General features: G+C 30.6%; 3 protein-coding genes, 1 long non-coding RNA gene and 1 pseudogene across 6 annotated transcripts; 2 read left to right on the top strand and 3 right to left on the bottom strand.

Moving 5' to 3' along the window:
• The first annotated feature begins 13914 nt into the window (after positions 1-13914).
• LOC109788912 (uncharacterized) lies at positions 13915-15977 on the top strand. Its single transcript, XR_002238783.3, has 2 exons — positions 13915-14994; positions 15362-15977. It is a non-coding gene; the product is annotated as an uncharacterized LOC109788912 (long non-coding RNA).
• A 13055-nt stretch (positions 15978-29032) lies between these two features.
• Positions 29033-32087, bottom strand: LOC109792686 (F-box/FBD/LRR-repeat protein At3g14710). Of its 2 annotated transcripts, XM_083065814.1 has the most exons (4): positions 32033-32087; positions 30907-31957; positions 29667-29810; positions 29033-29540 (listed from the first exon to the last, which is right to left on the bottom strand). In XM_083065814.1, the coding sequence occupies exons 2-4, from the start codon at positions 31858-31860 to the stop codon at positions 29253-29255; spliced, it is 1386 nt and encodes a 461-aa protein (XP_082921940.1). In that variant the 5' UTR covers positions 31861-31957; positions 32033-32087; the 3' UTR covers positions 29033-29252. The 2 variants fall into 2 exon arrangements, with proteins under 2 accessions (XP_082921940.1, XP_020207708.2); XM_020352119.3 differs by having other exon boundaries at positions 30907-32071.
• An 8242-nt stretch (positions 32088-40329) lies between these two features.
• LOC145952455 (secreted RxLR effector protein 161 pseudogene) lies at positions 40330-41302 on the top strand (annotated as a pseudogene).
• A 933-nt stretch (positions 41303-42235) lies between these two features.
• On the bottom strand, positions 42236-44849 carry LOC109792685 (F-box/FBD/LRR-repeat protein At3g14710). 2 transcript variants are annotated; one of them, XM_020352117.3, is made up of 4 exons: positions 44735-44849; positions 43361-44332; positions 42748-42891; positions 42236-42639 (listed from the first exon to the last, which is right to left on the bottom strand). In XM_020352117.3, the coding sequence occupies exons 2-4, from the start codon at positions 44318-44320 to the stop codon at positions 42349-42351; spliced, it is 1395 nt and encodes a 464-aa protein (XP_020207706.2). In that variant the 5' UTR covers positions 44321-44332; positions 44735-44849; the 3' UTR covers positions 42236-42348. The 2 variants fall into 2 exon arrangements, with proteins under 2 accessions (XP_020207706.2, XP_020207707.1); XM_020352118.3 differs by lacking the exon at positions 44735-44849 and having other exon boundaries at positions 43361-43865; positions 43964-44125.
• A 4618-nt stretch (positions 44850-49467) lies between these two features.
• LOC109792684 (receptor-like protein 6) lies at positions 49468-68098 on the bottom strand. The gene is made up of 3 exons (XM_020352116.3): positions 64004-68098; positions 63840-63896; positions 49468-49735 (listed from the first exon to the last, which is right to left on the bottom strand). The coding sequence occupies exon 1, from the start codon at positions 67322-67324 to the stop codon at positions 64016-64018; it is 3309 nt and encodes a 1102-aa protein (XP_020207705.1). The 5' UTR covers positions 67325-68098; the 3' UTR covers positions 49468-49735; positions 63840-63896; positions 64004-64015.
• Positions 68099-72089: the final 3991 nt, after the last annotated feature.

The following is a 72089-nucleotide window of genomic DNA, read 5'->3' as shown; positions in this document are numbered from 1 at the left end:
TTAGGGCCTCATTTTCTATTGATTTTTATTTTTATTGCTTGGATGTCTAATGAATTAGTGATACCGAATTGATATGGTTGAATGACTAAACTTGATCCCTTTGAAATGTTCCTAGCCGAGTGTCTCCCTTTGAATTGATTTGGTTCATGTTTAATTAGGAACTTGGGTGATTTGATCTGGTTTCCTTTTGTCTCCCTCTGAAATGTTATTGGCCAAGTTGTCCAATTATTTTTTTTCTAGTTTTTATTTTTATGTGGGCTAGCCCGCTATCCTCCAACCCGCCTTTAGGTAGGGTGGGCCAAGGTGTCAAGTCTATTTTTGTTTGGTGGTTTAACTTGGCTAAACTCATTTTTGGCGGGCTAATGGGGGGTCTATCTAGCCCGTTTTGCCACCCCTACCACTAGGGATGATAATAAACCCGTAGATATGGGTGATGTCCGAATCCATATCGACTTTGAGAGGAAATATCCAATTTAATCGAGCATGGGTAATACCTAGTTCATTATGTAGTCTTTTATCTCTTTTTAGGAAAGTACACCTATACATGACATACCCTTGAAAGCTAAGGGTAACCAAGGGAATTTTCCTCTCTTCACTCACTTGGTGGCAAGTGGAGAGTTGTTCTACTTTCATTTCTCGTCCAAGTAAGTCTCTACATCATATTTACCATGGAAGTATGGGAGATTCACCTTGGATTTCCTAACTCTAGGTTCCCTTTCATTTCTAGACTTATGTTTTCTTGGTTATTTTTGGTAGTACTCGTTCATGCTGAGACTACCACTTTGATTACATATGCTTTTGGAAGAACCACTAGAAGATCCACTACCATGTTTCTTTCTATATTTTTCTTTTAAAAGCATATTTTTTCTTTTATCTTTCTAAGCTTTGTTTCTAGCTTAGCCTTCATTTCTTATTTCTCTTTTCTTTGCTTTTCTTTTTCTACCCTTTCCTCTTTTCTCCATAACTTAGCGTTTTTAGTCCAACCATTAGTTTTGAAAGAGTTGGTGTTGAACTATAACCACTACCACTATGTGAGCTTATGTGTGAGTGTTTACTCGTGATGTAATGTAAAGGTTGAGGTATAAGGTTTTTTTTATCCTAAATGTTTTAAGGCCAACTAAAGTGTTAAATAAGTCTTTGAAACCTCTTAATACTCCTAGCATGCAAAACAAATAAAATAACAAAAATTATAAACAAAATAAATATGCAACTAGATGTGTCCTAAGTAAAAGTTGGGTGGATACTTATGAATCACTCAACACACTTCCATGAGTACTACACAAAAATTACTTAACAAAATAAAAAATCACTTATAAGTGGAAAGGCCTTTACAAGAAAAATGAAAGAAAATTGAACTCCTAAACTATTACAATCTTGAAAGCTCTAAGTCTTCTCATACACAATGAACAAACTCATTAGTGTAGCAGATTTTCTATATGTTTGGCCACTCTTTTGGTGTTTGGTCTTCAAGTATCTCCAAAGAAAGTCTCCACCAAAAAGTAAGTCTTCCTAGGCTTTCATCAACATTCCAAGACACTACCTTGTAGCAAGGTTCTTAGATTATCCTTCACTCAAAGATTTAGCACAAAAAATAACACTAAAAGAGATTTTAGAGACAAAAAAGAAAAGCTAAATTAAGAAATAGCTAAATTGAAAAAGAATTGATGTTGACAAACTCAAAGAATTTATAGAATTGACAAGTTAAAAATAAGATAAATTTAAAGGCTAGAACTCAAAGAAATATTCCTAAGAATGGAACTAGATTGAACTACAACATCAAGAAAAAAAATGACTCAAGCTTACTTATCATGAAATGCAACTTTAAGTGGTGAAATATGTGATAAAATATTTTTAATATTTGTGTAGAAGTTTCTTTATAAAAGCTCCACTAAGTTTTTTAATCAAAACTAACACTTTTTTTCTTACATTTTTATATACATTTTTTTCCCTTTTCTTTTGGAGCAATATGTGACTTTTTTAATCAAATATTTGTTCTAAGATTCTAAAAGAATAGAACTCAAAATCTCATAAGAAGCAAACTATTCAAATTTTGAACTAGAATTGGTGAATTTTTGTTTTGTGTTTGTGTTTGCTTTTTAGACCAAATAATTTGCACAAGTAATCAAGTCCAATTTATAATATTACTATACAATTTGAATTTAAAATTTATTTCACCAAATCAAATTCAAAATTGAGTGCAATAAGCAAAAAGAATTCCAAAAAAAAAAGTTATGTAAAATTTATTTCACCAAATCAAATTCAAAATTGAGTGCAATAAGCAAAAAGAATTCCAAAAAAAAAAGTTATGACAACTTCAAGACAATTTAGGACACAAATTCTATGGATAAAACAAAATTAAAGGCCACACTAGGAAGCTAGCATTTGATAATTAAGGACTAAATATGATTCTAAACAACTTGATTCATGGATACAAAAATTGAAATCACAATATATTTTTCTATTTTACAATTTTCTCATGCTACTTATATCAAACAAGACACTAAAACAAAAAGGAAAACATATAGATCAAGAAGTCTAAAAGCAAATAAGAAGATTTGGTTCATATAATATTAGATCTACAAAATTTTGAACCAAAATTTTTTAGACAAATATAAATCCATTGAATTATCATACAAAAAACTAGATCTATGCAACATATACTAATGAGACATATAAGAAACTTTTTTAATAAGGTGAACACAAAATTAGAGGTCAAAACCTCCATGAATGAAATCAAGGCTCATGATACCAAAATGATGGAAACTAGGTGGAGAATGATGGACAAATTCTTCAACTTGCTTCCTACTTCCTCAAATCTTCATCCATAGCTCTAAATTGAAAAACATGCAAGCAAATGATGTAGAGAAGAGAAAAATGAGGTGCACCACCTTTTGTAACGACCCGACTTATGCCATCACATCAACAACCAATATGACAACTAAAATAAAATAATATATAATAAAGAAAAGAAAGAGCAAATGTCATCTATCCTAGAGTGAAAATAGTCTAAAATGTAAATTGTTTTTCATCACATAAAACATAACTTTACAAGAGAGTTATCATTTGTAAGGTTATACAGTCATCCAAAAAGATAATATAATTACAGCATCATGAAAACATCAAAATAAGACACCCTAGGTGCTGGTCAAACTCTAAGTCTAGCCACTTCTCAAAACAACTACCAAAAGACTCCTTGCCATCCCAAAGCCTCACACTTGATCTGCTCCCCCACATAGTGAGATCATCACAGTCCACATCATGGAAATATAAGGGTTAGCACGTATAAAACCAACCACAGTACAATATAATGAAATATCATCAAAATAGATATTCATCAACAACATTTATGCATACCAAGGGAATGAAAACATTATTACATGTCTATCTCCATTCCAATATAAACCAAATCCAAAATCCAATGTATACACATCCATACCAATGCATACATAATCTATAATAATAAAGAATCCATAACCAATGTATATAATCCATACCAAATGCATACATATTCCATATCCAAACCAACGTCACACCACTGTATAATCCCATGAAGTAGCCAACACGTCTGTCGCAACCCGAAAATTTCTGATCTCGCGACTAATGGTTTAGACATCCTTTTAAAAGTCTCATCAATTAAGGAATGCCTGGACACCAGACTAATCCTTAATTAATGGTTTTGAAAATAGGTTCATGGAGTCGCCACCAATGTTTTACTCAAAACATTGGAAAAAAAAAAAGGTTTTTAAAAGTCCAATAATGGTCTTGATAACCAGAATTGGGTTCGGGGGTCGGTTACGTGCAGGGAAGGTATTAAGCACCCCTACGACGCCCTAAATCGGTACCCTATGATGAAGATAACATAATAAGAATTAATAATTAAAATATTTAATCCCCTTTATTAATGATTATTTATATGAAAATTAAATTACACGGTTGAACCCTAAGAAATCTACATAATTGCGTTTATAATAGCAACAATTAAAATAAAAGAAGAGAAAAAATAGAACAAGGGATTGATGAATAATACCTCGTAACAAGCTTTATTAGATCTTCAACTATGAATATTTTAGGTGCTTTATGGCAACCTTTCACACTACAATGCCTCACAAAATCTCAAGAAATACAAGAGAGAGAAAAAGAGAGAAATTTCGAGCTCCAGGGAGTCTAGACAAAATTTGGAGCGCGGAGAAATGAGCCCCAGCTGTTTATTTATAGACTTCGGGAAGGGGGTCCAGAACGGCCTGTTCCAAAATCGGAACGGCCGTTCTAGATATGGCCGTTGTGGGTTAATTTAGACCCTGGAACGGCCCGTTCCGGGGAACCAGAACGGCCCGTTCTGATTTCAGAATGGCCCGGTCTGGGGTCCAAATTAAGCACACATGATTGGTCTGGAACGGTCTTAGAACGACCCGTTCCATTTTAGGAACGGCTCGTTCCAGACCCGTTCCAAATAAGCTTTTACCCCTTTTTGGAGGAGTTTGGAACGGCCCGTTCCAATCATGGAACGACCCGTTCCAATCTCGGAACAGCCCGTTCCAAATTAGGGTTTTTGGCCTTTTGAGAGCCTCGGAACGGCCCGTTCCGGACCTTGGAATGGCCCGTTCCGGGCCCATAAAATATATTTAATTTGTGCTTTTGGGCCCTCTGAAGTCCTGTCTTCTCGTTGGCATGCTTCGGGAGCTCCTTCCCTTCGTAACAGAGATCCATGTCCTTGTTTGTGTGCCCCCGAACGAAATTGGGTGTCTACAATGTCCAAACCAAATGTTGGCCTCAACACATCCAAACCAAGTGTTGAATTTGTGAACATGTCACCTGCCCATGTCACACACCTAACCTCTCATGAAAAATATACAGTTGGATTACATCGTCATGTAACCCTGGTGATCCTGGCCACTTCATCCATCGGTATGACTCGGCCCTGCCCCATACCGGTAGCAAATAGAATGCTTAGAGAAGTACTTCAGAATCTACCTTATATCTGAAGTGGTTTATTATATAATCTTTGGAAAAGTTCCATATTGGAATTCCCAAATTCCATATTTTTCCAAAGATTATATTCAAATCTCACCAAGAGATCTCCCAATCCATACCATAACCTTACTCCTCTAAGTCCTATTAGCTTTCCAAACCAAACACACATAAGCACATTCCATAATTACATGCAATCTTTTCCATAACCATGCCACATTCCATACCAAATATATAACATCAAAGATGATATGATTCAACATTTAAAAGTTTCATAAAAGCTCAATTATAAAAGGTTTTTCTCAAAGAAATCACGTGCCCAGCGCAGTGGTATTTGCGCCCAACGCAACTAAAACTAAGAGCCTATCAAGCTTTGTCCGCTCAGCGCATCACAATGTGCGCTCAACCCATGGCTATATGTGCTCAGCGCATAGACTAATGTGCTCAGTGCGCTTGAGACAAAGAGCCATTAGAAACAGCCCGCTCAGCGCATAGACCTGTGCGCTCAACCCATTTCGAAATGCGCTCAGCCTATGGCTAAATGCGCTCAGCGCACATCAGACAGAAAGCTATGTTCTTCAATGCGCTCAACGTGTTGTCACGTGCGCTCAACGCGCATTCTGACAGATAGTTCTATTCTTCAATGGGCTCAACGTGTCGTCGCGTGCGCTCAGCGCGCATGCATCAGACAGTGCGTCGAAAGTTTGAAAACTCTGATTTTCACCCCCAAAATCCATCCCAACATGAATCCCAAACCAAATTACACGATTTTGAACCATTAAAGAGTGTAAACACCATCCAAAAACAATATATTAAGCGATAAAATCAATTATTTACCATTAATCCATGAAAATCAAAGGAAATATTGAAGAACCTTAACCAAATCCTCTCCAGCTCAATCCAACCTCAATCATGCGTAAAACATGGAATCAATGTGATATTTCGAACCCATACATACTAGATTAAGTCTTATAAGTACTACCCTTACCTCAGAAACCTCAGAAATGCAAGATTTGAACAAAATCCTCAAATTCCAACTCAAACTTCAATCTCACTTTTCAAGCTTTTAGAGGCTAAATCTCTTGAAATTCCAGTTGTGAAGATTGATCCCGGCTTGATAAAATTCCCAAATGTATCGTCAGCTTCCCTCTAGACCAAAGCTTCTCTCTCTACTTCCTCTCTCTAGAACTGTCTCTGTCTGACAAATGAAATCCTCTGATCCTAAGTCCCTATATATAATCATTTTCCAAAATTTCCAAATGTCACCCTTAGCACCTATTCACCTCAAATATCCTACTCCTTAAAGTATTTCAATTCCCTAAGCTCTAAAACAACTTCAAATTCACTCAGAAAGACCAAATTTATCTTATGTTCCTATCCTCCAATTTCCTACCATTCCTATTCCTTTCTATGCAATACTCACAACTCACCACCATATGAAATGCAACATGTATCAACATACAAACAAACATCACATTCATATACATACTCTTGGAATAATGAGTTGCATGCCATAATATTTCACTTAACTAAGATGAGAAGGAAGGTGATCAGTCTTCTTCCCTCTTAGTACCAATTCAGTATAATGGTGTACAATGCATCATTTACCACATTCATGCACACACATGCCTATATAAACATCTCAAAACATCAACATCTCATCTCATTCTGCAAAATCACTATATGCCTAAACAACTAATCAAAACCACATAAATATACCACATGCACAAAGATAAGTACACCTCAAATCCACACATCTAGAATCCAACCCAAATCCATATAAACAACAGATATATAGATATACATACATACATATATATATATATATACATTATGTATATATATATATATATATATATATATATATATATATATATATACATTATGTGTATATATATATATATATATGCCAAATAGCCTGATATTTCCATGGCGTTACACCTTTCAAGAGAGGATGAGCAAGAGATGATGATCTTACCACAAGGAAAAATTCCTTGATGGAAGATCTTAAAGTGTGGTACTCCTTAGAGAGAATAAGACTTTAAAGAGATAATTTAGGAAACTCCAATCTTAATAACACTTAGAGCAACATCCAATTACAAAGAATATATATGTGTATACATACATATATATATATATATATATATATATATATATATATATATATATATATATATATATATAAAGAGAGAGAGAGAGGGGTAACTCAAGGAGCAAGCTAAACAACCAAAGGTAGGAAATGAATCATGGTTGTGACACCCTCTACCCCAACATAAATATACAGTAAATATGAAGCATAATTTTCCAAGTAAAAACTTTCATAATTAAAACAATTGTTCTCATAACATAAGAGTAAAGGATTCACATTCAAAAGCATAATTCATAGTTCAAATGTGGAATTTACAAAGGAAATAAAACAGGTTCTTCAAAACAAAATAATAAAATAAAGTCCTAAACTAGTCATATCTATGCCCCGGTATCACATGTCTTATCAGAGCACACCCAATATCGAAGCCTAAGCTTCATTATCGACATCCTCCTGTTGATGATCACCTGCAACACAATTGCAAACATACACAAACAACAAGGGAGTGAGAAACATCCCACTCAGGTTCAGGTGCAAAAACAACTGTCAGATAACACACACACAAAGCAATCATAATCAAGGCACACACATAGGCCATACATAAAATAGTAACACATGCACAATCACTTATCAAACAATGATGCCATGGACTCGAATCATAAATGTGTGCATGTGACGCCAGTCACATATCTCATCACATATCACGTGGTATGTGGCCAAAGCAACATACCTAGAGTAGTTTGGGAGTACATGCAGGCTCAATCGTACACTCTCAACTAGAAGGATGTACTGCTAGGGTCTCGTCGGGATAACAAAGTCGTACAAGATATGTCCCATGCACATAAACAGGCAGAACTGAGCCTTTCAAACCGTGCTATCTCCTAGGACTCCTCCAAGATGTTTAACACCTGGAGGGCCTTCCTTAACGATGTACTCCATATCGTACCTTGTCACATAAATGTATACGATGCATGTCACACATTCACAATGTCAAGGACTCTTCACTTTACTTGTCATGGAATCTCATGTCTTATCTCATATCATCACATTTCACATTCTCATAGTCAAAGTCATATGGTCACACACATTAGTTTTCACATTAATAGTTTCACAGTAGCACGTAATTCACATCAGATCAATAATTGTACATCACACAATCAATTAACTATTTATAATCATATAAAATATGTAAAACATGAATCGGGGTCGCGCCTGGCGCACCCTAACTTGCCCCTAATGAATTAAATGTCACATTAAAAGCGGAGCAGCACGCTTGGCACGCCCAGAAAATTTAATGTTGCACCTAAAGCGGAGAGATCCGCCTGGCACAGCTTCACACATGTTTGACGAGACTTTTTGCACCTAGCTTAACTTTCCTAAGCCCGGCTCAACTTTCCTGTGCCCGGCGCGAAAAATTGCGCCTGTCGCAAACCTGCAAACCCAAACTTCATTATCACGCGATTTTTCACATATAAACACATATTTACACAATTTATTTGGTACAAATACTTTAATTAACACCCAGAACACGAATCCATACTCAAATTCGCATAAAATACCTCAATTCTTATCATAAGATCACATTCCTAATTGTTCTCATAGGGTTTTCCACAAGAGCCGGCAGAACACTCTAAATCATATCAAAACTTATCTATTTTTGAAATTAAAAATAGAATTATACTCAACATTCAAAAAGGAACACAACAAAAATAACAATCATCCAAACAGAAAACTTTCACATTTAGCCTGTTCTTGGAAGCATGCATCAGGCAAGGAATTGGGGCCCAATCCTGCTACCCAACAATTATTCCTATGACACCCTCTACCCCACATGCATAATACACAATAAATATAAAGTACATTCCTGAGTAAATAAAACCTTCTTAATTGAAACAAGGTTCCAAAACACATAGATAGAAAGTTCACATTCATATTTCACAAATTGTAGTCTAATGTAGAAATGATGACAAAATAAAACATTAATCTTTCCAAAACACAATAACAGTAATGAAACTCCAATGCTAATCCTAACTAAGCCCCGATGTCACATGTCCTATTAGACCACACCCCATAATGAGAGTTAAACCTCATCACCAATATCCTCATGTTGATGATCACCTGCAACATAATAAAAATGCACATAGAGCAACAAGGGAGTAAGAAACATCTCACCCTGGTTCAAATGTAGAAATAAATGTTAGGCAACACACACACAATCATAACAAATACCACACAAGTTACACATATCCAAGCACAACTCTTAAGTTATAGATACATCATAACACATACATTCACTTATCATGCAAAATTCATAAATGTATGCATGTGGCGCCATACGAAAGTTGCACATTTCTCATCATTAGTATGCTGCTACAGCAACATACCTGAGGACGCTTTCATTCATTAATACATCACTAGTGATCAAAGGTACACCTGGAATAGCTCAATATATCACTGGTGACCTAAGGTACACCTGAAATAGCTCAATACATCACTAGCATGCGGCCTTAGCAACACACCTGCAATAGCTCAATACATCACTAGTGACCCAAGGTACACTTGAAATAGCTCAATACATCACTGGCATGCAGCCTAAGTGGCACACTTAGAATAACTAAATACATCACTAGTGACTCAAGATACACCTGGAATAGCTCAATACATTATTGGCATGCAGCCTAAGCGGCACACTTGGAGTCATATATGCACATGATGCATGTCACACATTCACTATTTTATTGACTCAACATTTCACTTATAATGTCTCATCATATCCCATGACACATTATCTCATAATATCATATCATAATATCATATCACAGATCGCATGTTCACTTTTCACGTCATATTCACATAGTCTCATACAAGGAACTTCTCACAGTCATATACATCAAAATAGTACATAAATCATACCAAGAAATTATCCAACATCATACCCATTCAATTCGCAATTCATAACATATGAAGCATAAAGGCCATAGATTCAACTTCATGATTTCACGCATTTTCTACAATCAACCTGTTAATATAATATTTCAATTGGTCAAAACACTTCAAATATTATCCAAAACATGAATCCATCATCAATTTTACATATAATGCCTCAAAATTCATCTAAAGATCATATCTCTAATTTCACTTCATAGGGTTTCTCACAAGAATTCACAGAGCACTCTAATTCATATCAAAACTTGTCTATTTTTGAAATTAAACACATATTCACACTCAGCAAACATCAAGAAACACAACAGAAAACTCAGAAGCCAAAATAGAAAAAATTCAAAATTTGTCTGTTTAAGCTTACATCAGGCAAAGGATTGGGGGCCAATCCGACTACCCACATATATTCCCACACCCCCAAGTGAGGTCTCTCACTCCCCCTTACCTTGATGAGTAGAAGACAAAGCGTGTATGATTCTCCAGTGACCTCCTCCTCATGCTTCTCTTGAGTCCTCAAAGCACATGCGTAGAAAAAAAGGAGAAAGTGAAAAGCGTGAAAATAACTCTTGACAACCTCCTTTCTTAAAAATAATAAAAATGAATAATAGTAATAATAATAATAATAATAATATTTAACAAAAGACCACTACGTCCCTCCTTCCCTTATCATAAAATAATTAAAATAATTAAACATATTTCCTCTTTTTAAAAAATAACATAAATATAATTCTTGATAAAAACATATTTTCATAAAAATAGTCTTATAGCAAATAATCCAAATATTAATTAAAAATCATATTTTATATTAAAATAGAGCTCATATAATTATTTAAACAATATCAAAACTCTACTATATTAAATATCAAAATAATTTCAAAATATTATTTATATAAAGTATGAAAAATCGAGATGTTACAATTCTCACACCCCAAGTGAAGTTTCTCCCTCCCTCCTTACCTTCATGAGCAGAAGATGAGGCACGAGTGGAATCCGATTGTTCTTCTTTTCTAGGTTCTCCTTGTTTTTTAGAAGGCGTAAGAAGTAAATGAGCAAAAAAGTGAATACGCGTGAAAAATGACTTTGTAACTTTTGATAACTTTCCTTAACTCCCTTTTCTCAATTAATAAAATAAATAATAATAATAAATTAGCAAAAGACTACTACATCCTCCCTTCCCTTCTCATAAAATAATATAATTAAAACACCTTTCCTCCTTTTTAATAAATAACATGAGCATAATATTTCATAAATACATTTCATAAAAATACATTCTATATCACTAATGAAAATAATAATTACAAATTCATTAAAATATCAAAATAATTAAATGATACCAAAGATCCTTAATAAATTCATTAAAATACCGAAATAATTTCTAAAATATTATTATTATAAAGTTTGAAAATCGGGGTATTACAATGGTTGCTTAACCCATGATAGGTGGGTGCACCAATACATTTGAATTCAAATTCAAATGTGCAACCTAAAGCAAGACTATGTGCTCCCATGTGTTCTAGATCTTAATGTGGTAACTAAATCAAGACATGTGACTAAATGGAGTTGGCTAGCCTAAGGTGAGGTGTATGTATGGAAACCATGGTGGTCATCCAACTAGTGTGGGTAGGCAAGTTATTAGGCACAAGAACCAACCCATTTAATTACATGTGCTACTTACTAGTTGCACTCCTTATTCTACTAATTACACCCCAAATAAGAAATGCAAGGAAATAATATTCTATTGACCCAATATATAAGGTTAAAATAAAATACAATATTACAAAGAAATATTTACAAGTAAAAGGAAATGGACTAAAAGACAACCTAAGCTCAATAATGAGCTTGGGCCTTCTACTTTCAAACTTAACCCACTCCTCTTGATTTCTTTTAAATTGGACCCCTAAGCATGATTCCATCACGTGTCTCCATCCTCATAAATTTTAATTATTTATGATTGTTTATTTTTTTTTAGAATATACTTAACATTTATGTAATTCTTACTCTATTTTGAATTTATGTTAGATAAAACTTAATTAATGTATTTTTGTATTTACCATTTTATGTTGGAATTTGTCTTTTTTATTTATATTTTTCAAAATAATATTTAACTAATTTTGGGCAAGTGTTAGACGAAGACGAGGATGAAATACAAATTCCACACCCTCTGAGTATTAGGGATGATGATGAGTATAAGGTACAAACTCAAGGATGGATATGAGAATATTGAAAAACTTGTCCTATCCTATCTTATTGCCATCCTTATGCACCACAAGCTAACTCACTCTGTAAATCTTTCACACCTCTTGTAATCACTTTTGATGAATTATTGAATGAAAAATTCATTTTCAAAAACTTTTGTTTCTCTTTATTTATTTTTCTCATTTCTTCTAAATTTTTTTACCACTTCACCCGAAAATTCACATTCACTGATTATAATAAAAATCTTTGTAGTTTTTTTTTTTTTTTAAATGGCATATCCGCTTTATTGAAATTTTCTCTATTACCTCTGTACGTAACATTTTCTCCCTATTTCAGTTACTATTGTATGACTTATTGTTTTTACTCGTCATATAATTTTCATTAATGAAATCAATATTTAAATACTTAAGTCTTTTTTATCGTTTTTATTTTTTTAATCATGATTTTATATAATATATGGAATTAATTTTTAATCTTTAAATTTATTATTCTTAATTTTTAATCATACTTATATATATAATTGATTTATCATTTTATTATTAATTTAATTTTTTATAAACTAAAATTAGATGAATGATGAGTAGTAGTTTTTATTATTTTTAATATTATTATGATATATAATGACATTTTTCAAAATTATGTAGTTACTTTTTTAATTTTTTTTTTCTAGTAAAGATCTAATATGTATTTTTTTTTTTAATCTTTAAAAGGAGATAATATCTTATAAGTGCTTAAATAATAATATATCCAAACATTTTAAAATTGTTAAGTGATTATCAATGTATATATCTAAATGTTATAACTTATTAAATTTTAAGCACTTATAACATAAGAGATTAATTTTATATAAACGGGACCTGGATGATTTTTTTTTTAAAATGATTTTTTAAAACTAATTTTTTGTTGTAGAAAAATTATAACTGATTTTTAAAAATTAAAAACTAGTTGCTTATGAAAATTTTGAAACTTAGAGCTAACACCATCTTAATATCTCTTAATATATCAACAAGTCGTTGGTTTGAATGGTACTGAAGTAAGGTTTCAAGTTCAAATTTTGTAAAAAAAAAATGTAATAGAAAAGGAAAATCTTAATAAAAGTGACCCTTTAGCTTCCTCGACAGAAATTTAAAAAAATTGTGGTTAAAATTGAATATTTTAAGAAACATGATCAACTAGGTTCTCTGACAATAAATATTTTATATTAATAACATGTTTAAAAAAATATTAATATTAATATTATTAATTAATCTAAATTACTTTAAATATAATTTTAAAATAATTATTATAAAATTAAACAATTTTACCGTAATTACATTACAATATAAAATACTTTTACACCTCAGTACATTTTGATTAAATTCTTGAACTTTAACAATCAACCTGTAAATTGTACTTTGTGCTGTGAACTCCTACATTTAAAAAATATTTTTTTTTTCTCTTATATTGTTACATGTAATATAACTTGAGTGGCCATAAAAAGAAAAATATATATATTTATGGATTTAACCTTATTGGTCACGTGGTGGAGGAGCCAATGTTGACTAGTGACTACTGTCAAATTCAATTGAAATGATAATTACTGAATGGCTTTGGACTATTTGGTGAGACAGTTGTTTGTGAGCATGCTTACGGATCAGTACACTGACTACACAAATAATGTCACATATTGAAGATAGAAGTAAATTAGACCACATATGTGTACATGATTGTGTTATTAGCTGGAGGGAGATTCCGTGTGCGGATTTCGAGCTGTAATTCACACCCTTCCCTCTGTTTTCCTATATTTCACATCTCATCTCCCTTGATATTCATCACTTTATCCATGATTAATCTTTATTTGATTATTCACTTTTTATTTATAAGACTCAAATTTAATATTTTATTTAATAAGAGCCTATAAATATCTAAAGTGTCCAATTTGTTTCTTCCACATTTCTTCTTCTTTCTTCTTTCCCATTCCCCTATTACAGGCCATTGTCCTAATGTGGACATGGAATTCAGCACCATCTTCTACATGTATGTTGCTTTTCTCCTCATTGTTCTCTCCAACTCGTTGCTCACATCCTTCACTTCCGATCACTAGGAATAGCCACTCCCTCCCTGTTTCCATTGGTTGGTCTTACATTGGAGAAACCTTTTCAATGTGTTCTCAACACCCAAGCAATCTTCTTTTTCACACAAATGAAAAGGGTCATGTTAATGCTTTCACTTATCAACATATAATGCTATTCCTTTAAAAAAGTTGCTAGCAAGTAGTTCATTTGATGCTCCTTTGCTTATTCATTGATATCTAAAACAGAAAAATGGTATGTACTTGGATTGTTTGGTAATTTTTTTTGTGTGGTCATCACATGAACTAGTTGAGAGATTGGGGAGGTGCATGATGAAATGGAAAATGAAAATTTGATATGTAGCCCTTTTTTGTGAGAAAGAAAATGTTTGGGTCTTGAGAATACATTTGAAAGGTTTCTCCTATGTAAGGCCTACCCATGAAATCAGGAGGGAGCAGCTGATCCTGGTGTTTGCAGGGGAAAGATTGGAGCAGTTACTTTAATAGAATAATGAAGAGAGAAGTAGCAAAAAAGCAAAACATGGTGCTTAGGTTCATTACAATATTTAGTGTTCGTGGCTTGTAATAGGTGAATAGGGAAGAAAATGAAGCAAAACTGATGATCAGTGAAGTAAAGCTAGCAAAATTACACTAGTATAACAGCAAAAACTCCACTCTCTGAATGCAGAAGATTCATGAAGGAATCTTTGGCAAGGGTGTGAATCTGGATGAGAGAAAACCTCATTTACTTAAGGTTAGCCCAAATATCTTACTTTTCATCACAATTTGATCATTTATTACTTACAAACATTTTTGGTTATTCTGTTTCCTATTTTTATGATCATAAAATAGTATATCTTTTCCACAATAGTGGGAAATATTCCAGGAGCATACAAGCACCTTGCCCTGATTATGCCATGTCTTGTTTGTCATATACATCACCCAAAGCGTTGAGAGCTGATGTACCAATAGTTTTTTACTTTTTTAAGAACAGTAGAAGAAAAATTGATATCACAGAACAATTCCATCAGTTATGTATTATTTTTCTAGTGCTTCCAAAAACATGAAGATAAATTATAATTTATGCCACTATTGAAGGCTGCACTAAATTCATTTTGCAGGTTGTTATTTGAGTTGGCAACTTGGTCCCATTAATATGCTTCACTGATCTCTATTAATTCTCTCCAAAGTCTGCCTCATGTCTTCCATCCCAGGAAAGAGTTAAGGAAAGTTCATCTAATCTTTGAATTTCAGTGAAGTAAAGCAAGAGTATCTTAAGCATTGAGCAAAACAAGAGTATTAAGAACCAGGGAGTTGTGGTGTTACTTTCAACAGTGCTTCATCAGTAACCTCATTTTCCAAAGGCGGAGAAAGTATATTTGGCTTGCAAGAAAACTCGTTTGACAAGAAGATACTTATAATTCTAATTCTAATTCAACTTTTTATTTTCATCTTGGAAGAATGATAGCCAGAACCAAGAAAGTGTTCTATTAAAATTGGTAAGAAATTGGGTATGCCTGACTAGTAAAACATCCCATAGAAGTTCAAATGTTTACATTATACCAATTTTCACAAAAAAAGAAAGAAAAAGAAAAAGAAAGAGAGGATAAACTTATTTAGGGTATGTTTGGTTTCACATCAATCATGTCTAGAATCAATTCTATAACATCCAAAATGACCAGAATTACATTTACTAAATGTTTGGTTAATAACAAAATTGATTTCAAGATGTGAAAATTGATACTCACTTGGAAGCAAATGTTAGTACTCTCCATCAAACAAAATTAATTTTAGGGTTTTATTTGTCTAGTTTTATAATTACTCACTCAAAATCAATTTTAGTAACAAGTTTTTAAACAATACTTAATATGACAATTAAATCTATATCCTTTGTAGTCCAAACAAAAATACATTACTTATTCCTCACGTTTAATTAAAATTTTACAAATTAACATCGATTCAAAATTAATAATATTGATACATATCCAAACTCACACTTAATCAATCGATTGTCCAAAGGGACAATGTTGTTATTTAAAAATGAGACATAATATTTAACCGCTCAACACATTTTCTTTCAAGTAAAACAAGTTTATGTTTTATGCAAACCTCTTGTAAATCTGTAATTTTATGCATTACATATTATTCCCTACTTATATATATTATTTTAGTCATTTTATTAGTAAAATCCCAACATATCTTTTAAAACAATTTCAAATTTTAATAGTTCTGCTTCATGGATTTGTCATAAAAGCAGATGGGACTGGAACCCAACTTTTTCCATTCTGTCATTTTTTTGTCTTTCATCAATAATAACACAACAGATGTGCTCTGAATTGAGGACGAATTTAACAGACTGATTTCTTGTTCAAGGACACCCTCATATGAAAAATCTGTTAAATGGGTAGTAAAAATCTTAATGTAAGATTTATATGATTCATTTGATTGAGAGTTCCAGACTCTAATGGAAAACCTTTCAAATAGAGGTGCTTGTATAGTAATTAATGCACTGGTATGAATCATAATGATAACATGTTAAAGAAAGAACTTTGGATACATACATGAATTGGCAAGGTGAAAAAGCACACTGTTCACAAAAGAGACAAACTGTTCTTTTTGCATCTTCTTCCCATAACCAAACAAACAATCTTTAAATTGTGCATCATTGATATTGATGTGTGTCCAAACTTCGATCCACATTGTTCCTACAGTACAAGATGTGACCAACAGTTTTGGTTGCATTATTTGAACCCATGATTATTAGGAAAAGTACTTGATACACGGTATGCGACAATGTTCAATAATTAAATAGAAGACCATACAATTTGAAGGAGATGAACAAGGAATTAATGACTCCCCTTAACGTAGAAACTTGAAAGCCTAAAGCATCCCTTAAAATTTACATTTTTTTGGACTCGAGAAAAATGGAAACGTTGAGTTCCACATTATTCATTACCCTTTTCTATTACTAGCGTAAGAGTGCTATGTGAATTATTTTAAAAAATAATAAATAATAAAAAATATATAATAATGAATAATTATTAAAAATTTAGGCTCTTATAAAGTGAAATTTATAAGAAATAATAAGAAATTTGTAATTTGTAAAATAGTAGTTATAGAGATAAAAATGGACAAACATTGTGTACACCAACAACTTCAATTCTCTTTATTATGGATAATATGTAATGGGATTTCTCATTTTTGTCTATAGATTTTGCTGAACACTTTTATCTTTTTTTTTTTATTAAGTAACTTTTAAGAAATTAACCACTCACTCCCTCTTTTTTTTTTTTTCTTTTTTTTTCATTTAATCTCCTTCCTCCCTTTCTCTCCATGGGTTAAGTGTACAACGGGCGATATAGAAATTTGATTGTGTTTGGGTCATGCACGTAAGGTGTTTGTGAAAAAAGCCTTAAACAAATTTTTGCCAAGCTTAGGCACTAAGAGAGCAAAAACAATGTGTGGTGTGATTAACCTTTTAGGCAGTCATACCATACAGGGACCCAAAAAAATCAGTTAAGATTAGTTTAGGTTATATGCTTAGTTTAATTAGTTTGAGCTAAGTTTAATTTAATTGTTATTTGGTTATTGTGGTTAGTTTAAACTAATTTAGATATAAGTAAATTTCATACTTGGTTAGTTCAGTGTATTAGTATTAGTTTGGTAAGTTTAGTGTATTAGTATTATACTATAAGTAAGTGTAGTTATTAGTTATGAAATTAGTTTAGTTAGACGAGGTATGTTTGGCTCCTTTTTTTTAACTTTTTTTTTTTAAGTAAAAGTCGGGTCAAATACTTTTTATAAAAATAAAATAAAAAAAGCTCGAAAAAAATAAAACTGCTTATTTTAATAGAATAAATTTTGAAAACAAGTAACTTTTGGTTAAGTTGGTAGGATGAACTTTTTTTATGGCTTATTTATATAGTCTCTGTAACCTAATAAGACCAAAAATATCATATTTGGTTTTTGGACTAATTTTGATATTTGTCTGCTTCAAGACATCTCATTAAGTAGTTATCACATATATTAATTTATTCCACATTATAATTATTTCTTGTATCGTCTTAATTTGTTTTAAATATTTTTAAAATATTATTTTTATTTTTTATTACATGCAATAAAATAATATTATTAAAATGTGTAAATACAATATAATGATATATAAAAAGTGTTATATAAATATAATATATCTAAATATAAATTTATTTGACATATATTTATACACAAATAAAATAATATTTTTGAATGATATTCAATAATATATATTATGTATCATTACAATTTATATTTATATTTTTTAATAATATATGAATATATATGTTATATCTATAATATAGATAAAAAAATTATAATAATAAAAATATAAAATTTATGTCATTATAAAACATAGACTACATCTACGTAGATATTATGTTAATATAAATAATGTTAATATAAAATATATGAAAGTTAAAATGATTAATTTTCTACGTAGACTACATCTACATCAGCTATGAATTGATGTAGAAGATGCAAAATAACTAACGTATTGGTGAAACTAATCCCACAATATTTGTTTTAAACGATCAATTACCTAAATTGATTGAGCAAGTATTTGTTTTATCCCTTTTTGGTAATAAATAAAAGAAAAGTAAGAAATATTAATTTTTACTTGTCAAGTCACTAATGAAAAAAAGGCTTTTAAAATTGGTTATTTTCAACTTTTAAAATCGGTTCTGTAACCGATTTTAAAAGTACCGATTTTAAAAGTTATACTTTTAAAATCGGTTAAATAACTGATTTTAAAAGTTAACTTTTAAGATCGATTGTTTTATAACCGATCTTAAAAATTCGAGCTGCGAAAAAAATTAAACTGGAATGGGCCGTTCCAGGTTGTTAAAAAGGCCTAAAAAGATAGTGTGGAACGGGCTGTTCTAGCATAGTTTGACATAAGTTTAACCAATCTAGAATGGACATCAGAACGACCCGTTCTCCTTGCAGTACGGGCGGTTCTCCATGAAGAACAGCCCATTCTCTATGAAGAACGAGTCGTTCTCCTTACAGAACGGGTTGTTCTCCTTACAGAACGGGTCGTTCCAGATTCAAAATTTACCCAAAATGAACCTACAACAAAAATAGAGACAAGAGAAGAGCATGAGAAAATGAAAAGAGACATAAGAAGAGCATGAGAAGACAAAAACCAAAACGAAAACCACAATGAAATTTACCTTATTGGAGACTTTAGAAAATGAGAGCGTGAGAGTGTAAAAAAAGGAATGGAGGGAGAGATTAAAGAGAATGAGAATGAAGGAAAATATAAAAGGTTTCTGACGATACTTTTAAAATCGGTTATTTAAGAATCGATTTTGTATTCTACATACAAAATCGATTCTGAAATAACCGATTTTAAAAGTAGCACTTTTAAAATCGGTCATAAAATAACCAATCTTAAAAGTACTTTTAAGATCGGTTAATTTTAACCGATGTTAAAAGTACTTTTAAGATCGGTTAATTTTAACCGATCTTAAAAGTGTTTATATTATTTACAAAATTGTCACCGCATCACTTTTAAGATCAGTTACTAACCGATCTTAAAACTCCGATTTTAAATCTAATTTTTGCACTAGTGAATATAACCCACTATATCCTTCAACAATGCAATGGAAGACTTAATGACATACTTCCACAAAATAACAATGGGTTGGCTAATTTTAATTTTTTTTTTTTGAGATTTTATCAAACCAAATACAACAATATTTTTATATTTTAAAATAATTTTCCAATTTATGAAGAAAAATAAATAACACAAATGATCTTTACTAAACTGGTAAAAAAAAAAAGAAGACAAAATGACAAAAGATTGATAAGCTGACCTAGAATACGTCAATTCCTCGTATCTTTGGTTAATCTTTTTTGTTCATACATATTTCAACAGTGATAAAAGAGTGTTTATTATTTGATGCGTGGAAGACAGATGAAACACAAATCATTTTTCTATTTTTCCTCTTTCAATTGTAAGATGTACTATCCACATCGAACATCGAGAACAAGCTCAGTATCCAGTCGCTACTCAACATCGTCTAACGCAAAGGCCCATAGTCCATTGGACCGCGGCTAATCATAGGCCTAGATCAATCCTATCCTCGTCTAGGAGGAAAAATCCTAATTTACATTGATGTACGTATATTATATATACGAGACATCCACCCTATCAAGAACTAACTTAAGCATTAGAGTGTCTTTTACATGTACTCACCCCATCTCAGAGTAGCTGACGTATCAAGTAAAGGAGGCTCGCCGATCTTACCAGTAGATCGTCCATACACCCGATCTCAGGTAAGAACATAAAATATATACTACGTTAAGATTTTTTTTTTATATTTTTGATTATTTTATTTTTGTTTTAATAAAATCGGGTCAAAATTGATTACTAATGTTTAGGATTGTATTTCTCCCCCCTTGTTGAAATAAACTCGAGGAGATATAGAATTATCTTTCTTTTGGCATTATGTTATGTTGCATTAAACAAATTAAAATTGCACAATTCTAACCAACTACTAATACTCTTTTAGCATTTGTTTAATTTGTTTATTTTAAAAAAATATTTTTTTTTTATTTTTTTAATAAGTAAATTTTATCTAAATTTTTTAATAATATTTTTATTTTAAGTTTAAAATTTAAATAAATTGGTACATTAATTCACATATATCGCGAGTTAACAAAAACAACACACAGGACTACTGGACCGAAAAACAACACATAAAGATTAAGGGAAGATGAGGAAGAAGAGGAAGCAAAATACACATACATACTATTTAAATAAACCACGTAGCTTCCTGTATACATGTTTATTTAAAAGCTTTTGAAAGATTAATGCTAACTCTAACAATAAAAGCCTTCTACTTTCTATAAACTTATTTAAATATATTATATATATACTTTGTTATGGTGCAGTTATACATACGAGGAAATCAGTAAAATAGATAGTGTATTATATTTGAGTGTTAATCATAAAAGTAATTTATAAATTTAATTAAATTTATATAATAAAATATTACATGATTTTTATTTATTTAAAAAAAATTACAATTTTGATTTATACATTAATTTTTTTAAATTTAATGATTAAATTGTTAAAATTTGATATAAAATATGAATTTATTGAGTAGAATAAATCTACCAATACTTATTCTTAGAACAAGTGGGTTTCTCTTTCTCTCTCTCTATATGGAGGAATGATCCACTTACTCCATTTAGTAACTCATATTCTATATCAAATTTTTGCAATTTAATTGTTAAATTAAAAATTCTTAATGTTTGGATTAAGTCTTTAGATTTTTCAAAATTTTAAGATCGTTTTGACGAATAATTGTAAAAATATTTTATACATTGATTCTTTTTCTTCTCTCTTCTCTCTCTCTCTCTTCATATATATATATATATATATATATATATATATATATATATATATATATATATATATATAGTCAAAATTCATTTACATCAGATTTAAGTGTTTATACTTGTGATAACTTCTTGTGTAATGGAAATTTAATCGACCTAACAATTAAATTATGTGATACTATACTCAAATCACATGTATATCAAATTCACATGATTCCAAAATTATTTACTTGTTCATCTCATTGCTTTATTCACTACAATACAAATAGTATTTAGCAACATATTATCAAATGTTGTATATAGTCCATGTTACTAAAGACTTTTAGTAACATTTTTGCATAATTAGGTAACATTTTTTAAATGTTATCAAAGTAGTATTTTTGTAACATTTTAATAATTTTTTGTAACATTTTAATGATGTTGCCAAGATTTTTTTAATCTTATAAAATAATAATTAATTTTAATTTAAATATTAATTTCAATTATTATATTTCTATGTCTCCTAAACTTCTAGGAATTCCTTAAGTTTTTAGGGAAAGACATTTTTAGTTAGTCACCACTAATTGTATATAGAATATCAAATTTCATTTATCTTAAATATAACTATATGAGTATATATACTCTTTATGAGTAATTAATCTATTCGATGTGAGACTTTAATTATGAGTTACAATTAGATATAAGAGAAATATATTTTTTTTACTCGATGTGGGGCTTTGATTTTAGAAGCAATTATAGTAACATTTTTCAAAAAAAATGTTGCAAAATAACTTATGTAAATATTTTTTACTCGATATGGGACTTTGATTTTGAAAACAATTGGAAAGAATAATATTGAAATACAAAATATTACTCCATCTATAATGACATTTTCAAAAAAAATGTTACAAAATAACATATTTATATAATATATAGTAACATTTTAACAAATGTAAACAAGAAAATGTTGCTAAAGGATTAAAATCTAGTAGTGATTTAAATGTATAATATGATATTTAAAATATATGTAAATATCTATTTTTGTATAACAAATCTAAAAAAAGTTAAAATCATTTGATATACATAATCTTTAGTATAATATCACATGATTCAACATTTAGCTCGATTAAATTTGCATTATATAAAAAGTTATTAAATGTGTAAATTTGGTGTAAGTTTTACATTTACACTTAGCGTCAATAAATCCTAATTCACAAATACACACACATCTGTCTATTTATCTATATGTGTGTGTGTATATATATATATGTATATTATAACTGTTGTGCAAAGAATCCAAAGTGAGAATTGTGCAGAGTTTGTTTCCTTCTCCCTCATCTCTTCTTTCGTGAACCAACTATAGGTAAGAAAATTTTTGAATTGAATGTTGTTTGATGAATAATTGTTGTTTACTGCCCAAAATCCCCAATTATAGTTGAAATGGTGTGAAATTATGAGATGATAAGTTGTTGATTTTTTTTCTTGAAGGTATTTTAAGAGAGTGTGATGATTCTTTGAAATTTGTAGTTGAATGTTGTGTTTAGTGTTGGTTATGGGTTGTTTATGGTGTAGGTCTGTTAAATTATGCACTGCATGTTGGCTTGCTGGTTTGAGCCAATTTGAGAATTTTGCTAAACGTCTAACTCAAGTAAATGGCTCTTTGTCCTGATCCCACCGAATGTTGAATTGGTAGCGTCAGGCGTGGATTGGTGAGGAACTCTCTAACTTGGTCACGTCGAGCATGTAGTGATAGGCGCTAGACATGATTAATCAAGGAATTCTTTGACTTGGTGATGTCGGACCCCAAGATGAGTGGTGCTTAGTGTGATCAATATAGAGATTCTTTGCCTAGATGATGCCAGATGCTGATGTTTGACATTGGACGTGATTCAAACAGAAGCTTTCTACTTGAATGAGATTGAACATGGTTTAATTAGGCACATTAGGCACTATTGACTTAGAGGCTCTTTGCCTCATCCATACCATACACAGGTGGATTGGTGTTAGGCGTGGGTGAGATAGAGTCTCTTTGCCTTAATTAACACTGGGTTTGAGAAAAATGGCATTGGGTGTGATTTTGTGGATGAAAACTTGGTGTTTTAAGTTGTTTAAGGGTTGATGAATGATGATACACTGGCATACTTAATGTTGTATGATGGTAGCTCATTTTGCATTGATCAAGGACAATGTATAGTGATGTTTATGTTGCTAAGTTGTAAGTTGATTATATTTGATTAAGTTTTTAAGTTGTTAGGCATGTGGTGATGATGCATATCTTAGTTGAGATATATAAAAATTAGAGGAAAGTAAAGTTGTTTTAAAAATTAAAACATCTCATTGTACAGATATAAGCCGTGGTGCTCCGAGAGTCCAAGTTGAGAATCCTTTATTAAGTAAATTGGCTTTTGAATGAGTAGTTGCTTTAAGTAATCTCCTCTAGGTTTTATGTGGAATCCATATGGGGGACTGGTTGAACCATATGTGTATAAAGTAATCAACTAAGTAAAGTATGAAGTTGATGGATAAAATCTTTAACTGATTATTGAAAAGATGCATTAGTATTTGAAGGGTAGTTGATAAGCTAATCTCATATGACGCTTAAAAATGTATGCTAAGGTCGTAGTAGATTCACACCCAAGTTGTTCTAGCATAACAGTAATACTAGACTTTTCTAGTTTAAGTGACAAAATCTGAAAAATTAGTTTAAGTTGTTTACCGAGAACTCTAATAAGTCTAACATTGTATCTACTTGATCTGACTGTGATAGATCATAAGTAGTGATTCGATAGGGTTAAACCACTTAGACAACTCACATTTGTTATAAGAGATCTCCATAAGTTGACATGTGTGATGATGCATTAGTTGTATGAAGTTGTTGATGTTGAGAATGTTGTTGTGTTGTACTTCTGTTGATTGTTGCTCCATTGCATTGTGTTGTAAGTTGTATGTGATAACTAAAACATGTAACTAATGATGAGTTAATGTTGTAATATGAACTAGCTAGATGATGTTTAAGTTGTTTGTGATGTATAAGTGGTACATTTATGTTGTTGTTGCTTTGTTGATTCTTTCACAATAAGTTTACTCATTATTTTCCTTATGATTAGATTATAATGACCATATTTGGTATAAGAGTAAAGTAAGATTAACTTGGAGGGTTGACTTGTTGGTAGAAGGTAATGCTAGAGATAACCTCTTTTGTTGTATTGCTTTGATATAGTGTCAATTGTATAGAAGCGTTGACCGACAATAAAGTTTATATTTTTAGCACCATGTATATTTAGATGTATATTGTATATATATGTACATGCTAAGTATATAACCCCTTAAGAGACTTTACATTTTAATTTTTTTGCACCCTATGCTTATATTTATTACTTGAATGTCCAGGTGGCGACAGCATGATAACTTCAATGTAGATGAGTAATTTATATTTTCTACTATGCTATATTGAGTGTAGACTTGTCGGTTCATTATAAAGCCTACCTACCAACTATATATATCATACTTTATAAACATTTATCTTTATATATATATATATATATATATATATATATCAAAATTTAACTAATTTTCATTTATAAAAAAGTCTTATTATAATAAAGACAAATAATAAAGTAAAAATAGTCTTGTATATTGAGAGAATGTTGTAATAATTTATCATGAACACTTAATTAGTACAAAAATGTCTTAAAATTTAGAAAGGAAAGAAAAGGTAGAAGTATATCCAAATTTTAAATTTGAATTTTAGTGTTGTCATTATAATTATAGTAAATTAAAAGAATAAAAGTAAAAGAGGCCACCAAGAATATTGCAACATGGCACAAGGTCAGAAACTAAAAATGGCCACTTTGGATAAATTAAAAAAAAGAAAAAAAAAAGAAGAAAAAAAAAGAGAGACAGAGAGGAAACACACCCACAACAACAGGATAAAGTGAGGAAAATCAATTTCTACCAAAAGCCACCACAAGCATAATAAGTAATAACCAAGTCAACGAGATTAGGTATCTCCAATGTTGACCAATCATGGTAGTAAAGAAGACCGCGGCCATTGCTTCATGTTGACCATAGCCGTTTTTTTGCAATTTGCAATTTCATATCCAACTCCAAGCCAGTGAGTTGACCCATACACTCACATTTGTATTTTAATTTTAGTACGCGTAATCCATAAGATAAATATATATATTTAAAATTTATAATAAATAAATATTTTTTAATAACAAATTATATTGTAATAATTGTCCATAACTTAAAATTTGATAACTGTAATATCCTAATGTTTTTAGATAACAATATTCTCAACATTATTATTAAGTATATTAAAAATTTTAGTTATGGTAATATATATATATATATATATATATATAAATAAAGAGAATAAGTATAATATTTTCAATATATATATATATATATATATAAATATTATTATAACATTTTTTAGTGAAACAAAATTTTAAAATATTTATTCTTAATTATATAATTATCATGATTTAACTAATAAAATAGAATCACTTAATATTTATAATTTTATTATTTTAAATTAAATTCTTAAATTTTAGTTAGTATAATTAAAATACTAGTGTTTTATTTTATAAAATCTTATGTATACATATATATATATATATATATATATGTATATATATATGTGTGTGTGTGTGTATGTGTGCTATCTAATTATATTATAAATATTATCTACAAAAAATAGCTTAATATAAATTTGCATATTGTTATAGACATATAAAATAAAATGGTTCAGTAGTTTAACTAGTTGTACTTAAGGACTACATGTACTGGGTCTTGGGTTCAAATCCTACCCTGGCCTTATAAATTTTTATAATTAGAAAAAAGGGAATGTACAGCATAAATTTTTATAATTAGAAAAAAGGGAATGTACAGCACATGATAAGTGGGCATTTCAAGGTAAGGGGGAGGAGAACTTTATCTCTTTAATTTTATATATTCCTATGTTTATTTATTTATGTTATTTTTATCTAGTGAGGTGCCTCTAACCTCATTTATTTGTTTAATCTATGATTGTTTTCGTCCATAATAATTGTTAGGGTGTTTATATTTTATATTGTTTAATTAATTTATTATCATTGTCATTTAATTAATTGGTGCTCTTAATATATTTTATTTACGTATATGTTATTTAATTAAAGCTTAAATAATGATAAATTCTCAAATTTATTTAGCGTGATTGTTTTTATGATTGATTATAATATAATTTTGTTAAAATGTCTTGGACTCGTTTTAAAGATAAATATTACTCTATGGCCATAGAAGATAAAATTTGAATTATTTGTAGCTGGAGGTTTGACCTTGGGGATTTAAATGAGTAAGAAATGAAGGTGAAATATCTTATTGTTGATTAAGGTGAAATATCCTTTTATTGGTTGATATGATAATGCTCATTTATCCTGACTAGTCACTACAAGTTTAATTCAAATTTTAATGTTAATCATTATTAATATATATATATACATATTTTTTTTATTAATTATTGCTACACATGTTATGTAATTATAAATATTTATTTGAAAATCGTTCTCACTCCTTATGTTTCTTGTGTAATAAAATCATAAAAATTATTAAATAAATATAGATGGATGTTCCAGCGATTCCCGCTCCTTTTCCTTCGGTAATTTCTGCAGTCTTCTCTGGCACAACATGGAGTGTTGATGCTCTAGCCAACTTAGTAACTTTCAATGGAGTAGCTGTGTCTTCGTTCACTTTTTCTCCATATCAAGAAATTCCCACGGTGATAGATGAACCCATCGTTATTACTTTTTACTTACCCCCAGCAAATCATGTGAACTCTATCGTAAATTTGTTCCAACCACCCATGTAATTATTATAGAAGTAGAAAAAGAAAAACTATGATATGATAGGCATGTAATAATCTGTACTATGTATATGTAAGGAAAGCAACTACGCGCGTAGTAGAAAATAGTTATGGTATGGTATAATGTATAATATTATTATACATGTGTTTTCTAGCTACAAATATTATATATATATATATGTATATTACCGTGATTAATAAAAATACGATTAGACGTTACAATAACTATAACAGTATTTTTTTAATTCATGAATGTTTTTACTAAATGAAATAAATAATACATGTGAATTTATATTGCTATTTTGACAATTTTATGTTATAGAAAAATAGAGAAAATCAAATGGTAGTTTGCAATTGATATTGACATGATTTATTGGTACAAATGTAATGTTTGTAAGTTGCATGGAATGGTCAGGATATTCAAAGAATAAATACCAACAATTTTGTGTGTATACCGGATGGCAATCGACCAGGCCGAAAATGCAACTCAATCGATCTGACCGACTACAACAAGTGTGTCAGACTCGGTTAAATAGTGGTCGGACTGTTCGGCCAGAAAGTTTTGCGTGCTCTAGCTTTTGGTGTTAAGCCAGACCAATTGAGGAGAGATTAATTTGCTTAATACACTGATTTAACCCTCTAATTTCCTGGGGCTCAGTCCCTAATCACGACCCAACAACAACCACTATAAATAGATCCCCAATGAGGTATGTAATTAATTTCAACTACTGCATTTAATACGCTGATCCCTTACTTGAGCATCAGAATATCTTTTGCAGGCACCTCTCCCTCCTCGGACTACCTAGAACGGAACGAGAAGACCTAGACCAAGGACCAAGATCGCGACAACTCGGATTATCAAGGTGTGTCTCCTAATACAGGAACAATGTGTTTTACCATTTATTATTTTCTCTCATTTTCTTCCATACTTTCAAAATATTACACGTTTTTCTGCCACACTTTCAAAATGTTGCATCTTTTGTTTCATACTTTAAAAATATTTCATATTTTGCACATTAATTAATTATAAGTCCTCATGATCGACCAGTGAGGGACTTAATACCTTGAGTTAGTGAAAAAAATATTTAAAAATAAATAATAATAATTATTATTATTATTATTGTACATATGAAAATAATGACATAAATATTACATAACAATAAGAAAAAAAAACATCCCATGGCAATTAAATGTCCAACTGAATATAAAACATAAAAGCATGAGTTGAAAAAAAAGATTAAAATACAATAAAGAAACTAACAAACAAAACACAAAATGGAAACAGCGGAAAAATTGAAGACAATGAGTTCAAATTTTTAAAATATGGGGGCAAAAAGATAATTAATAATACTAAACACATACTCGTATTATTCTTAAATTTAGGGAATACAAATACACCTTCAAATGAACCTTCATGCAAATGACAATTTCAGTTATCAATCTATATTAGTATCATGTACTAGTATATCAGCATCTCATGTACAAAATGAATACTCAACTAACATAGGAAAAATTTGAAAATATAGAGATTTTATTTTTGAAACTAAAAAATAATATGTAGAGACAAAATTTATAAGATTAGGTATATTTGGTAACAAAAGTAAAATTAAACCTTATTTAAATAAGCAACTCTTCTGTATACATGCTCATTTAAAAGCTTCTGAAAGAGTACTTTCTAAAACCTAAAGCCTTATAGTTTCTTTCAACTTATTTGTATACACATCATTTAATTTTTACATTGTTATGGTCCAGAGATTCCAGTTAGAGATAGAAGAAACTAAGGATAACAGTTGTGGCTTCAGGAATTAATCGTTGACATGAGAAAATTCTATCATGACAAGGCTAGAACACTTTGGAAAAGAGAGTATTTGCTCCTTCACTTTCTCCATGTCAATATTTGAATACCTTAGCCAAAAAGCTGTGCATATATTCATTCTCTCCAACACTGCTGCATTTGCCAACACAAATTTTGCCAGAAGAAGCTCATGCTCATGCACATTAAATCCTCTAAACTCAAAATCTTTGAGGCTAGACACAAAGCATTGAGGCACTGATGCAGATGTCAACACATCTTTATTCAAGTCAAATACTCCCTGAAACATTTTTTATATTTTGTGTGACATGAGTCTCCATCATTTGTATTAATTATATGTCTAATTAATTAACACACTACACACATATTAACAAGAACTTTGAATTTCAGTGAATTCAAGACTTACATTTTGTAAAACAAGAGTATTGAGAATTGGAGAATTATGGAGCAAGTTCAGCAGAGCTTCACAAGAAACCTCATTTAGTTGCAGATAAGTCAACCTTCCAAATACTGGTAGATTGGTGAAAATACTGGTACCATGCATTAAAACCTGTTTGACAAGGAAAAACTAGTTCAAATTCTCAGAATAATAAATTTTACTCTTTCTTTTCACAATTTGCAAGATAGCCACGATTAAGAAAGTACCCTCCTGTTTCTTTCAAAATTCAAAATTACATTAATTATTATTTTTTCAATTATATCCTTACATTTTATCTACTTTTTAATTAATTTACACGTTAACAACTAATATATATTATTACAATGGAAAAATAATGCTACTAATAAGCATTAAAATCATTGAATGAAAAGCAGAAAAATTTGTTATGTTTTTTTTTTTTTTACCGTTTGTGTATAACAATGTTAAACAACTATTAAAAAGTAGCAAAAGTATATGAATTGAGTAGTACTGTAGTAGGTAGGGTAAACTCGTGGGACACGCTGCTAATATATGTCCAGTACTTTGGTTAAATTATTTCTGTTTTAATTATGTTAATCATTTCCCAAAAGCAAAAGCTTATTAATTATTAAAATTAAACAGTCGTGCTATGATGATATGATCAAGGACAGGGTTGTTGTGGTAATGCACCAAAGTCTAAAGTGTACTTAATAAAATTGATCAAGTTGACATATTCGACTATAAAATTTTAAAAAGGAGACAATACCATAACAGGCCAAATATTTTTCTGCATACCATAGCCAGAGGATAGTTGAAACAAAAATGATATTTTAATACCGTAAATAGTATTCAACACCTAGTGGGTGATAATATAAATAAATATGCAAGTGTGATATATTATATAATATGATAAGAGATAGAGACAAAATGAAAGCCATTGACATGAGAGTTTAAAAAGATGATGCGTTTATATTCAGAGAAATTATTAGAGAGCACCAAATCATATGATTTAAAATTAGTCTCTACATAAGATATAATTAAGTATGACTATTTTTTTCTCATAGTTGAAAAACTTGAATGTATATTATGCAATGAATAGTTGAAACTACAAATAATCGTTAATCATCATTTTCGTCTGCAAAAAGCTTATCTCTAAAAGTAGTCATTCTAATTGAATTACATTTCCAGACAATTATTGCTTTCTTACCAAAAATAAAACATGTTATGCAACCACAGAAAAAAAAAATACCTTGTAAAACAGTAATTTCAGTTGTTCCACTTCACAGATTTGTGCAAGAAGATTATGCACTTGAAACCCAAGATTTTCCATTCTGTCCATTTTGTCTTCATCCATAACAATCACCACAGAAGCACTACGAATTGATGAAGAATTCAATAGAATGATATCCTGCTCAAGATCGCCCTCATAAGAGAAATCTACTAGATAAGGAGCAAAAATCTTGATGCCAGATTTATGTGATTCATTTGAAAGAGATCTCCATATTGCTATGGAAAACCTTTCAAGTAGAGGTGCTTCTATATTGATGTTCTGCTTAGTTTGCCACTCACATCCTCTGGCTTCAAACACTTTGAGAAGTGGGAATCTAAGAATTATATCTTCTGAATAATTGGAGGATTCGGATTCACTCACTAACATGATCCCAGAAAGGGTAACACTTTGAAGATTTGGAAGACAAGAAAAGATTGGAACACTAAGAGTGCATCTCATTTGAAGCACCAATTGTACTAGAGAGATGCAACCAAAGAGGGTTTGGGAAGGAAAGAGGAGTTTATCAGCATAGTGAATATGAATATGAAGATTTTGCACAACCCTTTTCAATATAGAGGAAATCCATGCACTAACCTGTGATGAATCATAATGATACCATGTTAAACAAAGAGAGAGACTTTGGACACTTGAATTGACATGGTGAAGAAGCATTGTGTTCACAAAACACACAAATTGTTCCTTTTGCATCCTCTTCCCACAACAAAGCACACTATCATCAAACTTTAGATTGGTGATGGATTTCCAAACATGAATCCATCTTGTTGATAACACACTAGTGTGGACTGCCTCCATAGTTGGAATGAAAGACAATATGTGACCAAGAATGCTATCATGTAGTTTGCTTATTATGTCTTTTGCTTCAACCATGGTTTGGCATGTTGCATCATCCCTTTTTGCAGCATTTGAATCCATGGCTACAGATACAGAACCTGATGCACTATTTGGAAGGACCAAATTTGTGAAATTGGGAAAGTAGAAAGATCAAAAGTCCTAGCAGCTTCCTACAAACCTGTAACAATTTAAAATTTTAAAAATAGTAATAAAGAAAGAGCTTAACAATGCGATAGGAAGAACGATACACAACTTGAAATAAATTAATAAGGAGTTAATGACTTTCCAAGATGGGGAAGGCTTATGTTTGTGTTTTCGGTTTGAAATCATATATATATTTTTTTAAAAAGAAAACACATATTTCAATGTAAAAAAAAGTAAAAGTTTGTGAGTAATTTTTTTTTTTTTTAATTTCAGTCGAGTTGAATTTGACAGGTTGCCAAACACACCATATATCTATTTTTTTTAATAATCGTTTAACATTGTTATACAGTAGTTAAGAAATATAGTAAATTTTTCTATATTTCACAAAACGAGTTTGTAGTTTTTTATTATGTCTTTTTTCATTTTCTATCTTCATAAATACATTTTATCCTAATTAAAATTTAAGTGAAATAAAAAATATAATTAATAAAATAGTAATTAATATTGTTTTAATCTTTGAAAATGATAATTAAATAAAAATAAATTTTATTAAAAAGATCAACAATTAAAAAAGAACAAAAGGAGTATTTATTTTTTCAATTAGATTAAGGTATCCTAACAAGATATCAAAGATTAATTTCTTAAAATATTTTTATTTATTTAAGGATTGACAACTATTTAAGATAGCGAAAATCAAACTTGAAAACATCAAGTTAATTCTCATGTTCAAGGATAAACTTTACAATCATAAGGTCAAGAGGTTTGACTTTTCCAAAATGATTTTGATAAATTTATTTACTTATAATATGTATATTAATTATCAATGTATAGATTAATTAAGAGTAAGTGAGAAATAATGATATAATTAACAAACAATAATTAATATTATCTTGAAATTTGAAAATGACTAAATTTCTTGATAAATACTTTAAATAAATTGAGAAAAATTAAAATGACCTTTATAAAAAATATGAAAAAAATAAAATTAATTTTTTTATAAGTTAAAACTAATATATAAGTCAAAAACGAGATTATGAAGAAGTTAATAGAAAAAAGTTTTAACAAATTAACTCATAGATAAAATAATTTTTCCTTATATAAAAAATTTATTTCATTTTTTTTAATTTTATCTTCTAAAATAATACTTTTAAAAATATTATGGAAATATGGTCTAAAAAGTTTTAGATGATGGGGCCATGAGGCAGCATTGAGATTTGTTGGCCTGACACGTTACTGAGCACGAAAAGCAACTTACTAACTCGGATAAGGCAGACCAGCATGAATGCACAATCGATGTTTCGTTGACTTTCATTTAAGGCATTGATAATAAGGGTGAAGAATTTTTGAACAACTGTATAATGAATTATTTGAGTTCTATTCATTAAATACACGCGATTCAGTTTATTTATTTAATTAACTAAATAAATTCTAACGCGAGATTCAAATTAATTGTTCTCTTTCTTTCAATTTTTTTTTAGTTTAACTTTTATACTTATATTAAGAAAATATTGAGAAACATCATGTTTCTATAAGGATGATTGTAAATAGTAAATAATGGAAATAACATACCAAGAAAAAGTATGAAAAAATGAGAGAAAAGATAATGAAAAAAGTAGAGTAGAAATAAAAATATTTATTAAATTTGTGTGAAAAGTTAAGGATAAAAATGTCTTAAAAAGATGAAAATAAAAAAATAGTTGAGGGTTGGAAATTGTTATAGATTTAGACTAAATTATCATTTTTATTACTTCATATTAGGGATGTCAATGGAACAGAACAGATATGAATAGTAATTTCATGTTATTCTTCTTATATAAATTTGTGTCTTGTATCTATTCTCATATTTATGCAAATATTTGTTGAGTGTATATCCACATATTTATTTTCAATATCTACGAATATCCATGCTACCCACAAATATTTATTAAATTTTTTAAAAATATTTTAACCATACATTTTAGTTATATATAATAGTTTTTTTTTCCAAGTTATAGAAATCTGCATAAAAAAATTTAAAGATTATAAAATTAAAATTTAAATATTCTTCAAAATTATCCTAATAATAAGTAGATTTTAAAATTGAATTTTAAAGTTCAATCATATAAGTATAAGCCTACAATTCAAACAATAATAATTGTTAAAATAAAATATTTTGATTACACATAAATCAAAATAAAAGATAATAAAATAAAATACTTAATTATTATAAAATATAAATCCAAACAAAGTTCAAATAAAAATCAAATTTATACAAGTCAAAATAAATTAAATATTAGCAGATATAGGTATTCGCGAATACAATTATTATAATACTCCTATCCTTCCTATTAACAAGCAGGTATAAAAAATGTATGTATCTCTTACCCGTAAATATCTGTTTATTATATCTATTTTTTATTTGTTGCAGATTTTATCTACAGATATCTACGTATACGGATTTTTTTGATATTCTTACTTTACACGCGCGCACACACACATATATATATATGGAGCATATTAAGTGAGAGAGAATTTATTATGAGAGATGAGAGAGTTAAAATATAACCCTTAGATTAATTTCCTCTCACTTGATTAAATCTCAAATTTTCTCTCACTGATTAATCTAAGAGTTATATTTTAACCCTCTCATCTCTCATGATAAATTCCCTTTCACTTGATATGCTCCCTATATATATATATATATATATATATATATATATATATATATATATATATAAGCATATATTATGAGAATTTTTTTATATAAGAATGAAAATATAAAAATTCAATTTTTATATTAAAATTGAAATATTAAAAATATAAATAAAATTATTAGATATATTATTATAATTGTCTCTATTGGCCACATTATATAACATGGCATAAGAATTGACGTCTATATATAAGTCGCATTATACCTTGAATAACAAGTCCTCGAAAAATCCCAAACGTGTGGTTTAGCGGCCACGCTTAAACAAGGTTAGAGGTTCGAATCCTGCCTTGTGTATGCAGCCGCGTTAAATTGAGGTCAGCTATCCCACCCTTCTGTCATGGATACTCCAGGGACGAAAAAAAAAAAGCGCTGGAATTATCCAATGCACCCCCACCACTATTCTAAGCAATTGTCAAAGTTTTGTACTCTTTCAACAATTTTGTCTACGGATGTGATCGAGTTTTCTTTCACCATGCACGTCCCTCCATTTCCCTCTCCCACCAAAATTTAAAGTACTTTTTCTCGTACCCTCTTATGAAATAACTCAATTTAATTAAAATATACATAATGTAATTTTATATAATTGAAAACTACTAATATTTATAGTAATCATTTTAAAAATAATATTTATAATAACTTATAGTGTTATATGAAAATGGAAATCATAAAGCTTGTTAATCGAGTGGAAATTCGTATCAAAAAATTGAAAAAGAATTTTGATTTTTTTTTTTTGAAAAGGACAACTTCTTACAAGATCTAACAAATATATTTTATTTTGTGAGATCAATAATCTCAATTTTGTGTAGATTCTTTTTTTTTTGTTGGAGAATAAGCAACAAAATTTTCAACTAATTAAGCAAGATTTTTTTATTATATATTTTTGATATTTTTAAATAAATTAAGTATAAGATAGATAAAATGTGTAATTGAACAAGAGTAATAGAAAAACACATATTATATATATATATATATATATATATATATATATATATATATATATATATATATATATATATATATATATATAGGGACGGATCCACGTTTTAGAGTGTGGGGGCACTTGTCCTCACTACTATTTGATACATACATAATTTTTTATTTTAAAAAATAATATATTTTAAAAAATAAAAATTATATTCTAATAAAATAAATATATATGTTTAAATTATCATATGTATAAAATATAGATTCAGAGAAAATATTTATTTATTTTAAAGGAGATTAATTCTCTTATATGATAAATAATATTTCTTAATAACGAATTAATTTTTTAAAAAAGTTTAATTATAATACACACACAAACACACACACACACACACACACATATATATATATATATATATATATATATATATATATATATATATATTAATACTCACATATATAATGTAATATATTAAAAAATTAATTTTTGATAAAATCAAATTTGTAGTATGCATGTTTACCTTTTGTATTTTCTATTTATTGTATACGTTGATTAAAAAAAATCAAAATAAAAAAAAATTGAAAGATTTATGTTTCATTTATAATTGTTATTATAAAATATATTTTAAAATAAAATATCATCTAAAAATATATATTAGATACTAAAAACATGTTTATCTCATAAATAAATTAAACTTGATTTTTATAAAATTTAACATATTTATTTTTATATGTTTAATAGTATTAAATTATTATAAAGTAGGTCTTTAGGATTGTAGTTCTATCAAAACATTTAAAAAATGTCTATGATAGATAAATAAGTCATACTTAGGATATATATTTTTAAAGAAAGTTAGGTCCAAACCTACTAAGTTATAATAAAATCTAGTCTAATCTAATTTATTTTTATCTTTAATTATAATCGTAGATATAAAAATTTGTAAAAAATAATTATAATATATATTTATGCCTTTAAAAGTTATATATAAAATTTTTAATACTAGAAATATATAAATAAGTATTGCCCCCACTATCTAAAATTTCTGGATCCGTCACTATATATATATATATATATATATATATATATATATATATAGAATTCAATGAAAATAAAAATAAACATGTATATGTATGAAACTTAACAATTACGACTTATTATAACATATATTTTATTATGAATAATAATTAGTGGCTTAATTAGTGGATGCCAATATTCATTATCAATCATTACCATTTATATTTCCGTTATGTATTATTCTCTTTATTGTGTAATTGTTCAGTTACCACATGTACGTATAAATAAGTTAGTCCTCTCCCAAAGATAATACACCAGTCAGATACTTTTCTCTATCTCATACTGTCTTATTTATTCTCTCTACTTTTTCTTCCTTTTATAACACGTTATCAGCACGATAGTCTTTCGCTGTTGGTATTACAACAACAAGAGAAAGCTGTGAAGAATTTTCTTGAAGAAAGTCATATTTTTCAAGACAAATATTTCAAGGTTAGCTATTCATTTTTCATAATAAGAATTTTATCAAATATTTGTATTGTTTACATTGTTATGAATCAAAGTACTCTTGAAGACATTATAGTAGTCCTGAAGACACTATTAAATAAAGAAATTCTTCATATATTTTTAAAATATGTCTAGAAGACACTATCAAAGAAGAATGGTGAAAATAAAAATTCTTCATACATTAAGATTTTTTTTTCTCACCAGAAGTGGGAAAATGGTGAAAAAAAAAAGAAACCGAAAGAATAAATTTTCTCACTAGAAGTGAGAAAATAATATGAAAAATGAAAAATAAAATAAATTTCATCAGAAGTGAAAATTTTGATATAAATATATTACTTGATCCTTGATATAAATGAGGTCACCACCGGAAGTGGAATAATTTTGTCAATGTCATAATTATAATGTTGAATAATATTTGAGACACTCATGTGTTACGTTATTGAATCTTAAAGAGTTTGGTTTTAAATCCTATTGATATAATTGATATTATTTGTTTTCATAATGTTATGCGTCTATTATTTTAATTGATGGAGATACCATTGGATTATAATTTGATTGTGATTTGTACAAAAATATAGAATTTAATGAAATTATGATCAATATTTATTTCCTTAATTTTTCGATACAACATTTATAAGAAGAATAATTTCCCTAATTTTTAGCATTATTTTTTATCTCCTTAAAGTCAACCTAGCAATGACATAAATATATTTTTATTAGATGAATTTTTAATAAGTATAATGAGAAAGATTCATTTTTTTAAAAGAAAGACATAAACAAGTTATGATTTTTTTTTCAAATGAATATATGATTGTGTCGTATCATTCATTTCCTAAAATGATAAAATAAAGTGTTAGTAAGATTTTTTTTTTAAAAAAAATTATTTTGTATGAAGCATTTATTTGTAGATAATATACATGAGATGATATAAAAAAAAATTAGTGTAGATTTTGATATTAAATTTGATGTATAAAGATACATAACAAGAATGTCATTTTTATAATGATTTCTTAATTTGAAAAATATATTATATTTTTCATACATTTATTTTGCTCCAGAGTAGTAATATTTTTTTTATATAAAAAAAAGATTAAGAAATATCCTTAGTTGGTTTATTGTCTCTTGAAGACTAAAACAAAATATTGAGATTTTTTTTTATGCAAGAGACCATTTTAACTAGCATTATTTCATTCTCTGAAGTGAATGTTCTAATGTATTAATTTTTATCTTCTCATATTCAATAATGCGAGAAATTAATGTTATATGATACTACAAATATAATTGAAGGTTCCGGAAGAGCTAATATATTATTACTGAAAGAAACGAAGTTGCATATTAAAAATGCATTATATGTTTCAAGGATATTCGTTTAAATGAGTATTGGAAAAAGGAAGTATTATAAAAATTACATGTTTTCTCTTATGGACTGTATTGCACGTATGTTAATACAGTTAAAACAAATACTATTGCAAACTAGAAGTTTACAAATCAAAATAAATTTGGGGTTTGACATTTGATCGATTGGGTCACCCTAGGACTATCATGATGCGAAAAATAATTGAAAATTCATGCGGACATTTATTGAAGAGCCGAGAGATTCTTCAATCAAATATTTTTTCATGTACCGCTTGTTCCCAAGGAAAGCTAATAATTATACCATCACCAACAAAAATTGGGCATGAATCTATCTTATTTTTAGAACGAATACAAGGTGATATTTGTTGACCAATACCCCCCCTATGTGGACCATTTAGATATTTTATGGTTTTAATTGATGCATCAACAAGATGGTCACATGTTTGTTTATTATCAACTCGCAACCAGGCGTTTGCAAGATTATTAGCTCAACTAATTAGATTCAGAGCTCATTTTCCTGATTATCCAATTAAGAAAATTCGTTTGGATAATGCTGGTGAATTCACATCTCATGCTTTTAATGAGTATTGTATATCCATTGGAATTGATATTGAACATCCAGTAGCACATGTTCATACACAAAATGGACTTGCAGAATCATTTATCAAACGTTTAAAATTAATTGCAAAACCCTTACTCATGAGATCAAAACTTCCAATGTCAACTTGGGGGCATGCAATCTTACATGCCGCAATATTAATTTGCATCAGACCAACAAGTTATCACAAATTCTCTCCTTTACAGTTAGTTTTTGGTGAGCAACCTAATATTTCTCATTTGAGAATCTTTGGATGTGCTGTATATGTTTCGATTGCCCCCCCTCAAAGAACCAAAATGGGTCCTCAAAAAAGGTTTGGAATATATGTTGGGTATGAATCTCCATCTATAATAAAATATCTTGAACCTTTAACAGGAGATTTATTTACGGCTAGGTTTGCCAATTGCTATTTTAATGAGTTGATCTTCCCAACATTAGGGGGAGAACAAAAACAGCTAGAAAAAGATATTACTTGGAATGAATTATCATTATCTCATCTTGATCTTCGTACAAAACAATGTGAACTAGAAGTTCAAAAGATAATTCATTTGCAAAATCTAGCGAACCAATTACCAAATGTATTCACAGATACAAAAAGGGTGACTAAGTCATATGTACCAGCGGCTAATGCTCCAATAAGAGTCGAAGTCCCTGTTGAATAATTTAATACTACAAATGAGTCACAAATATGCCTGAAGCGTGGTAGACCAATTGGTTCTAGGGATAAGAATCCTCAAATAAAAAAGGGAGCTAAAAAGCAAAATGACCAAATTGAGGATGTACAAACTCAAAAAAATTCCTCTGACATAACTATATTCTAGTTCCAGAAGAAACTCAGGTACCTGAAATTATTGAAAATGAAGAGATCTCAATAAATTATGTCATGAATGGAATACGATGGAATCGAAACAATGTCAATATTGATGATGTATTTGTATATAATATAACGCTAAATGAAATAAATGATATTGAGGATCAAGAACCAAAGTTCATCAACGATTGTCGACAAAGAAATGATTGGCCAAAATAGAAAGATGCAATTGAGGCAGAATTAGACTCACTTGCTAAACAAAAAGTTTTTGGACCGGTACTACGTACACCAAAAGCTGTAAAACCAATTGGATACAAATGGCTTTTTGTGCGAAAACGAAATGAAAATGGTGAAATTGTGAGATACAAAGCAAGACTAGTTGCTCAAGGTTTATCACAAAGACCCATTATTTTGATTTTGAAGAGACATATTCACCTGTAGTGGATGCAAACACTTTTCGATATTTAATTAGTTTGGTTGTACATGAAAAACTTAATTTAGATCTAATGGATGTAGTTACAACATATTTATATGACTTTCTTGATGTTGACATTTATACGAAACTCCCAGAAGGATTTAATTTGCCTGACGATGCAATTTCTAGAGATGATTATTTGATCAAATTGACTAAGTCCCTATATGGGCTAAAGCAATCAGGTCGTATGTGGTATAATCAACTAAGTGAATACTTGTTATAAGAAAGATATAAAATGATCCAATTTGTTCGTGTATATTTATAAAAAGATATGAAAATGGATTTGCCATAATTGTAGTTTATGTAGATGACATAAATATTATTGGAATTCCTGAAGAGCTTTCAAAAGCAATAGATTGCTTAAAGAAAGAATTTGAAATGAAGGATCTAGGAAGGACAAAGTTTTGTCTAGGACTGCAAGTTGAATACTTAGAAAATAGAATTCTTGTGCATCAAGAAGCTTATATAACTAAGGTGCTTAAAAGGTTTTATATGGACAAATCACATCCATTGTGCACTCCCATGGTTGTAAGATCTTTAGATGTTAACAAAGATCCATTTAGACCCCAAGAAAAGATGAAGAAATACTTGGTCCCGAAGTACCATATCTTAGTGTTATAGGAGCACTAATATACCTTGCTAATTATACACGACCTAATATAGCATTTGCTGTTAATTTGTTAGCAAGATATAGTTCTTCACCTACACGAAGACATTGGAATGGAGTTAAACAAATCCTTCGTTATCTTAGAGGTACAATGGATATGGGATTATTATATTCAAATGTTCCCAAATCAGAACTAAATGGTTATGCAGATGCAGGTTATTTGTCAGATCCTCATAATGGTAAATCACAAACAAGATATTTGTTTACAAATGGTGGTACAGCCATTTCATGGCGATCTGTAAAACAAACCATATCAGCCACTTCATCTAATCATGCTGAAATTTTAGCATTACATGAGGCAAGTCGTGAATGTGTTTGGCTAAGATCTGTGATTTAACACATACGGGAAACTTGTGGTTTATCTTCTGGAAAAATGACATCGACAGTTATATATGAAGATAATGTTGTATATATTGCACAATTGAAAGATGGATACATAAAGGGAGATAGAACAAAGCATATTCTACCAAAAAAAAATTTTACTCATGATCTTCGAAAGGAATGGTGATATAAATGTTCAACAAGTCTACTCAAGTGACAACCTAGCAGATCTCTTTACAAAGTCACTTCCAAGAAAAGTTTTTGAACAGTTGATACACAAGATTGGACTCCATCATTTTAAAGATTGTATGCATGAGGGAGAAAAATAAATATTTATGAATGATGTACTCTTTTTCCTTCACTAGGTTTTTATCCTACAGGGTTTTTCCTAGTAAGGTTTTAACGAGGCACATTCTAAATATTGGACATCCAAGGGGGAGTATTATGAATAATAATTAGTGGCTTAATCAGTGGATGCCAATATTTATTATCAATCATTACCATTTATATTTCCGTTATGTATTATTTTCTTTATTGTGTAATTGTTCAGTTACCACATGTACTTATAAATAGGTTAGTCCTCTCCCAAAGATAATACATCAGTCAGATTCTTTTCTCTATCTCATAATGTCTTATTTCTTCTCTCAAGTTTTTCTTCCTTTTATAACATATTTTGATTTTTAAGACATCTTTGTTGAAATAATATTTAACATGAACAATCACATATATTTTGATATTGGTAAAAGTATTATATTAAAATAACACGTTGATTATGTAAAAATATTATATTTTCTAAATCGACTCTATAAAATCTAATTAAGAATAATGTCTATCTTAATATTACAAAAATATCACCGGCTCGCATACTACATTGAAATTCTAAAATCCTATGTAAATTTTTAATGTAAACAGTGTTTTTTCATTTCCCTCGTAGTGTATTATAACAAAATTAAACTCAAACAGGCATATCATAACTTTTGATAAACTTATTTAAATACACCTTATTAGTTTTATTTTTTTACATTGATATGCTGGAGTCAAAATAGAAAAATGGTGGGGACTTTAGGAACAATTAACATTAGAAAATTCTATCATGACAAAGTTGGAACACTTAGGAATAGAGAGTATATCCTTCTTCACTTTCTTCATGTCAGTATCTGAATACCGTAGCCAAAAAGCTGTGCGTATAGTCATTTTCTCCAAGATTGCTGCATTTTCCATCACAAATTTTGTCAAAAGAAGCTCATTCTCATGCCCACTAAATTCCTTAAACTGAAAAACTTTGAAGCTAGTCAGGAAGCACTGAGGCACTGATGCAGAAGCCAAGACATCTTTATTTAATTCAGATACTCCCTGAAATTTTTTGTGTAAATTAGTGCGTCATCATTTGTAGAGATATAATATAAACAAGTAGTTTGAAATTGAATTTCAGTGAACCAAGAGCATGAGTTCAAAACTTACATTTTGTAAAACAAGAGTGTTAAGAATTGGAGAATTGTGAAGAATGTTTAGCAGAGCTTCACCAGTGACTTCATTTAGTTGAAGATAAGTCAGCCTCCCAAAAGTAGGTAGATGGGTGAAAATATCCTTGGCATGCATCAAAAACTGTACCATAGAAGAAAACATGTTCAGATATGTAGACTCAAAAGTTTGCATGCCTTTTGGATGCAAGACAAGACAGTCATAGATCATAGAAGTCTATTTATAAAAGCCGGACAAATTATGAGGTCCAACTTTGTCGTGATTGAATTTTAAAAGGCTAATACCATATACCATCACATAAAAGTCAGTTCTAGCGAAATTGAGTTCATATTTCTGAAGTAATATCTTTTAAGTAAGGTCTTAGGTTAATTATTAATAAAATTGGTGAATATTTTATATTAATAAAATAATGAAAGAAGAAAAAAGACTAATAGAATAACTCAACTTTTTAAAAAACTAACGTGGTAATCATTTTAACTTTAGTGAATAAATGAATGATTTTCTTAAATTTTAAAAGGGAAAAGCTAACAATCCAAATATTCCGCACATCTCAGCAAAAATCCGATCCAAATAGCAAGAAAAAAGAGAATACCTTGTAAAACAATAACTTCATTTGTTCCACTTCGCGGATTTGTGCAAGAAGCTTATGCACTTGAAACCCAAGTTTTTCTATTCTGTCCATCTTGTCTTCATCAATAACAATCACAACGGATGCACTACGAACTGATGGAGAATTCAATAGAATGATATCCTGCTCAAGATCACCCTCATAAGAGAAATCTGCTAGATAGGGAGCGACAATCTTGATGGAAGATTTATGTGATTCATTTGACACAGATCTCCATGTTGCTACGGAAAACCTTTCAAGTAGAGGTGCTTCTATACTAATGTTCTGCTTAGTTTGCCACTCACATCCTCTGGCTTCAAACACTTTGAGAAGTGGGAATCTAAGAATTATATCTTCTGAGTAATTGGAGGATTCACTCACTAACCTGATCCCAGAAAGGCTAAGACTTTGAAGGTTTGGGAGAGAAGCAAAGATTGGAACACTAAGAGTACATCTCATTTGAAGCACCAATTGTACTAGAGAGCTGCAACTAAAGAGGGTTTGGGAAGGAAAGAGGATTTTATCAGCATACTGAATATGAAGCTTTTGAACACCCTTTTCCAAGATAGAGGAGATCCATGAACTTACCAGGGATAAATCATAATGATAACTTGTTAAACAAAGAGAGAAGCTTTTGACAATTGAATTGGCAAAGTGAAGAAGCACCCTATTCACAGAGCACACAAATTGTTCTTTTGGCATCTTCTTCCCAAAACAGTGCAAAGCATCATTAAATTGTATGCCTGTGATGGATTTCCAAACATGAATCCACCTTGTTGCTAGCACACTAGTGTGGACTGCCTCAATAGTTGGAAGAAAAGACAAGATTTGACCAAGAATGCTTTCATGCAACTTGCTGATTTTATCTTCCCCTTCAACCACAGTTTCCTCAGTAGGAGACCTTTGTATTGTTTCACTATTCTGAGTTGAAATAATTGAATTCATATTTTCAAACACCTGGTGCACGATATCCAGAGGTTTCAAGTTTCACATATCGTCCATAGATCAATAATTGCAAAGGAAATAAAACAGATTTATGTAAGCATGCACCGTTTAGTAATACCACAAAGTTATTTAACATGAAACAGAGGAGATAAAACTATTGCATAATTTTTCCCATTTGGGTTATGTTTAAATTGTGTCAGAAACAGAATAGCGAGTTAGGTAAGATTAAACTGAGAAGTTATGCTCACTAGAAAAGAAAATGAGAAAATTGCAACTTTCATTTCTTATAAGATTTAATTTCTAGGAGCTTACTGCAAACTTTTAACAACTGAAAAAGAAAAAAAACATAAGAATCAACTAGGAAGAAAAATAGAACATGTAATTTGAACAGATGAATGTGAAATTAAGACTCACTTTGATGAAGAATTAATTATCAGAGCACTGTTGAAAGGCTGAATTGAGGAAAAAATAAAATAAAATGCACTATAAATGGTGTATCAGTTCTTGCCTGTGTGACCACATGGAGCTAACGTAGCTAGCATGAGAATCACGTGACTTGCACAAGCATCAGGACCATTAGTTCACTTACCTGTTTAGAAATTAGAATACCAATAAAAATATATTAAATATATTCTTAGTGAACATGAATATAAAAATTAAAAATAAAATAGAATTTTGACAAACTATTTTGGGTTTTTTATTTTTTTAAAAAAATTAATTGATTTATAAAATAATATTGAATGAATCACCAATTTAGTTCTTGAAATTATAATAGTTAGTCAAATTATTCCATAAAATTAATAAAGGGATAAAATAGTTCTTGAAATTGTAATAGATGGTTAAACTGGTCCTTGAAATAGATAAAATGCAAAATAACCTATAAAACTATTGATTAATTTAAGGCTCTGGAATTATAATCATTAATTAAATTGATCCAAAAAATATCATTAGAAAAAAAAATTAAATAAAGACATAATTTTCGTCTCTAAAAGAATGTTTTTCTATCTCTAAACTTTTTAGAGACTAAACTAACGACCAAAATAAATTCATCCTGAGCATCTGATTATTTTAAGACGTATTATCATTGACTGTATTTGTTTAAATAAAAACATGTCTTTGTTAAATCCGTCACAAACAACTAATAAAAAAGTAATGATCTTTTTTTTTTCATGAACAAGATTTATGTAGTATCATAAAATTGACAATTAAAAATTAATGTATTTATAAAATGTATTTTTTTATCAAATATTATTTTAATATTGTGTGAGTCAAACTTAAAAGCATCGTGTTAACCTCTCATTTTCTAGAAAAGACCTTAGAACCAACTACTAACTCAATATGATTGTTTCTAACAATTGAACTCTTTTTTTTTTAATCACGTCTCTAATCATAGGGGGAAGCTTTGTCTTCATTCGTTAGAGGCCCGCTTCAGCCCAAACAAATACGACATTTTTATGTTTGGCATTCGATAAACATACCTCCACTCTCGTATAAACACACTCTTTTTTAAAAAAAAAATATATAAAATATCTAAATTACCCTTTAAAAAAATGAAGTTCCTAAATTTACACCTCCCTTCCCCGCACCCCCTTTCCCCGCACCCCACACTCCATGCCCCTTTTCTTCCCAAAGCCTCTTTCCGCTCAATGTCATTAAGCAATATACTTTTACAGTCATTCTGAATAGAAAAAAAGGACTAGCCCCACCATAACTAGCATAAGAAAGGTTCTTTTACAGTCATTAGCATTCCGGAAAGTACTTTTACAGTCATTAGTATTCTGGAAAGTACTTTCTGGAATAGTAAAATTATTGTTCAATTAATTCCAGAAAGAACTTTCCGTAATAGTAACTTTAATATTATGGAAAGTACTTTCCGGAATTATGTAACAAAACATTTCCGGAAAATACTTTCCGGAATAAGAATTTAATATTATGGAAAGTATTTTCCGGAACATTTTTATATAATTCCGGAAAGAACTATCCGTAACAATAAGAAGAAGAAGAAGAGGAGTGCCAGAAGGAGAAAGAAAAGGGGTGCGCAATGTCAGCAGGTGGTCTTGTAAGAGAAAGACTCTTACTTGTTCTATGGAAAGACACACTAGTAAAAAAATGACTTTTAAAATCGGATTTTTAAAATCAGTCATAAAGTAGTCATTTTAAAAGTGACGCGGTGGCCTATATTGGAACAGAAAGGCCCCAGAACGGCCCGTTCTACAAGCAGAACGGCCTGTACTGCTTTCAGTACGGCCCGTACTGCAAGCAGAACGACCTGTACTGCTTGCAAAACGGGATGTTCTGCAAGCAGAACGGCCTGTACTGCTTGCAGAACGGGGCGTACTGCAATTAGAACGGGCCGTTCTTCTTGCAAAACGGCCTGTTCTGGTGCCGTTCTGGTGCGGGGAAGGGAGGTGTAAATTTAGGAATTTCATTTTTTTTAAAAGGGTAATTTAGACATTTTATATATTTTTTTAATAAAGGGGGTGTGTTTATACAAGAGTGGAGGTGTGTTTATCATCTGCCTTTATGCTTTCATCCAAATAGAGCCTCGCCAAGATCCAAGTGCTTATTTCTTCACATTTTTACTCCTTTCCTAGGCCTAAAATTGTGTTTCAACTTTATGTCATTTTCTTTTTGGTGAAGATGCAATTGTCTTTACAAAAATTTAGAAATGATGCCCTTCGAATTTCAATAAACACCTTAAAAATAAAATAAAATGATAATCCAATCAAACACATAAAAACAAAAAATAAATAATGAAAAATAGATTAAAAATTATAACAAATAAAAAATATGAAAAAAAATCTTCTTTGGCCAAAATGTCTAAGATCATGATAAATCTATTTATTAAATACTTAACATATAATTACAAAATCAAATTTTCATTATTAACGTGTTCTATTAAAAGTGCATGGTTTGAGTTTTGTATATATACAAAATTATAATTGAATGAATAAACTCTATTTAAAGATGATTAAATAAATTTTCTAATAAAATTCAGTTATATTAAAACTTATGAACCTTGGTACGTATAACACAATGATAAAAAAAGTTATAATTTATGTTTTAAAAAAATTAATTTATCTAGTACAATATAGTTAAATTATATAAGACAATGTTTAAGATCGACCTAACAATTAAGGATTGAAATAATATATTTAAAGTTCTATATTCAAATTATATCAATGTAATTTTTATAAATAATCAAATATTAATGATAAAGACGATTGTTTTATTTAATGTATATACTTTTGAACAACTTTATTTTTATAATTATCTTTTAAATTATTCTTTCTCTCTTAACCATTTTTAAAAAATTACCTTTATAATTACACCTACTCAAAATATATATTATTACTTTTTTTTAATTTTAAAAATACAGGAAAGTATGAAACATTTTTTAACTTTAATAATAATAATAATAATAATAATAATCTAAAACATTAAAATAGATGTCTTCTTATGTAACTGAATTTTGTTTCTATTATTAAATGGATTTTTTTTTGTCTTATACTACTCTTCCAATTTCTCTTATTTGGTTTCTTTTCTCTATCTCTTCTTTACTTAACAGTCAAATATAACTAACTACTCACTATATTTTTATTTTTATTTTCTCATTTTTTAAATACCTAACCACTTTATTTTTTTCTTTTAAAAAAAAATTAAGAGACACAAAGTGGTTATAATAATAATAATAATAATAATAATAATAATAAGTGGTTGACAACCACATCCATTGGTGTCAATTATTTCAGTTTGGTCGGTGGCACGTGATTGTCTACTGATTGCCTTTAAAGTTAGGTTGAAATTTGAATGGCGTGGGCTTCACTTTTGACTTACCTGTATATATACGCAGCAATATGTCAATTTCTTTGCTGCCAAATGACGGCATATCCGTCAACAAAATTTTAGATTCAAAACACTTCGTGTGTGTGTGTCTTTTTTTTTTTTTTTTTTTTTTTTTTTTGCTTAAATACGTTTAAATTATTTTTAATTAAGTTAGTTTTTAAATTATTATTTATTAATTTTTTTTTAAATATTTAATTTTTTTCTTCAATTTAGTATTTGACATTAATCTTCTCCCGTTAAGTAAAAATGTAACTAACTGGCTGTCACATCATCATCCAACAGTATCTGCCACATCATCTAATGTTGGGTAATGACGTAATAGTTCGTCAATCATGTTATCACTTAACAAAGGGGATTAACGTCAAATACTAAATTAAAAAAAATTAGTTAGGTATTTAAAACAAAAAATAATAATTTAATAGATAGTAATTTGAAAGTCAGCCTAATTGGAAGTAATTTGAATATATTTATGTTGCACTTGAAATTTTTTTCAAAAGTATCTTAATTCATAGCACAATATAAAATATTTGTTGTTTTTTGCTTCTAGTTACAAGTGCTTCATGTCTTATTCATCGTATTCATATTCACTTTTCTCCATTTCTTCATTGTCCATTATCTTTGTTAGAATTTTTGGTCCATTTTTTATGACAAACCAAAGTTTGAAGTTGATGGATTGTATAAATATTTGTATACACTCCTTCTACTTAGTATAATTTATGTCATCGAAATATGATGATTTTAAAAAAGATTGTCCTTTAGTGACAATTTTACTCATAAAATTTGCAATTGTTGAACCTACATAAAGGGATATTTTTCTTCTACTATTACGCTTAGGAATGTTAAATAGGTGAGTTGGGTTTGAGTGCATCAAATGCACTTCCCATATGGTCCCAAAATACTTTTTCAATCCTTTAAAACATATTTCTACATGAATATTTACTAATTTAAAATAAAATATTAGAAATTATAAATTTACGATTTAAATATGTTCAAACTACCTTCAATTAGGCCGGTTTTCAGATTATTACCTATTAAAAAAAGTTTTGTTTTTAAATACTTGACTATTTTCTTTTTAATTTAGTACTTGACGTTGGTCTCACTCTATTATGTGATGACGTGGCTGACAAACTGTCATGTCATCACCCAACAGTGTTTGCCATGTCATCTAAATGTCCAACTGATAGTTTTTTAGATTATGTGGCAGACATTGTTGGGTGATGACATGGCAGTCCATCAGCCACGTCATCACTTAATAAAGGGGGACTAACGTTGTGACACCCTCTACCCCAACATACATATACAGTAATTATAAAATAAAATAAAATTTTTATCATTAAAAATCACATTTCCAACCACGTAAGGGTAAAGAGTTCACATTCATAAACTTAATCCAAATAACATGTCGGTAAAATTACAAAGAAATAAAACTAAATTTTCCAAAATAATTTAATAAGAACATCTTAAACTAATCTTATCTATGTCCCGATGTCACATGTCCTATCAGAGAAAAACCCAACATAGAAGCCTAAGCTTCATCACCAACATTTTCAGCCTCACGCTGATGATCACCTGTATAACAGTCAAAACAAAACAACACGAGAAAAGGGAGTGAGAAACATCTCACTCTGGCTCACGGTGTAGAAATATACGCCGGATAGCCAAACACAAACAAAACAAGTATAACATAAATAAATTAATATTAACATCACACTCATCCAAGACATAAACCATCACTTTATCATGTAACATTAAAAATGCATAAGTATGGACACGAACTACATATTATCATGCATGTGGCGCCAGTAAAACATCACATGGCATATTGTCGCTAGCAATACACGAAGAGTAGTTTAGGAGTACATGTCGGGTCACACCCTCTGCGCACTCTCACTAGAAGGACATACTACCAGAGTCTCGTCGGGATAGCTAAGCCGCACAAGATACATCCCATGCACACAATCGGCGAGACTGGGACTTCCAAACCGAACTATCCCCAAGGACTAATCCCCAAAGCTTTTACACTACGGGGCCTTCTCTAGCGGTGTATTCCATATTTACACTCAGCAAATATCAAGAAACATAACAGAAAACTCAGAAGGTAAAACAGAAAACATTTAAAATTTGCCTCTTACAATTATCAATGCATTCCCTTAGGGTTTCCCATAGGAACCCATAGAGATCTTAATTCATACAATTAATTACATATAAAAAAACAATAGGCAAAACAGATACAATTGGGGAAAATCCCTCATACATAAGCATACAAAAAAATATAACAAACACAGGATTGGGGGCCAATCCCACTACCCAACAGATATTCCCACACCCAAAGCGAGGTTTCTCACTCCCCCCTTAACTCGATAAATAGGGGTTGAAACTGAAGCAGGATCTCCTCCTCTGGGTTCCCCTTGGTCTCCAGAAAGTGTAGAAGAAAAAGCTCAAAAGTGAAAAAATATGTTTTTCTGGAGTGCCGGAACGCATTTATAGGCATCAGGATTTGGCCAGAACGGCCCGTTCTGGGCACATAGTACATGTACAAAAGTCTCTCCCAGAACGTTCCGTTCCAAAACCAGAATGGCCCGTTCTGAGTCAATACATTGTTCTTTAAAACCACATCCGGAACGGCCCGTTCCCAAAGTGGAACGGCTCGTTTCGGGGCTATGAAAATCCATATTTACTAATAAATAAATAAATAACACACACACACACACACACACACACACACACACACACATATATATATATATATATATATATATCAAATTAAAAATAAAATATCAATACAATTTAAAACATGATTTTCTTCAAATAATAATTATAACAAAATATCATAATTAATAATATTATAAAAATAATTTTCATAAATGATTATTATTAAAAACCTTTAAAAATTCAATCAAACTCATTTAATTAATTAAAATAGTTATAAGGAAATAATCTTCATAAATACAAAAATAAATAATAATTATTCGTAGTATTAGTAGAAAAATTTGGGGTGTTACAATTCTCCCCTCCTTTTAAAAAATTTCGTCCCCAAAATTACCTGAAGCAAATAAAAATGGATATGTCTCTTGCATTAGACTTTCTATGTTCCACCTTAGACTTTTGGAATACTACACACGAGTTCACAACTTCCTCTACTCCTCTCTTCACCTTAGACCACCACACTTCCGCTATGCCACTCTCATACATCCTCCTAAGGTCCTAATCCACCTAATAGCTCCTAAGTGAATACTAAGAGTACTCTTATTGCCTTCTTCTAAGATCATCTTCCTTAATTCGGGATTATTAGACACATTGATTCTATCCTGAAACCACAAAACACCATCAACTTCCACTCGAAAAGGGTTATCTATACCCTTACCAATCCTCTCCACTTGGTTCACTAAGAAAGGATCTAACTCTTAGGCTCCTCTAATCTCATCCATTAATTCACTAGTCACCTTCGACATACTCAATTCAATGCTTCTAAGGGTAAGCTCACAAATCAAGCTTAAATATCTAATCTCTTCAATCAAATTTAACCTTTAAATCATCAAACCGATAGATGAAAGATCATCCTACTCAAGGCATCTATCACCACATTGCCTTTACCTAGATAGCAACTGAGATTAAAATCCTAGTCCTTAAGAAATTCCAACTATCTCCTTTGGTCAAAAGATATTTAAGACTCTAACAATCGCTAAATACCTCAAGCTTAGAATCATATAAGTAGTGTCTCCAAATCTTAATGTAATATCATAACCACTAACTCATAGATAAGGTAGTTCCTCTCATGAATTTTCAATTGCCTAGAAACATAAGTTACTACCTTTCCTTCTTGCATCAACAATGCATCCAAATTCATCTTATAAGTACTACTATATACCACAAATGGCTTACTAAAATCCAATAATATTAACACTAGTCAATCTTGCCTTAAGAGTTGGAACTACTCTCATACTTACTATCCCACATAAAGATAATACTCCTCCTAGTGAATGTAGTTAAGGGCAATGCTATCTTAGAAATTCCTTCAATAAACTCCAATAATAATAAGCTAACCTCATAAAACTCTTATCCCCACTAACTGGCTTAGATATCTCCCCACTTAAACACAACTTCTACATGAGACAGATCCATGTTTACCTCAACTAGAATTTACAGGAACTAGAAAACTTATCTCATACAATAAAAAAATAATAATAAAATAAAATAAAATAAGATAAAATAAAATAGTAATACTTAGATAACTTAACATACAACCGTCTTGGATATATCTCCACCCTCAACTACAATATGATCATATCACACCCTAAGATCAATCTCACTAACCACACGACATTCACCAATTGATCCCTAAGGTCATCTATCCACATATCAACATACATGTATATTAAATCATATTAGAATACCTACTTTAAACCTTCAAATATACCATCCATAAGCATGTACATGAACAACCTTTACCACATAGCATCTACAACCTTAAACAACCTCTCAATCCACATGAAAACACCCCAAAACATCTTAACAAAATCAATTCTTATCCTTGCATTGCCTAGCGATTCAAAAATACCATGACACCATACATATCCCTTCAACAACGATCAAAGAAAATGATATCTAGAGATTTATACTCATCCAAATGATCTCAAACCTATCCCAAAAGAAAGCTAAGAGAATAAGCTACAACTCCTACGAAGACATAAGATTCTAAAAAGATCATCTTCTTAGCTAAGAATTTCAAAAACCGCAGTAGATATATTCAGCGCTTGCAGCTAGACCTTTGATCACCAAAGTATCTATAATTGGAGTTCTAGATCTTCGTTTTACATGATTCTAGTTCCATTGGAAAGATAACGTCCAAGGAAACAACTTTTCTGAAGATCATAAAATCTAAATCTGTCAATATGGTACTCATACTGGCACAACAAAATTGCAGCGAAAATATCCTCTACACCAAACAGCAATAGTATATCAATATATCTAAGCCCACAAAAATACCTCAACCCTTCCAAACTCATGCCTCAACTTCATATTCAAGCTTTCCACTACAATCCTAAACCAAAACAACTCACATATTCAGTACAAAAGGCTTAGAAAATAAATTTCACATGCTACCTAAACCATAAAAGGTCAACATACAACCATCAAACTCTAGAAATCATCAACACTTCAATCTCTCCTTAAGAATACCAAAACTCTAATTCTCAACATACATCATCCTTGGATTCAATCGCTACAACTATAGCTTTCAAAAATTCCACCAATCGTAAACTCTTAATACACTAAAAAAAAATCAATCTCTTACCCAAATCTAAGGTCTCAATAGTTCCTAAAATATTAGCACAATATCTCGTCTACCACTACTCGCACATATGTTTGCAACACAAGCGATATCACTCAACCACTACTTCTTACGTAAGCAAGAAGTATCAAACAAATAAGCAATCATAAGAATGAAGAAGAGCGGTCATAATGGTATTAGCTAACACTATCATGACTATCATTCCTCTAATTACAAAATAACTTAACAATATCAAACTCAACAATATCAACACAAGAAGAACATCATCATCATTAAAGCAAAACATCATCATAGTACACAACAAACAAGACACAGTCAGAGTACACAACAGAGTCGTGATAAGCACATAACACAAACGGTCGATTGGATCGACCTGCTCTGATACCATTTAATGTGACACCCTCTACCCCAACATACATATATAGTAATTATAAAAAAATAAAATTTTTCATCATTAAAAATCAAATTTCCAACCACGTAAGGGTAAAGAGTTCACATTCATAAACTTAATCCAAATAACATGTCGGTAAAATTACAAAGAAATAAAACTAAATTTTCCAAAATAATTTAATAAGAACATCTTAAACTAATCCTATCTATGTCCCGATGTCACATGTCCTATCAGAGCAAAACCTAACATAGAAGCCTAAGCTTCATCACCAACATCTTCAGCCTCGCGCTGATAATCACCTGTATAACAGTCAAAACAAAACAACACGAGAAAAGGGAGTGAGAAACATCTCACTCTAGCTCACGGTGTAGAAATATACGCCGGATAGCCAAACACAAACAAAACAAGTATAACATAAATAAATTAATATTAACATCACACTCATCCAAGACATAAACCATCACTTTATCATGTAACATTAAAAATGCATAAGTATGGACACGAACTACATATTATCATGCATGTGGCGCCAGTAAAACATTACATGGCATATTGTCGCTAGCAATACACGAAGAGTAGTTTAGGAGTACATGCCGGGTCACACCCTCTGCGCACTCTCACTAGAAGGACATACTACCAGAGTCTCGTCGGGATAGCTAAGCCGCGCAAGATACATCCCATGCACACAATGGGCGAGATTGGGACTTCCAAACCGAGCTATTCCCAAGGACTAATCCCCAAAGCTTTTACACTAGGAGGCCTTCTCTGGCGGTGTATTCCATATCGTACCCTCAAAAACATTTATGCATATGATGCATGTCAATTAAGACTCCATGCTTTTCTCATATCACATTTTTATGTCTCATTCCCATATCACATTATCATGTCTCAACACATCTCATCATCACATCTCCTCATTACATTTCATCATCACATTTCATCATGACATTCGCATTATCACATCATATTCATAATTTTCACATAGCACTTTTATTCATATCAAAATTCATCTATTTGTGAAAGTAAACATATATTCATACATCTCATACAACAAGGAATACAACAGAACAATCAATAGGTAAAACATAAAATATTAGAAATATGTCTGTTTCTCATAGGGTTCCCACAAGAAGCCACATAGCACTCTAATTCATTTCAAAACTTGTCTATTTTCAAAATTAGACACATATTTACACTCAGCAAATATCAAGAAACTTAATAGAAAACTCAGAAGGTAAAACAGAAAACATTTAAAATTTGCCTCTTACAATTATCAATGCATTCCCTTAGAGTTTCCCATAGGAACCCATAGAGATCTCAATTCATACAATTAATTACATATAAAAAAATAATAGGCAAAACAGATACAATTGGGGAAAACCTCTCATACATAAGCATACAAAAAAATATAACAAACACAGGATTGGGGGCCAATCCCACTACCCAACAGATATTCCCACACCCAAAGCGAGGTTTCTCACTCTCCCCTTACCTCGATAAACAGGGGTTAAAACTGAAGCAGGATCTCCTCCTCCGGGTTCCCCTTGGTCTCCAGAAAGTGTCGAAGAAAAAGGTCAAAAGTGAAAAAAAATGCATTTTTCTGGAGTGCCGGAACGCATTTATAGCATCAGGATTTGGCCAGAACGGCCCGTTCTGAATCCGGAACGGGCCATTCTGGGCACATAGTACATGTACAAAAGCCTCTCCCAGAACGGGCCGTTCCAAAACGAGAATGACCCGTTCTGAGTCAATACATTGTTCTTTAAAATCACATTCGGAACGGCCCGTTCCCAAAGTGGAATGGCCCGTTCAGGGTTGAAATTTTACCCATGCAGCTCGAGTTGGAACGACCCGTTCCCAAAGTGGAATGGCCTGTTCTGGGTTGAAATTTTACCCATGCAGCTTGAGTTGGAACGGCCCGTTTCCAAAGTGGAACGACCCATTCCGGGGTTATGAAAATCCATATTTACTAATAAATAAATAAATAAATAAATAACACACTTACACACACACACACACACACACACACACATATATATATATATATATCAAATTAAAAATAAAATATCAATACAATTTAAATCATGATTTTCTTAAAATAATAATTATATTATAAAAATAATTTTCATAAATGATTTTTATTAAAAACCTTTAAAATTTCAATCAAACCCATTTAATTAATCAAAATAGTTATAAGGAAATAATCTTCATAAATACAAAAATAAATAATAATTATTCGTAGTATTAGTAGAAAAATTTGGGGTGTTACAAACGTCAGGTACTAAATTGAAAAAAAATTAGACAGGTGTTTAAAACAAAAAAAAAATTAATAGATAGTAATCTGAAAACCGATTTAATTAGAGGTAGTTTGAACATATTTAAGTCTTTATTTTTTATTAAAAAAAACCCAAAACTTCAAAAGTAATTATGTATTATTTATAGTATGAGATAAGAAGAGAGGAATAGAAAAAAGGTAATATGTGAGTAAAGAAAAAGTTTTTATTTGTATAAAATGTAATTTGTAGTGACTTAAGAGATTAAAAAATTTAAATGTAATAATAAAAGTTTAGATATAAAAAAGAAATTGGTTTATTTTTTAAGGAAGTTATGAAGGATAAAATACTTTCATTAGAAATGAAGACCAAAAATAGGTGGGAGAGAAAGTATTATCTTTATTTATTATTATAAATTAGGTTATATCGTATTTTTTTTGTCTATATAATAGTTAGAATAAAAATTACCTTTAGTCTCTTTATTAAATTTATTTTTGGTTCTTCAATTTTTTTATTAAATTATTTCCTTTATAATTATAATATTTTAAGATCGACCTCTTTTTTAACTATGAGTGATGTTATCCTACGTGACAAGCAAAAATACACATGACAATCAAAAAGTTACTTTTAGTTCCTATAAGATTTTCCAAATTTGCTTTTATTACTCCAAATTTTTTTATGTATTAAATTAGTTTATGTGAAAGTATAACAAGTTAAGTCTAAGTCTTTGAGAGATGTTAATTTCATTTTTTTTTAGATTGGACAATAGATATAATTGGACCATTTTTATTTTATTAACTACTAAAATTTGTATATTCACAAGTGATTTTCATGATAGAAAGCATCCATTGGCATAGTATATTTTTGTCAGTGCTTATATATGTTTCATTGTTAGATGATTTCCCCCATTATAATGACCTGACAGAGGTAGAGTCGTCAAAATGAGTTAGAACTTGTGAGCCAACCAACCCACCATGAGTTTGAGCTAGGTTAGGCCAATTTTTTTTAACTCATTTCAATTATAAGAAAAATTTGGTACAACCTACTTACATACAATGTAACATCCCACCTTTTCCAAATAGGTTAATAAAAGACTTTTTAAATAATTAATTGGGGTTTAAACTATTTCAAATGATTTGATAAGGTGCTATTTATTAATTATCTTTTTAAATTCAAATATGTGAGGTTAGTTAGTTGGTCTTTTCACTAATGGATTACACGTGTGAGTGAGAGTTAAGGTTGTTTAAATACATTAGTAATGTTAGGTCTGCCTCACATGCAATCTAACTGTACATTGTGATTTGAAGAAGGAAGTGAATTAGAGGCAATCAGAGAGGAACTCGGAGTGTAGAATCTTGAAGCTAGTGTTGATCAAGGTAAAGGGGGAGTGAAAACCTTGCTCCGATGTGTAGGGTAACTGTTGGATAGCGGGATTGGCCCTCAATCCCTAGGATGTGTGTATGTATGTTAGAGAGGGATTAAACCCGATCCTTTTTGTGAACCTGTATGAAATTGAATGTTTTGTATATGATAGATGCATTTATTATGATCTGTTGGTTATAAGAATTGTACGTAATCATGAACCTATGAGTATCTGTGGGTTCTTGAGGGAACCCTAAGGATGTACCTAAACCCTTAGATTAGAGTTAATTCATAATAATTGTAAATTGCATGACTAAAATGTCGATTAATTAGACTATGGAAACCTCTTTAACAGATTGAAACCATAGAAGTCATAAAAGCCATACATTTGAAAAAAAATTATGAATTATGCAGATTAAGTTTTACTAATACCATGTCAAGCAACAACTCGGTCTCGTCGAGTGTGGGTAAACTAGAATGTTCATGGCCTCAACCAAGTTGGGTGTCGGCTTGGTCTTGCCAGGCGTGGGAAGGATCACGCTAAGCATGATTTCCTTCCAAAGGCTTGCAGCTTTGCACGTGTCGAGTCGTAGGGTATGTCTCTTGGGTGCGATTCTTTTTCAGAACCTACTTCGTATATATATGTATGTGCAAGTGATTTGTGTATATAAGTGATTATGATAAGCGATGAATTGTGAAGTGATAAGTGATAAAGCGTGATGTGTTATGAATAATATGTGGTAAGTGTTTGTGTAGTAATACATTGAGTTTTGAATGTCATGCATCTTGTGCATTTGTGTTTTGCAATAGTTATAATGTGGGATACACCGCTAAGGAAGATCCCTTTGTGTAAAAGCTTGGGGATAGTTTGGTTGAGAAAGCCCCCAATCTCACCCATTGTGTGCATGTGACGTATCTTGTGTAACTTAATTATCTCAATGAGACCTTAGTAGTATATCCTTCTATTGAGAGTGTCGTGATGGCTTGATCCATCATGTACTCCTAGACTACTCATCCTTCAGGTAGGGAAAAATGTTGTTATTAGCACCACATGCATATAGATTAGAAAAGTCTAGTCTATGTATTTGCTTGTGTTTAAATTTTATTTTGATTGATATCATGATGGAATGAGATATAAACTAAGTTGAAATTATTATACACTAGTAGTCGAAGTGAGATATGTTCTCACTCCCCTATTTTTCCTTGTGAATGTTTATATGTGGTCGTATGAGGCTTCCTTTTCGGAGGAGTCTAGTTGATTGAAGGGAGAACTTTGATACTTGTGATACCGGGGATATTGAATTGTGTTTCATGTTTTCTGTTTTAGGAATTTTAGTTTACTTTCCTTAAAATGTACTTTCCTTAAAGTTGTAATAGCTAGGCGTTGGTTTAATTTATTTGAATTTTGAATGTAATACTCTTTATCTTTGTTTGAAGTTATTCAACTACAATAATTTTTTTTATAATTATTATTTTATGCATTCACAGTAGAAGGTATCACAAACCAACTCACCACGGATCAACCCACAAGGAGTTGGGTTGTCCACAAGTTGGCCTACCTATTTTACTTTTAATTTTTTTCATTCTAAATGTTAGTTTATGATAATTAGTGTCAATTTTATATATTTTTTTTAATCTTTTATGCAACTACTTTGATATTATAAGTTGGTTGAAGTTAATGCTTATTTTTTGACATTCTTTTGTCATTTTGTTAACATAGTTGTAATTGTAAGATATAAGATTATAATAACTCTTTTTTTATTATAAAGTTTAATATTTTTTTTGTTATTTTCTTTTTAATTCAAGTGAGTCAACTTATTTAACCCGTTAATCTATGATGGGCTAAGCCAACTTGATTTTCTCTAGGCTCACCAGAAGGTGAGTCGAGTTAGGTTGACCCCCCTATTACCCAACCCATTTTGGGCTAGGTCAGGTGCTCGACTTTGACAGCTCTATCGACAGGTTGTTACACTTGGCACAACACAACAACTAAACATTGTAGTAGAAAACATAATCATCAACTAGCCTAAGATTCATATGCAAACAATCCATATATATTCATTCAACATCAATCATATAAAAAGGTACTGAAAACCTTAAAACAGTTCCTACCCATAATGCGGAAAATATCTAGTCCCTATGAAGTTACAATCATCCCTATATATATACAAACATAAACAAATATAACCGCTACAAGAACTAAAAACATAAATCCTAGGTGTCAATCAAACAACTCTAAGAACAAAATGTATCAAAATAGCTCCCGCCAAAATGGCCACCACCAATTCAACCATCCAACACATCCAATCTTGCCCTCGTGCTAATCATAATGAACTCTCATACAAAGTTTGATTATCATAGTCAAACACAAGAAAAATAAAGCTAAACTTGTATAAAAGAAACATCATAACATAAAAGCTAAAATCTAACTTTATCAACATGAACAATTTCACAACATATATCAATATCAACTAAAACATCATAATATCAACACCAAACAACACCGCAACTCAAGTTTAACCCAGTAAATATACCAACTTTCTACTCAAAAATATATCATATTTAACTCAACAAATTTGAAAAACACATACACAACTCAACAACTTGAATAACACGTATATAAAACTTAGTATCTTAATATACAACTCAACAACAATACAATGTGTTGTCACACATTTTCAACATTAGAGATTTCCTACAACATAGTGAGCAATTTAAGTCACTTAACCCTACGAAACCTACAACACAATGACCTATCTTCTTTCGATCATAATATCAACTTAGTAGGCATGTTAGACATGAACAACTCGGAATGATTTATTAGATTTCTCCGCTTAAACTAAGAAAGCCCACTACAACTGTCAAGTATAGTACAACTAGGGTGTGAGCATACCGCGATATTGATATGCATCAATTGTGACACCCTTACTACCCCAACACATATATTGTAATAATGTAAATGAACTAAGGAAATAAATTTTTTAACATTTGTAAAAAGGGTTCACATAAAATCTTGCTAACTGTTGTTAATATCCAAAATAATTGAAAAATAAAAATTGGAAAATAAAATATAAGAGTTTACAAATTGTTTTTAAAATAATAAGTACAACTCCAACTACACATAAAAATCCATATCCTAGAAATCCTCTACCCCGATGTCACAATATCAGAGCATACCCACAATTCAACTGTTGGCATTCTAGATGCTACTCATAGCCGGATCTTCCTCACCTAAGACATCCACAAATTATAAAGTGAGAAAAGAAAACGTCTATATGTAAAGCACACAAGGAAAAGCCACAACCTAACCTCATCATAACTCATTACATAATGAAATATTTACAAGCATTTCTATATATCCTAATTCTATCAATCATGCATCATCTTCACATCGCAATTCACAATCACACCAATCCATCACAAATCTTGCAATTAACACTATGTCAAGGTCACGCACCCCTGTAGCATCTCTTGCCCAAGGTCGTGCCACCCTTGACATAAGTGTGAGGAATCACACATTCCACACTATGCCAAGGTCACGCCACCCCTGTAGCATCTCTTGCCCAAGGTTTTTCCACCTCCGACATAAGTGTAAGGAACCACAATCACATTTCATTCATAATCATCACAAATCTTGCAATTAACATTATGCCAAGGTCACGCCACCCTTGTAGCATCCCTTGCCCAAGGTCGTGCCACCCCTGACATAAGTGTGAGGAATCACACATCTCACACTATGCCAAGGTCACGTCACCCTTGTAGCATCTCTTGCCAAGGTCGTGCCACCCCTGATATAAGTGTTAATTACCTCACATCCTACACTATGCCAATGTCACGCCATCCCTATAGCATCTCTTGCCCAAGGTCGTGCCACCCCCGACATAAGTGTGAGGAATCACAATCACATCACATTCACATTCCACACAACATCTCATTTCATGTCAACATACTCACATCATAATTAATTGAACAATCAAGTCATAACATACCATTCGCCACATCATGTTATTAATTCAATACTAAAACGGTAGATATAATGTATACATTTATGCCAAGACATCACTCCACATTCCATAACTCAATTCCACATCATACACAAAATAGATAAGTCCACACAAAATAGTGGTTCAAATACCCCTCAAGCAATTCATCATGAATCCACATGTAGATCATCAATTTTTACCAAATAATATAATAATAACATTTATAAATTAATATAAAACCTGATTGAATCACCAATTTAATAGGATCATAACTCAAATAGTAAAACCCCCAATTTTTCCAAAACCTAACTCACAGGAACTTTTCTACAATTTCGTTTTCTCTCCCAAATCATCATTTAATTTACAAGTTATTTACATATTCCTAATCCTCAATACATGCAAAATCTAATGTAATCATCGATTCCTCAAACAAAAATAATTATAAAATTACCCATAATCCTACGGAATTCCTCATCTACCCAATTCTCTCATATAACTTTGCATACAAATAATTCCCTTTCTCCCGTACCTTGATAAGCAGTAGCTAAAACTAAAGCAGGATCTGGTTGGTCTCCTCCTCTAGGTTCCTCTCAGTCTTCAGAGAGTGTAGAAGGAAAAGAAGTTAGAAGTGAAAAATGTGCTTTTGGGAGTGCTAGAGTGTGCTATTTATAAACACCAAGAGTGGTCGGAACGACCCGTTCTGGTCTCATTTGTCATGTGTAAAATTCACATCCAGTACGACCCGTTCTTAAACTAGAATGGTCCGTTATGGGGTTACATTTTAACCCATAACGACCATGTTTGGAACGACCCATTCTTAAACCAAAACGGCTCGTTCCCAACTAGGGTTACAAGCCTTTTTGGTGATTTGGAACGCCCCGTTCTAATTAGGAACGGCCCGTTCCCAACTAGGATTTATAAGCCTTTTTAGTAGTTTGGAATGGTCCGTTCCAGTTTGGGAATGACTCGTTCTGGGCTACTAAATCACCCTTATTAGGCTTTAGGCTTTCATATAAGCTGTGAAAATGAGGGTGTTACATCAATCTAGCTCTAAATGGAATTAGCTGGTTGTCTATCCTCTTGATATCGAGCACCCCTCCAACACTCGATTAGGGATTTTGGCCCCTAATTTCATGTCTTACTTGTTGGCCACTTCTAACAAGTATGACTTGACCTGTCCACCATATTGTATACAACTCATTGGCCACTTTTAATAAGTATGACTCGATCTTGCCCTATACCGTCTTTAACCTAAAAGCCTAGAGGAAACAATTTTTTTTTAAAAAAAGACTCTCATTTCATGAGCCAACTCTATCATTGAAAGGTTTTCAACATCGGATTTTTAGAGCACTACAACTTAGATCCACATAATGTGATCTTTCAACTTAGAACAACTCACTCTCCTTTTAGTTTTTATGTTCAACTTTCAACTAAGGAAAAGAAATGCATACAACATAATCACCTCGACTTATCAACTTGACATGCTTTAACAACTCAGAGAACATACAATATTCACAATCAACTCAAGTTAACAACTCAATCAACACATCACATCTCAACAACTTAGACCAATTTAATCACATGCTCTTTTTTTATCAACTTTGACAACTTATAAACATGCCATCAATATCAACTAACAACTTTTCAACACATTATCATAAACAACACATAATAGTTTAACACCATTCATCTTATATATTGCATCATACAATATCATCATTTATCAATATAAACTTATTCAAACAACATGAGTCAATAGAATTATCCCAACACTTCAAACATAGTTCATATTAAAAAAACCTTTATAAAAAATAGGATTCTCATGAGATGAACCCTAACTCGCTAGGCAATTAGGGAAAAGAGAGTATTCTCATTGGGGAAGCAAAATTTTATAAGGTAACCATATTTTTGAGTGAGCTACAACTCAATGAGTAAGTAGAAGTTTATGATCTAACCCTTTCCAAAAGAAACTTCTCTAGTTGAGTGCTTAAGAAAGTTGGGCCTAGGTAAAAAATTAACCTCAACTCACTTAATCAAAATCCCTAACTCAGTGAGCTCGTAGTATAAACCAACCATCAAGTCAAGCTCATTCGATGATGGTTGTGTTGCCCAATGCAACTTCAAGAGTTCTTTGGGGTCCCATATTCTCGTTTAGCAACAAACACATTAATTGTTGAGCAAGAATAAGTTTTTTTTGAGTTTTTGGCCTTCAAAATTGAAAGCTTGCCCAATATATTTCAATTGTTGAAGATTACAATATATTGAATATATGGATACACATATACTTTTACATAAGTTTCATATATGTTATACAACTTGATATAAATTATAAGTGTTATGAAATAACAATTAAAATAATTTTCAAATTACTTACTACTTTGCTTTATCACCGGGCTAAACTTGATTAATGGACATAATCCTTATTTTGACACTGCTTAGAAAACAAAGAAAGATTTATGAGTACAAATTGAAATATAATATTATAAAGAGTTTAATTAAATTTCCATATTGTAGAAGCTAAATCAGTAAAGCTTTTACCTTAATTAGATTTCAGTAGCTCCACCTAAGAGTTCTATATCTTTTTCCACCATGATGTTCATACGCAAAATCAAGTTGTGGGATGATCTTGTGAAGCATCTCTTCAATGTGTTTAGAATACCACAACCTCCAACTACTCCAGAAAATAAGAGGCAGGATGAAAATTCCAAAACCAAAAATAAATCCCAACTCAGCACTTAAAAAATTGCAATCAATTGAACTCTTAATATGAGAATGGGGTGTTTCAGGTGATAGCACTCCATTGCTACAATTATGGGTCAATGGAGGTCCACATAACTCCTTATTCCCTTCAAAGGAATCAGCTTCAAATGATTGAATTTGAGTACCTATGGGAATTTGTCCCACCAAGTGATTATATGATAGATTCAAATATGCAAGGAAAGATAGACTTGCAAGATTTGTAGGAATTTCTCCATTGAAAGAATTGTTTGAAAAATCTAAAGACTCGAGATTCTTCAAATTTTCAATCGATGATGGGATGTGACCTGAGAGGGCATTATTTGACAGGTTTAGAGCATTCATTGCCTTGAATTGCATTAGCTCATTTGGTATTGGACCCTCAAAATGGTTGCTTGACATATCCAAATAAGTGAAAGCCCTTTGGATTTTGTCCAACTTCACTTGTTGACCTTTGTTGGTAATAAGAATTGAATTTTGATACCGAGAAATATCCACTACATAAGCATCAGAGGATCCTTGGTCAAGGATAGAGCGAGATATGTTTGTAACAAGTTTGGTTAATTTTGCAACAATATTTTTGTCCAAATGCAACATTATATCCTTGTAAGTCTTGGGATCATAGTGATCAATGAGATCAATGAATAAGTGGCCAAATTCTGGTCCAACATTAACATTATCACGCATCATTGCTTTCCAACTATTTAATAATGCTCCTGGAATTGCACCACTGAAATTGTTGGAGGCTAGATCAACAATGTGAAGCATTTTCCAATCACCACTACTTCTTGGGCATCTAATTGACCCATGAAGTTTGTTTAACCTTAAATCCATTATTCTCAAGGTGGAAATACTACTTAAGAAACATGGAAATCCATCAAGTAATGAATTTCTTCGAAGGTTTAAGACTTGTAGTTTCTGGCAATTGGCTAAAGATTTTGGGATGGGGCCATCCAAGAGGTTATCATTCAGGTCCAATAACTTGAGAGTACATGAAGTTGCTAGAGAATTAGGAATATAACCTTGAAGTTTATTTCCACCAAAGTTCAACACCCTTAGAGTGCTACTCAAGGTAGCAAAACACTTGGGAATCGTCCCAACAAAGTTATTATGGGAAAGATCTAGCAAGCGAAGACTTGAAGCATTGCAAAAAGATTCATGGATGTGTCCCCGAAAATTGTTGTTTGAAAGAGACAACAACTTTATGAAAGGGGCATTATTTCCAATGTTTAGTGGAATGACAGAGTTGAATTTGTTGTTAGAGAAATCCAAAAAATTAATAAACGTTGGAATGAAAGGAAAAGGCCCTTGTAGTTGATTGAAACTAAGATCAACAAGCAAAAGGTTTGAAGTGAAGTTCCAAACACTACCATCCAAATTTGTCAAAAAATTTCTGGAAAGGTTCAAGTGAGCAAGATATTCAAGTTGCCAAATCCATTGAGGTATTGACCCTTCAATCTCGTTGTCAGCTAGGTCAAGATAAAGTAATGTGGATAAATTTCTCACAAAACTTGGGATTCCTCTCATCTTGCAAGATGCCAACATTAGATTTCTTAGATTAGGAAAAGGTGATAAGTCACGATCATCAATAGAGTATATGTCAACTGAAAAATTGTTGTGCGAGAGGCTTAATGTAGTTAAATTACTCAACCTACGAATCATGTCCAACTGTATTGTGCCATTAAGCTTGTTTGAATTAAGTTGAATGACACGAAGTGTTGTATGATTAAAAATTGACTCAGAAATAGGCCCTTGCAAATTATTGCTACCCAAATCAAGCATCTCTAACAAAGGAGAGGTAATCACAAACTCACCCAAAAAACCACCGAGTTGGTTAAAGGGAAGTTTAAGTTCTCTCAAATATGGGAGTTTAAGTAGAGATGAAGGGAGGCTTCCACTAAAAAAGTTAAACCCTAAATCAATGCTGGCAAGATTTTTAAGACCCTCAAAATGACTAGATGGTAACACCCCAGATAACTGATTATGAAAAAGCGACAAATATGTGAGATTCTTAGACATATTAAAAGAAGGTAGTGGGCCTGTAAAGTTATTGGAAGACAAGTCTAGATAAATAAGTTGGGTGAGAACTGTGATTGAACTAGGAAGTGTCCCATTAAATTTACAGTAAGATAGATCAATTGTAGATAATTGCTTCAAATTGGAAATAGCACCTGGAAGTCTTCCTTTGAAATTTGTGTAGCTAAGATTCATTTCAAGAAGAGAACCATGTGGTTGGAAGTTTGGTAAAGAGCCCCCAAGATCTTTATTGTCTGAGATGTCAAGGATCTTCAATGTTGGTATTTGGAAGATGTCTTTTGGAAAAGAACCATTCAAGCCACAACTTCTGAGCTGTAGTGTGACTAAATTGGAGAAATTTACAAAGAATCCGGGCACTATGCTTGTCATGTTGTTGTGGCTCAATTTTAGAACAGTGAGTGATAAAAGCCTTGCGAGTGAAGAGTCGATAGGTCCAGAGAGATTACATGATGACATGCTCAAAACACGTAGCTTGTGCAATGAAGAAATAGCATGACACCATCCTTGTCCTTTGGTAGATATTGCCACACCATCTAGATGTAATTCTGTGATATTTGTAAGGTTTTGTAAAAGCATTCCTATATTTGGCTCATGAAGTTTTAGCCTGTGATGTGAGGTAAATGAAGAAGACAAATCAAGAGTAGCCAAACTTTTGAGGAGAGAAATCCCATGTGGAATCTGCCCCTCAAAGCCAGCATTAGATAAGTTCAAATACCTCAAATTATTCAGCTTGTATAGCTCTGAAGGAATCACTGAACGTAAGTTATTAAAAGCCAAATTCAAGCTTTGTAGATATTGAAGGCTAAAAAGAACACTTGAATTTGTAAGTCCTCCTGAAATGGACTCTTCACTGAGATCAAGGGCTACCACCAACCCCTCGTTGCATGTCACCCCATGCCATTGGCAACAATCTTCACTTTGATTCCAAAGACTAAGCTTTTTGGATATTGTAGGGTTGAATATTAGGCTATTTTTTAAATGGAGCAATGTGGAACACTCTTGGCCAACAAAATAGCCATTGGTTGCATTATGGTTTATTAAGCACAAAAGAATCAAGAAAAGCCAAGAGAGTATGTGTCTTCTCATACTGAATTATAAGAAGTGACTTAGGAAGATGGCAAAAGGATATTTTATCATTTGAAACTTCATTTTCCTCTTTTTATAGACTACAAATTTAGTACTTTTGATAGGATTAGTCAAACACGCAATTAAATATCCCTGAAATCAAAAGAACCCCAAATTTACATAACGGTCTTTAGGTGCCGATGTTTTCAAGTCATACAACTTTTTATTTTTCAAAACCACATAGAGGTATAACTATGCTACGTGTGAGTCGGTTTAAGACCATTCAATTTACATATATTTAACACAATTATATATCAGAAACTTAAATTCAGATTATTGATTATTGATTTTTAATTATTAAGATCATTTAACTTTAAATCAATATATGTCGTTCAACAAAACCACTTACTAAGCTAATGCCACGATTTTAAATTAATATAGTAGTTATATTACTATGTTAAAAACATATTTAAATATTTATCTAACTACTGAAATTAATTAAGTATTAACACAGTTTTATTTTCTTCCTTTCAAAATATCTTAATTACTTGTTAAATTCTTTTTATAAAAATAACTTTGTAAAAGTCGTATTAATTTATAAGTTTCTCTAATTGTAATAACTTATTTTATTTAGGTTTTACAATTTTTTTAAGAATTACTTTTTAAAGAAAAATGGGTATGAAAATTTATTTTGTTACCCATTTAAGCTCAATTTGATATTTTCATGATGACAATTGTTTGGGTATCTGAAGAAAACGTTGGTTTGTTAAATTACAATACTAATATAAAATGGTTTGAATTAAGTACTATTTTGAATTCCAACTTTGAGTCTTTAATCGGCATACCGATCAAAATGGAAGTTTTTTTCCACTCATATATTGTCTGTGAAATCAGAAGAGAAATGTTCAAAGGTTGATATTCTCGATCGAAATAAACCGGTAAACTTTAAGATACTGATGCGAAAGTAATATAATATATATATATATATATATATATATATATATATATATATATATATATATATGGGGAATGCTAATGTAATCCCACCTATTTTTTAGTGGGACTATGTTAGCAACCTACACCAATTTTTTAGGACAAAAAAATCACATATTTATTTTGATTTGGTTAATTCGTACAAAGGATATTATAGTAATTTAATTTAATTTTAAATGAAAACAAAATATTTTCTCTCTCTCATTAATTTCATTCTCTAAATCATTTCTCTCTCTTATTAAATTTTTTCTCCAACTCATTTCTCTTTCTTATTAAATTCTTTCTCTTTCTTATTAATTTTTGAGAATTTTATTACTAGTATAAAATTTAAAATAGTTTATTCAGTAAGATTATCAGTAAAATTTTAATTATACAATTTCATCGAACAAATTATAATTATCTTTGTCTAACTTTATTCTTATATAGTAGTTTTATGTTATCTTTTATTTTTATTATCCTGGATCAGTTTTTTATTTTGTTAACTTGTGTATCTCCATGTGAATTATCGTTAATTGCATCTTCATGCTTATAGTCTAAGTTAATATTTTGAATTTTGACAGATAATTGATGGAGGATACAAATAAAAAAAGGTTTTAGGGTATAAATCACAAGAAAAATAATTTATGAAAAAAAATCACTAAAAAAAATAATAAAAAATTTGAAGGCACAAAATGCAATTAATCCTTTATCAAACATGATACATCATTAATTTTATCTATGTCAAATATATCATGTTAATACTTTAATAATATTTTGACAATCCAATAATGGAGGATATAAATTGTCAAAATCTAAAAATTAGGAAGCATAGTTCATATGAAAAAAAATAATCAGGACAAAATTCACAAAAAAAAAATTGAAAGGGACAAATGCAACCCTTAATTTATTTATTGTAATAGAAATTTTCAGAAATAAATTTTAAAAAATGTAAATAGAAGATAATAATCCAATATATATTGACATCTAATTAATAGTATGATGAAAAGATTAAAAATTTCTTCCTCGAATGCATTGGCAATATATAATGTTAAGCATTTTAGCATAGTTACATATGTAAATCGGTCATTACTCCAAGAATAAGTTTAATTTTGTGTGCTTAAAATTAATTGGAATTACGATTTTTTAAATGAGGAATTGATTTGATGCTTTTATATATATATATATATATATATAAGAACTAATTTATTCAATCTCTCAATTAATAATTTTCTTCCATATTAACAACTAAAACATGGCTACGTTCTTTGTACATTTGACTGTTTGCTAACTTCCTCTATTTAGAAACTTCCACTTTGTACATTCTTTCTTTGCTAACTTCCACTTTGTATAGAAACTTCCACTTCGTACATTCTTTCTTTGCTAACTTCGACTTTTAACAGTACAATCTTGTTACTTCCACAATTACTTAAAAAACCCGTAAAAATGACAACTGTCTAAGTCCAATATTTTGAAATATTCTCAACAAAATTGAATGATGCTGAATGGTGGATGTTAACCTAAATTTCTGAATAGAGTGACGTTTCTCATTTTTTTAATTTTTTTTTTTAATTTTTGAATTTTGAATTTTTTTTTAGTGGAGACATGACTCTTGCATGCAAGTGACTAATTATGACAATTTACTATAGGAAACATTTTTCTGTTAAAGCAGTATTTCCTATAGTAAATTGTCATGGTCATTTAAAAACATTTGGACTTAGTCAGTTGTCAGTTTTACTGGTCTTTTAAGAAATTGGGGAAGTAATTAAAAAGATTGTAATGTTCAATGTGGAAGTTAGCAAAGAAAGAATGTACAAAGTGGAACTGAGCAAACAAACAACTGCACAAAGAACGTAACCATGTTTTAGTTGTTAATATGGAAGAAAATTATTAATATTCCTTAAAATTTAAGAATTGAGAGACTGAATAAATGAGCTATCTTATTTATTTTCTAAATAAAAGCATCAAATCATATCCTCATTTAAAAAATTATAATTTTAAATTAATTTTAAGTAAACAAAATTAAACATCAAGGCTAGTAGATAGTTCTGTTTAGTTTATGTTTTTTTTCTTCATGATTTGTGTTGAGAACTTTGAGTTTTATTTACTATGCTTAGAGTTGTTTTCATTGAAAACTTGTAAAGTTGGTTTGTGTCTATTTTTATGAACTTATTCCTTCATTTTCTTTTAATATAGATGGAGTTTTATATAGTGACTTTAGACATCATGTGAACCTTTTTATCATACATGCGAAAGAGTTTTATTTTATTTCAATTCTAAGAAAAAAAAATATATTTTCTTAATAATATTATATGAAATCGTTTTGAGATAGAAGGGTGTTACATATTATATGAATTCATACTCACTATTAACCAATTGTCAAAAAAAAAATAAAAAAAAATAATATATATATATATATATGTATATGTATATATGTATGATAACTATCAAATATGTGTATATGTTTTATTTAATTAGGTAATTATATAGCATATTTCATGTTTTATAGTCTTGTTATTGTCATTAATAAAAATTAGTTTGACTTATTTTAATAGAATTCTTTAAAATTTAGGTATTTTTAATGTTTTTATTAGAGCATTTACAATGAGAGTTGCTTATAAGTAACTCCTCATCACTTTAAATGAGTCTCATTGTGTCACGTCACTCATAAGCAACTCATACTATATTTTTACAATTTTTGCTCTAATGAAAATTGCTTATAAGCACCCCTATTTTTTTACAACTCATACTACACTTTTTCACACCTCACATTACACTTTATTATAATTTTTTTACACCACGTCTTTTTTTTATTTTATGCACGTCTCAACATCTCTCAAATCTCAATGTCTCACTTTTCACTCTTTCACTCTCAACGTCTCTCAATGTCTCACTTATCACTCACTCTTCACTCACGCTCCACTCACTCTCCACTCACTCTTCACTCACTCTCTTCACTCGCGGACGGAGAGGTTGCGAGCAGAGTGGTTTGCGGCGTGAGGGGTTCACGCAGGCAGAGGGGTTCGCGGCCGGAGGGATTCGCGCGCCAGCGGGTTTCGCGGGGGGAGGGGTTCACGCGGGCAGAGGGGGTTCGCGGGCGAAGGGGTTCGTTCGCTGGCCGGCGGGTCTGGTTGAAAGGAGTCGCGCGCAAGACAGAGTGGTCTGGTCGCGCGCGGAGGGGTCGTCCGCGAGGAGGGGTCACGTGCAGAGGGGACGGCCAGGCGGAGGCGGTCGCACGCGGAGGGGACGGGCCGTGCGGAGGCGGCCGACGTCAACAACCCTCCCCGGACGGAGGTTGAAGAGGTGAATGATGTTTTATCTTTTTTTTTTATTTTCAAAACTTTTGTTCATATTCCACCCGGATCCAAGAGGACCAATCAAATTTCTCTCTTTCAAATTTCTCGGTGCTAAGCACCGTTGCTTGTAGAAGCAACAGTGAAAAAAATTTAAGCAACTGAGTTGCCACGTAGGACCACTCCAATGGGAGTTTCTTGTAAGCACCGTTGCTTATTTTTAAGCAACACAATAAGCACCCCTCATTGGAGGTTCTCTTAGTGTTTTAGAAATAGGAAAAGGAAAATCAAGAAGGAAGAAAGCTAGTTTGAAGATTCAAAGAAAAAGCTATCAACCTTTATTACTCAAAGTGAACTATCTTGGTCACTTTGTGCAAGCAAGACCCTTTGTTCACGGCAAAGGAATATAGGCGCTAGAAGTGAGCAAATCCTCATTTAAAGCAAGAATGAATGGGTGCTCAGAATGACCTATTTCTCACTCAAAATGAGCCACCTTGGATGTCGAGCCATCTTGGCCACTTTAA

Source organism: Cajanus cajan, chromosome 10, assembly GCF_000230855.2.
Source record: "Cajanus cajan strain Asha chromosome 10, NIPB_CcT2T_4, whole genome shotgun sequence".
Lineage (NCBI taxonomy): Eukaryota > Viridiplantae > Streptophyta > Magnoliopsida > Fabales > Fabaceae > Cajanus > Cajanus cajan.
The sequence above is the reverse complement of the archived record's forward strand: the minus strand, read 5'-3'. Positions and strand labels throughout refer to the sequence as shown.

Excerpts from the sequence above, each read along its gene's own strand:
- LOC109792685 (XM_020352117.3), bottom strand. The coding sequence starts at position 44,320 with ATGAATTCAATTATTTCAACTCAGAATAGTGAAACAATACAAAGGTCT. Across the intron at positions 42,892-43,360 it reads TGAAGTTATTGTTTTACAAG|TTTTTGATGCATGCCAAGGA; the intron begins GTATTCTCTTTT and ends TCTATGGTACAG. Across the intron at positions 42,640-42,747 it reads ACACTCTTGTTTTACAAAAT|GGAGTATCTGAATTAAATAA; the intron begins GTAAGTTTTGAA and ends AAAAAATTTCAG.
- LOC109792686 (XM_083065814.1), bottom strand. The coding sequence starts at position 31,860 with ATGGATTCAAATGCTGCAAAAAGGGATGATGCAACATGCCAAACCATG. Across the intron at positions 29,811-30,906 it reads TGAAATTACTGTTTTACAAG|GTTTTAATGCATGGTACCAG; the intron begins GTATTTTTTTTT and ends CTTGTCAAACAG. Across the intron at positions 29,541-29,666 it reads ATACTCTTGTTTTACAAAAT|GGAGTATTTGACTTGAATAA; the intron begins GTAAGTCTTGAA and ends AAAATGTTTCAG.
- LOC109792684 (XM_020352116.3), bottom strand. The coding sequence starts at position 67,324 with ATGAGAAGACACATACTCTCTTGGCTTTTCTTGATTCTTTTGTGCTTA.